Source organism: Scardinius erythrophthalmus (assembly GCF_964197995.2).
Source record: "Scardinius erythrophthalmus genome assembly, chromosome: 16".
Classification (NCBI taxonomy): Eukaryota; Metazoa; Chordata; class Actinopteri; order Cypriniformes; family Leuciscidae; genus Scardinius; species Scardinius erythrophthalmus.
Window position 1 is genome coordinate 35,294,563 of NC_138236.1, and position 50,553 is coordinate 35,345,115.

Genomic DNA, 50,553 nt, shown 5'->3' on the forward strand with positions numbered 1-50,553 from the left:
TAAATACACACACATGCATGTATATATTTAAGAAATATTTGCATACATATACTGTATATATTTATATATAATTTATATTATATATAAATATAATTTTTTTATATATAAATTACACATTTTTCTTAAATACAAGCATGTGTGTGTATTTATATATACAAATTTAATTATACACAGTACACACTCATATATTACAGTATGTAAACAAAAACTTTTATTTTTGGATGCGATTAATCGCAATTAACCTTTTGACAGCCCTAATATATATATATATATATATATATATTTAAACTTACAGTCCTGAACAGTAGTGTATTTTACATTAAAGTCCATTTACAATGTAAGCCAAGGTTTCTTGCACCAAAAATGGACACATAAGCATTTCTCTCTCTAATGGACAAGCTCTGCATATCTGCATAATTCATACTGTGAGCTGCACTGAACACTGAATAGTTCTGCAAATGTAGGTGTCTCATATATGTTGAGATGTGATGTCATAATCATAAACATTTTTGAACCAGTTGCTTTTGCAGTTTAAAGGGGTGGTTGATTGCTATTTCACTTTTTTCATTTTAAATACTGTGTAATGTTGCTGTTGGTGCATGAACAGTATCTGCAAAGTTGCTGCGCTGAAAGTTCAACGTAAGCGGAGATATTGTCTTTTAAAAATCAGGAAGTTTAATGCCTACAAAAACGACTCGAATGGGACTACAACGAGATACTTCCCGGGTTTTATACGTAACTAACCCATACATTTACATCAACCCTCCCTCCGGAACATGTTCTGCTGTCGAAGAGGAGGAGTTATAGTGGAGAGCTGTAGCTGTCAGGTCTTCTGTGTTCAGGCTTCCTACAGACGCTGTAGTTCGTCAACAATGGTTCAAATTTAAGTTTGATTATGTTCCTGACAATTACAATCGTAGTTTAGCTCTCTGTGCTGCGCATTTTACAGAAGACAGCTTCCAGAATCTACACGAGTTCAATGCCGGATTCAACAAGAAACTATTACTCCAACATGAAGCAGTTACAGCTTTAAAACCAGAGGCCACAACCTGCAAGTAAGATTTAATCATTTTAAATGTATTTGCCTGTATAATTTAAGACGTAATGTTTTACTTTTATCAAGGATGTAAAAAAATCCCAGCGCTGGCTGTAGATGCGTACAAACATTTAGGACCCGAATTTGTAACTTATATGTACAAATTTTGTAAACGTATTTCCCATGTTTACTTTATGACGTAATTTTTTGATTTGATCAAGAACGCAAACCAATGCCAAAGCTGTTTGGTTATAGTAGCTAGTTAGTTCGATGTTATTTTGTGTGTATAAGAAACGTATACAAACTTCAAAAAATTATCGCAACAGCAAACTTCAGCTGCACATGTACACCTAAAGAAAACGACAAACTGAGTAAACTACCGGTAAGTTTTGTGAATAGTTAAACGGTTGTTCATTCTATCAATAAAACAATATCTTTAAAAAACGGTATTACTCAGTCATGTATTCAGTTATATTAAATGTTTAACCAGGGGGAAAGCGTATCTCAAAAGCTAACAAACAGCAGTAGCATTTTCAAGTAACAGCGTATGGGAATTCTTTGAGAAAATAATAATTAAAAAAAATTACCATTCAGAAACGTTTAGTAAGAGCCGTGTTTGCGGAGGTTCTGCTTGACTCTCTTCATCACCGCTCTCTGGGTCTGATTCTGGCTCAAACTGATGAGGCAATATTGACACCATCACATTTGACCGGGATCGGAGCACATGCAACTGTCGCCCGTAAAGGTAATGGGCGTGAAGATTCCGGACGCAGTTTAGCCAATTACAACACACCGGCCGAACTAACCAATCTGAGCCCATTGCCTGTTTCTGAGGGAGTGTTTTCATAGAATCAGGAAGTCAACCGGTCGTTCAAATGACAGAGGAGGACGCGGCTTACAATAAAGGTGAAATTTATGAAAAATAAGGCGTTTTTTAACAAACGAAACACGAAGACATGTTATATTGCAGCCCATAAACACAATCAAGCAAAGAAAAAAGGCAGTAAACCACCCCTTTAAATAAAGAGAATTAAAACTGCATTTGCTTGTTAGTAGATTTATATCAGTAAGGTTGGCAGATTTTGTGATTTCCCTGGAACAAAGAGCATTTAGATGAGATATAGAATGAGATTTAGAATACAGAATGTAACAAACCATAATTGTTTTAATGACTAAGACTAGAGACTGACTCCCTCACACCTGTCACTCAAATTCTACACAACATAGAGATGTTCAGATATTCAGACCAAACTCACACATGCATCAGGACATGTGTGAGCAAATGGGTCTATATACACTTAAACATGCATAAAGTCAAACTATTAAACAAACATGCAATGACACATAGATAAACTCACACAATCGCTTCCGTCAAAACACGCACACTTTAGCCTGACAGCAGATCTTCACAATGAATGCATTCTTCAGATCAGATAAATTGAATGCACAACTATGTGAAAATCTTTCAGCAGAAACTCCTAATAAGGAAACTGAAGTGCATGTGAGTTTCTGCGGGACTGAACTTTGACCTGCTTCATGTCACTGCGGAGAAACAGCAGCAATAACACACAAAGAGAGAAGACACTCTCATAAATCATACACATCCACAGACATTTTTCATCTTTTGTGTCATTTGAAAGAGGACTGGTACTTTACAGAACACACCCAACACTGCTGTGACAATAATGGATGGTTGCCATCATGACGATGTGAAAAGGAAGTAGAGGTCGTATGTTTATCACATAGGCCTACTGTCTGTACATGCCATTTGAAAATTACATTTAAACAGACAAAACTCTCTCTCTCCCTTTGCTGTACATATTTTATATATTTAATTTATATAATTTCACATATTATACTTTTCATTCAAAAAGATAAGATAAATAATCAGTGTGTGGTAATGAAGCACAGGTATTATCATGTGATTTTGATTATTTTAATAATTAGTTACAAAACAGTCAAACGTTAAATTGCCCCCATCTAAACAATCAAGATGGCCAAAGACCAAATATAGTTGTTTAATTGGAGGCCATGCAGTTCCTGTCTCCGTTAAGCCCCTCCTCCTGAAAAGCACAATGTGCTCTGATTGGTCGACTGCACCAGTGTGTTGTGATTGGTCAACCGCTTCCAGTGTGGAAATGTCTCGTCCCTTGCCATAACTGAGAGTTTCACACACTGCTAACTCAACCAGGCCCCGCCCCTTTACTTTTGCGGGCGGGAATTATTTAAATGAGGAATATTGACGTGTTCTTTCCCGGAAGAAAACTCAAGGCTACAACAGAGGCGTTTCTGGGAGTTCAGAAACAGTGACACTGATATCGAGAATAACTCCTGCTGGAGGGACTTTCTGTTTTGGAACTTTGCTGAGATTTTTAATGCTCAGACAGAAACATTACACACTAAAGAAAGTAAAGAAATCATACAGGGTGCTCTTTATACTTAATAAAAAAAAAACGGACAAAAAAAGTTTTAGCACTGAAAATGAATGATGTTCTGCTTAATGCACTACTGAATTAAAAATCTAAAAATCGTTTTCCTCTTTTGATCAATGTAACTGTAGTTAGAAAAAGCATGTGAAATGAAGCAGCCATATAAGGGGATGTGCTGCGCGCGGGGGAAGCTGTGCACTGTGCTGTGAACGTGCAAATATCTTAAGCCGAGATCATTCCAGAAGTGATCGTGCAGTAAAGAAGATACAGATACAGAAGATTTCTCTTACAGCCCACAGTAACAGAGAGGCAGAGCACACACACACACACACACACACACACACACACACACACACAGCCACAATTACCAATCAATCAGTGATGAATGATAAATCATATGCACAGACTCAATAAAGAAAGCTCATGCATGGTGATTCAGGGGGCGTTTGCACAACACCGTTTTCAACAAAATATTTGAATTTTTTGACATTTTTAATTTACTTTACTTACAAACTCAAACTTTTGAAATCAGGTTTTAAAGTGCAAGTTTTGTAAAACAATACCGTTCTCGTCTCTGTGTAAACTGAATGCGATATAATATTTCAGTCTGCTGAAAACGTGACGTCATGCACATTACGTGCTCAATGCTTTCGCCAACTTGTTTGTTTGTATTCACCGCTCTGTAGAAGAACGTGTGCATGTGTGTAGTGTCGCCAACTACTGGCCTGGCATAATACAGCATTTTCAGTTGTTTTCAAAAATGTGAAGGAAAAACGTTTAAGTTTTTAGTACATTGTTGTCCTGTAAACATCTCTTTAGCGCCTAAAATACAATGGCATTTAAATGGCCTCTATCTAAACAATCAAGACTGCCAAAGACCAAAAATAGTTGTTTAATTGGAGGCCATGCAAGCGGGGGCAATATGAGCGTTATTTTAAGCCCTTTGGGGGTTTCAGCAGGACTGCATGGGGCAAGCTGTGTGTGTGTGTGTGTGTGTGTGTGTGTGTGTGTGTGTGTGTGTGTGTGTGTGTGTGTGTGTGTGTGTGTGTGTGTGTGTGTGTGTCTACAGCGGCTCACTGACGCCCCACCACCTGCTGCTGCAAATTGCACTAGATGATGCAAACTTACTCAACTAACAGAAAAAAGCGGTCTATAAAAGGAGCCAGTCTCAACCAAGAGTCAAAAACACTGTTCTCAAAACAGAACGCAAGACATAAACACATCAACACATTTGTGCATTTATTGATGCGAGGATTGATTAATTAGATGACTGTGGTTATTAGATCTAATCTAAACTAGTTTGTGCAGTTTAAATTTAAATATATATTTTTTCCATCCAAATGCTACCCGTATTTAAGTGCTCAAAGAAATGTCATCAAATCCGCGATATTGTGGCAGGGAAGTCATAATCTGGCAGAGAGCAAAACATAAAGAATATATAAAAAACCAGCATGATAAAGTATACAAACATAGTCAAAGGTCTTACTTCAAATGAAACACAGGTTTAATCAAACTGCATTATATTATATTATATTATATTATATTATATTATATTATATTATATTATATTATATTATATTATATTATATTATATTATATTATATTATATTATATTATATTATATTATAAACATTTTCCATACATTTTTAAAGCATTAAAGTAAATCATGTAGGCATAGACATATTTTATACATTAATTATTATTATTATTATTATTATTATTATATTATATACAATTCCAAGTGAAAAAAAGAAAGTATTAGGCTTACACTGTTAGTGGCATGAACAAAACAGAATCAAATTGTTAAATCGCAATTATTTGTTTGACAATTAATCGTCAGCACAAAATTGATCTCATTAGATTATTCCTGATAAGCTGACGACCTGTCAGGCCACATAAACTTGATGATTTCAAAATCTCGTGTAACTTCTATCTTACAGACCTATTAATTTCTACACTTTTGAATGACGGTGTCATTTCAGTGCGTGTCTAAAGTTGTCAAAGAACAATAAACAAGAAGACTTCTTACTTCACCATCAATTTCTGTCATTTAAGGAAGCAAACATAGTTACCATTTTTTTGTGATGACAGACATCATAGATATCTTTCCGTATCATCTTTCATAAGAAACTCTCTAAACCATTATGGTTTGGTTCCATGGCAACCGTTCTTCCTAAACACAGGAAGAGCTTGTGTAGTTCATGCACCATAAGCCATAATGAAATACCAGGCAGGGAGTGACGTACCATCAAACCAGAGTGAACCTCATGAGAGACTCTTTTCACGAGATGAGTTACACACGGTTTACAGAGAAAATACTTTCCAGTGTCAGACTTCAGCAGAACAGTAGCACACGCACTCATGCCAACACTTCTGTTACTGAAGGCCCGTTTCACGCAACCAGGGCACATTTATTTTGGACATATTAACAGAAGCGTCAGTCCAAGAAGAGTTTACTGTAGCACACTGAACTCAGCAGAAAACATGGCGGATATGAAACTAGTTAGCAACACAAGTTTGCAATATTTGCTTTTATGAAGCAACATGCAGTAAAATATTGAGGTGTAAGTTCATCACAAAATCTGACTGAATCGAATTACCATTTGAAGGGATTGTTCACCCAAATATTTTAATTCTGGCTAAACCGACTTTAGTTCATCTTCTGAATACAAATGAAGATCTTTTTGATAACATCTAAGAGCTCAACCGCTTTGACACTTCAAAAATCCACAAAGAGATTGTAAAACTATATGAATTATGCGGTTTAGTCCAAATTTTCTGAAGAGACTCGTTTGCTTTATTGGATTAATTTAAGTCATTTTTCCGCTGTAATTCGACTCAAAGCCAGTGATTATACTTTATAAAGTTATAAATATGAATATTTTTCTGTAACACTTTATTTTGCGGTGTCTCTGAGGCTCTATTCACTCCCATTATAAAGCTTGGAAGAGCAGGATATTTTTTAATATAACTGATTGTGTTCGGCTGAAAGAAGAAAGTCATATACACCTAGGATGGCTTGAGGGTGAGTAAACTATGGGATAATTTTCTTTTTTTTTATGGGTGAACTAACCCTTTAAATGAAGTCTTAAATGAATATAAAGAGTTGTGAGGAAGTATGATGTGCATCAGATCCGTGTGATGTTCGGCATGTCTTAAAGTGACGGCAGCCTAACAAACCTGTTCCTTTCTGTCATTAAGGACAACCAAACAACAAAAGAAAAAGAGAAAAGCACGCGCTGCTCTTGACTAAATAACTTTTATAGCTTTAATAAGGATTCATCTATGTTTAATTTATAATGTATGCAGTGAAGACTGATAGTGTTGGATAACTTTATTCAATTTCTTTTATATGTCCTACCTGTTAGACCATGGGTCAAAACCAATGAAATAACTTTTCGTGCATTTTGACAGGGTCAGTAAAAATCTGAACTGGTCTGACTGGACCAATAGAAAAAAAATGAGCCCTGATATATTGAAGGGCAGGTAAATGTGACATTTATTATAATGGGTTTATGTAAAGTTGAGTTCATTTAAATTAAAAGTTGTTATATTTTTTTAAAGCCTAATAAATGTTAAAATTGATTAATTTGGAGATTAAATGTGAAATTATTACAATATACAAATATATTAAAAACTTTATTGTATCAATTGACAGCACTAATAGTAACTCATAAATCTCTTTGTTGTCTACACAGAGAGGTCAGTGTAAAAACTAGAGTAGGGACAGGATTGTGGACTCTGTTTGTTTGCTCAGTGTTATTAGCTCATGCTCTAACTACAATACTGCCATTGGCTGAGAATCTGTCAACCAATCAGAGAAACAAACAACTGCAGGCAACAAGGCCACCATCACTCATCCAAAGTCATTCTCTTAAAGGAACACTCCACCGTTTTTTGAAATAGGGCTTATTCACATTCTTTCCTACATTTAGATAGGTGGGCAAATGCATTTTTGTCTCAGGGCATGCATTGTTTTAGTTTGACAGGGTCGGCGCTAGCTTAGCTTAGCATAATGAATGGAATCCTTTGTTGCCAGCTAGCATGTCCTGAGTAAAAGTGATATAAAAAAAAAAAAACCACCTAATTACTTCTTGTGGCCTGCGTATTCACAACGAGTACAAATAGCGATGCAGATTAACACTAGGCGATTTCCTAGGCAGATATTGACTTATATATTAAGGACTATATTAGGGGGAAGCACAGGCGAAGCAATGCTACTTGGGCGTGATATCTCTGCGCCCCAAGTAGCAGTGCTTCGCCTGTGCTTCCCCCTAATATAGTCCCAAGTCAATATCTGCATAGGAAATCGCCTAGTGTTAATCTGCATCGCTACTTGTACTCGTTGTGAATACGCAGGCCACAAGAAGTAATTAGGTGTTTTTTTTTTTTTATATCACTTTTAGTCCGGACATGCTAGCTGGCAACAAAGGATTCCATTCATTATGCTAAGCTAAGCTAGCACCAACCCTGTCAAACTAAAACAATGCATGCACTGAGACAAAAATGCATTTGCCCACCTATCTAAATGTAGGAAAGAAGGTGAATAAGCCCTATTTCAAAAAACGGTGGAGTGTTCCTTTAAACCAACAGCTGTTTGTAAAACATTTAAATAAATAACCTACATTCATGGACATTGACTGTCTTACATTGTTATTTCTAGATCCAAAAAAAAACAAAAAAAGATTGCATGTATAGCTTTTTATTAAGTTATACGATATTAAGTATTGTTTTCATAAAAAAAAAAAAAAGTTTTCAGCAACAACAAAAGATATGTGGAGTAAGAACTAAAAAAAAAACTATTAGCGAAAAAATTTGCATTTTATTGCATGACATAAGTATTTGTACCAACCAGTAAGAATTCCGGCTCTCACAGAGCTGTTCGTTTTTCTTTAAGAAGCCCTCCTGTTCTCCACTCATTACCTGCATTAACTGCACCTGTTTGAACTCGTTACCTGTATAAAAGACACCTGTCCACACACTCAATCAAACAGACTCCAACCTCTCCGCAATGGCCAAGACCAGAGAGCTGTGTAAGGACATCAGGGATAAAATTGTAGACCTGCACAAGGCTGGGATGGGCTACAGGACAATAGGCAAGCAGCTTGGTGAGAAGGCAACAACTGTTGGCGCAATTATTAGAGAATGGAAGAAGTTCAAGATGACGGTCAATCTCCCTCGGTCTGGGGCACCATGCAAGATCTCACCTCGTGGGGCATCAATGATCATAAGGAAGGTGAGGGATCAGCCCAGAACTACACGGCAGGACCTGGTCAATGACCTGAAGAGAGCTGGGAACACAGTCTCAAAGAAAATCATTAGTAACACACTACATCATCATGGATTAAAATCCTGCAGCGCATGCAAGGTCCCCCTGCTCGAGCCAGCGCATGTCCAGGCCTGTCTGAGGTTTGCCAATGACCATCTCGATGATCCAGAGGAGGAATGGGAGAAGGTCATATGGTCTGATGAGACAGAAATAGAGCTTTTTGGTCTAAACTCCACTCGCCGTGTTTGGAGGAAGAAGAAGGATGAATCCAGGACAACCCCAAGAACACCATCCCAACCGTGAAGCATGGAGGTGGAAACATCATTCTTTGGGGATGCTTTTCTGCAAAGGAGACGGGACAACTGCACCGTATGAGGGGAGGATGGATGGGGCCATGTATCCAACAACCTCCTTCCCTCAGTAAGAGCATTGAAGATGGGTCGTGGCTGGGTCTTCCAGCATGACAACGACCCGAAACACACAGCCAGGGCAACTAAGGAGTGGCTCCGTAAGAAGCATCTCAAGGTCCTGGAGTGGCCTAGCCAGTCTCCAGACCTGAACCCAATAGAAAATCTTTGGAGGGAGCTGAAAGTCCGTATTGCCCAGCGACAGCCCCAAAATCCTGAAGGATCTGGAGAAGGTCTGTATGGAGGATTGGGCCAGAATCCCTGCTGCAGTGTGTGCAAACCTGGTCAAGAACTACAGGAAACGTATGATCTCTGTAATTGCAAACAAAGGTTTCTGTACCAAATATTAAGTTCTGCTTTCTTGATCTATCAAATACTTATGTCATGCAATAAAATGCAAATTAATTACTTAGAAATCATACAATATGATTTTCTGGATTTTTGTTTTAGATTCCGTCTCTCACAGTTGAAGAGTACCTATGATAAAAATTACAGACTTCTACATGCTTTGTAAGTGGGAAAACCTGAAAAATCTGCAGTGTATCTAATACTTGTTCTCCCCACTGTATATACGTGTGAGAGTGTGTGCGCGTGTGTGTGAGTGTGTGTGAGTGTGAGGAGTGTGAGAGTGTGTGTGAGAGTGTGTGTGAGAGTGTGTGTGAGAGTGTGTGTGTTTATTTACTAGAAAACAAGATAAAAATCACGAGGGAGAACAGGATAGCAACATTTGTATGATGAAGAAAAGAGCAAAAGAGAGAGAGTGATAGCATGTGAATAACATCCCGTCTGACGTGCCTTAATAAGGAGATCCGATAGATCCGCTGGCAGAGGAAAAGAGAAAGGAAGAGAGAAGAAAAAGAATGCTGCTTCAGTAAACTCCCGATTGACATGTCCCAAACATACACACACACACTCACACGGCCCAGCACACGGCCGACCAGACAGTGATTCAGCACAGACCTCTGTCTCACTCTCAACACAGGAACAAAAGTGGGGCGATATTTATAGAGGAAGCATCAACACTATGTCTTCCGAAGAAGAAGAAACACAAGCAGGTGGAGGACAGAAGAACAGAAGGACAGAAGAACAGAAGGATAGAAGGACAGAAGGCAAGGCTTTGAAGTCAGAAAACTAATACGATTTATCTGAAGAAATGTGCTTCTTGCCTGATTCTACTCAACAACACACATGACTTGAGGGATTCATGTCCACAAACAGTATTTTCTTTAGTTATGCTCGGATGCAAGGAAGCAATAAATTGATTAAAAGGCAACAAAGACATTTAGAATGCTATTAAAGATTTCTATTTCTAATAAATGCTGTCTTTTGAACTATCTATATAAAAAATGTAGTAAATGTTTCTTGAGCATCAAATCATCACATTAGAATGATTTCTGAAGGATCATGTGACACTGAAGACTGGAGTAATGATGCTGAAAATTCAGCTTTAAATCACAGGAATAAATCACATTTTTAAATATATTGAAATAAAAAAACAGTTACTGTTTTACTGTACTTTTGATCAAATAAATGCAGCCTTTGTGAGCATACGAGACTTCTTACAAAAACATAAAATATACCAAACCCAAACTTTTGAACAATAGTATAATCATCTCAAATTCAGAGCCAACAATTAAAAAAAAAATATTAAAAACAAGAGATGATGAAAGTGAGAATCAACCCACCCCAAAAAGAGTGGATATCACAACCTGACATGAGAAATTAAAAAGCAAGGGCTTGTTTCACTCTATCCACCATCAGTTAATAAATAAAAATACCAATAAAAAAGACATTGTGTTTGTGAATTACATACGGAAAACAAACAAATCTCAGCCTCGTCCGTGTGAACTCGAGTGACCCACACTGAAAGCATCATGTCCCAGAACATGCGTGGGCCATTCCTGTGGTTCAGAGCTTGATGAATTAAACATGAGCATTTAAATTAGACCTGGTATAAACATGAAGAGCCCTTAAGTTATAAAACACCTCTCTGTCTGTGAGAGAAACACTTGCTGCAGTGTTATTGAGGTCAGAGAGCGTTCACATGCTCCTGCAAACACACTCTGAACTTCACCAAACTCCAGAGACACACTGACAGACACACTGACAGACAGCATGTGTGCTGATCAATGAGCCCTCGCACCAGCAGCTAAAGCACGACTGCACGTGGCTCCAACAAACACACACACACACACACACACACATTCATATCACCCGTTTCCCAATCTGTGATACCTTTATATTTCTCTCGGACGTTCTCATAGGCTTGAACAAAGTCCTGTTCATCTGCATTGGGCGGCAGGCAGAGGGGTTCGTACATGGCCATTGTGGATCAGTCACAGGTCCTCTCCTCTGTGAGCCGGTAGAGGATGTGCACCTCTGTTAGTGTGTGTGCCGTGGTTTCTCTCTCTCTCTCTCTCTCTCTCTCTAAACTTCATTCCTAAAGCCAGCCAGCCACACCCCCTCCGTCCTGACTGGGAAATACCAGCAGACTCAAGAAGCCCCTCCTCTTAAAGAGAAGCCCCGCCTCTTAAAGACACACAAGACATCAATCTAACTATCCAGCTGAGAGTGTCTGACACACCTCTTACACAGTTTAGCATACTACCTACTAATTTTGAAAGCTGTAAATGCAGTGTGCTTTCAGAAGCGATGGCTGCATCCTAAATCGCATGCTCTCATGAGTAGACACTTATTTTGAATAAGTAATTCATTACTTTAAAACTGTACATTCTATAAATAATGAATATGTGTAGTATGAATGTACGTACTACATTCGCCATGTTGTCATTATTATGTGACCAACCAGTGTCAGTTGCGTAGGCCAACAATGCAATGTGTTTGGCTTCACCTTTACAGTCTCAAAAAGAAACCGGACGCAGTGTTATTCACGATATATTAACATCTCTTTGGATCAGACAAAAGACTTTTCATTCAGCCCATGTTTCATTCATAGATGTCTTTGTTTGTTCACTCTTGCACAACTGCTCACTAACCTGAATGAAACTCTCAAACGTGCTCTAAAGAAAGGTGTTTTGTTGAACAGCTGTGTGACGTCATGGTGTGTGAACAGGTTTGAGCAACTCGTGTCAGACAACTGATGAAGCCACTCAAGTTCATCAATATCCTCATGTTGCATCTAACAAAAACTCTACCAGAAACAACTAGAAACCTTCTGCAAGAGCACATCAATGGATATTCATGACAAAACTTTAAAGAAATAGATTGAAAGAACAGACTGAAGCCGGTTCTCAACGAAACTTCATCACCTTTTGAATATTTAGTATGAATATAATTTTTTTCTGGAATATTGTGCACTGTCAAATTTGCCAACATATTCCATGACATATGAGAATCATCCTGTTTTTCTGCCAGTCATATCCAAAAACTCCATATTGTGTCCTTTTACAAAGTCTTGATTTTATAGTTTGGCTCTACTGGAATAGGTTTTGATGCTTGAATGATCAAAAAACACCTTATTTTTCACATATCTGAAATTGTTGCAGCACCACTCTTCCCAGTCTGTCAGTAACGCTTCCCAAACGCAATTATGATCGCAAGTTCCGTCACACCCCTGTTTAGTTCCTGTCTCTATGAAGCGCCTCCTTCCGAAGAGCTCAGTGTGCTCTGATTGGTCAACTGGACCAGTGTGTTGTAATTGGTCAACTGCTTCGAGTGTGTTTTGTAAATGTCCCGCCCCTTACCATTACTAACTCAACCAGGCCCCGCCCCCTCTGCCCTTCAGAGTGACTTTGTGCTTTGTAACTTTGCAGACCTTTTTCACACTCAAAAAGCAACATTACACACGAAAGAAATTGGAAAATGTAAAAAAAGAAGTGAAAAAGCATAATAGCCTAAAAAAGCATAGGTCCTCTTTAAATGAAAATGTAAGCAAATCTAAAAATCAGTCAATGGGATTTTTTTCCCCTTAAAGTCCCCCTGGAGTCAATAATTATATCCTTTAAAACTCATCTCTGATCACCAAAATGACTTCTTAGGAAAATATTTCTTCATAGCTTAAAATATCTTGAATGTAACTCTACACCCTTGCCTCATTTAGTATGTGCGGTTCTATGAATATGCAAATGAGCCCCGCCTCCACTCACTCACTCAGCTCAGAGATCCACTGGTTGACGATCACACGTTGATCTGATTGGTTACAAGGTAGTTTGTGACGTCAGAAACACCAGCGTTTTCAAAGCGTGTTTTTGAGACTGTCTTTGGTTCACTGCAGTTTTAAGGAGAAAATACTCAGCAATGGTGTCGACTTATGAATTTGCACATGGTTTGTCTTAAAGCAAACACCACATAGACATATAAACAATATTAAAAGCTTGATTTTCACCACAGGGGGACTTTAAATGTCTCAGGTTTTCCTGGAAACCTGACGATTCCTCACATAATGACTACCCGAGAAGCTCCAGACTCTTACTCACTCGTGTGCTTCTGATCAAACATCCCGTGTCTTGCTAATGTCGCTGCAGAGAGGGATCAGATATGGGCTTCAGTAGTGAGTAATGTCTGTCTCTTGAAAATACCAGCATGAATTTCAGTGCTGATACAGCCCGGGTTAAACCAAGCAAATTCTACTAGTTATGAAGCCTGTTGGGAACACCCACACCCTAAACACAACACATCACAAGTTATGCTGTTCCAGTATAATTAATCCTGAGTCATTTGCATTTTAGACACTAAATATTAGCCACTTTGTCTTGTTATTGCTCCACCAATAAAAATAATACCACTAGTTTGCATCTCTGTGGCATTTTCATTCTTGAATGATTTAGTGTTTTCAAACAAATCAATAGTGTAAATCATTCAGTGACTAATTTACCATGTACCAAATTCACTATTTTAGGGGACAGCCATTTGTAGTGGTGTGTACCAAAACCAAGGTGGATATTATCAAGTGCACTCCTTCAATCCCATAATCCACTACAAGAACAAGTGTGCAACTAATGTACACTGGACGGAAAGCCACTAGAAAATACCAACTTTTAGAGTTGTGCCGAGTGAATTCCCACAAATTGCTAGAAGACGCCGGACTATATTACCGGAGTAATGTAGGAAATAGGGAATGATAGTATAGAGGAGATTCGGGATACAGCCAGTCATTTGTTTCTTACCTGAATTAATCATTTTTCAATGAATCGGCTGAGTGAATGATTCAATGACTCGCTTATAAAGACATTAACTTCTTGCCATCTACTGCAGAAAGAGTCGCTGCAAATAAACTAAAACAGGGGTTTTCAAACTGGAAGGTGCTAAAAGTGTAAAACATTGAAAATAAATAGATTAAAATAAATAGTAAAAATAAGATTAAACTACAAATCTGATATAAAAAATTAATGAAATAAATAAAAAAGATTAGAATAAAATAAAAATATATATTAATAAATGGAAAAATGATGAGAATATATTCAAATTAAATTAAAAATAAATAAATAAATAGATTGAAATTAATAGTAAAAATGTTATCAAAATAAACAAATAAATAATACACAGCACAGTACTATAGTGAGTACACAGAAAAAAAATATTAATTGAATTTAATCAATTTCTTATCGTAAGCGGTTGCACACAATTGATTTTACCTACATTTAAACAAATTAATTAAGTTGAACTATTAAGTTAAAATTAATGCATTTGTTTAAATGTAGATAAAATCAATTGTGTGCAACCACTTAAGATAAAAAAATGATTAAATTCAACGAATCTTTTTTTTTTCAGTGTAGAAAAATACTTGTTTTCCAAATAATAATTTAAACATATTTATAATATGCATTTTTCACAGTATAAACTGGGTTTTTATACATAAAACATGTATCACATGAGTATGATCATATGAGGGTCCATTCCAAGTCACTAATATTTAAGGAAAATGTGGGTTGATTCTTGTTAAAGATTAAGATTACAGTAAACAGTGAATTGTAAAGCTACACTTCTTCGCTTTAAATTGCTCCATTTATAGCAAGCAATTACGTGTGGAAGCCAAGGCTTTCCTGTAAATCCAGCCGAAGCAAAACGAAGATACACACACACACACACACACACACACTGTGGGCTGTAAGGCTGTGAATATCTGAAAGTGTGTTTGAGGGGAACATGCACGTCTCAGTCATTCCTTCAGGACTATGGTGTGGAAGCCAAAAACAGGTGCTAGCTGTAGTGTGAGGACGTTACTGTGGGCTAGAGTTACACAAGTGTGTGTGTGGTCTCTCGGTGTAGTGTGTGAGGACACGCTGGAAACATCTGAGTATTTAACATCCCCACGCAATCACAAAGAACCCCGACGTGGGTGTGAAATTAAATACGTCCGACTTTCTCAAAGAGCGGTTTGACCCTACATGAGCATGTTAGCACCGTTCACGCATAGGCTACCTATAATAGCACACAGCTGCCATGACCTTTGACCCCTCACTCATGACCTCAGGTGGTAAACCAACAAACGGCAAAGAGACTTCTGCCATCTAGTGTGAAGATAAACGCGTCATCAAACGATTAAACCTGAGCATATTCACATGATTTCAACAACTGCAACATGTTCTTTTGTTGATCCTGGAAAATCAGATTTGAGGGACAGTTTATGTCAAGTTTAGGCTTACAACCAGGAATAGGTGCGTCTACATCAGTGTTATTCGCCATCATTCCCCTCTGCTTTTAGGGATAGGACTACATTTCCGGTCAGGAATGTTGTTTCAGGATCAACAAAATACGTTGATCCAGGAACCCATAACATTCCCTGCTATACACAGATATGACCGTGTCGGATATGGAGAAATATGAAGAATTTCAAGTAAACAGAAGAAGGACTAAATCAAATTCACCACAGAATAAAAGATACAGACAGTTCTTATTTTTCAATATTCATCATCATATCAACATGTTCATCAAAATTACCAGATGCATTTTTCTATTTATTCCTATGCCATTAATACTGTCTCGCTATTTTTAACTGTTATTGTTTTAGACGTTGTTTATTGTTTTAAAATAAGTTTAAATCCATCATAAAATATTATAACATTTTAAAACAATGATAATCTAAAGAAAAAGTGAAATAAGGCAAAAATATAAACCATTTCAAATGTTACTGTGTATTGTTTTAAGTGCCTGTATTTGAAGAAACACCGATGTATAACTTATTTTCTAATTATAAAAGAGACTCCATCTCAGTTCATTAAAAAGTCATTTTTTTCTGTTTTTTATCATGGGCATTTAAATTTTTCCCCATTTTTGAAGGTCACATTAAAACTGTGATGGTACTTTACAAATGTTTTTTATGTATACATTTTATTGTTTTAGATTCTATTGTTTATCATTTTAAATTAAGTTTAAATCTGTCATAAAACCATTTTAATGCAATGAAAATCAGTGAAATAATGAGAAAATATAAACCATTTCAAAAAGTACTGAGTAATTGTATTTATTTAGTGTCCATATTTAATATCTTATTGGAATAAATTAGCATGACTCATTTTCCTGTTTTATTTACTTTGACATAAAATCATTTTTTACAGTGCATTGCACCTTTCCACAGTGACATATCAACTATAGCAATCTCATTTGTTTTGTTTTTTGTTTGTTTTTTAATGCTTTATTTCCAATAAATACCATGTACAAGGGTAGCTTCCATATCGCATGCTTCGCAATCTCATTTGTGTCTAGTGAAATAATCACATTTTCCATTTCCTGCAGAAGTTCAGATGACTGTAAGAATCTACTGACCTCTGCTGGATCTAAATGGATCTGCAGTTTCAAGATAAAACCATTTTTCTGATTCTTGTATCATTATTACATGTGCCGATTTATACTCTCTTATTTATATATATTATATATTAGTTACACATATTATTTGAGAGATAACATTGGATATTTGCTCTTTGAACTATTTGACCAGAGCAGAATAAAAATCTTAGTTATAACCCGGCATCAAAACAGATGGACTGGGTGTCTTTGATTTGAATCATGCGTTGTCTGAGCTTTATATGAATGTAACTCTGCCGTCCTGTACGCAGGACTCGTGAAACACTGATCGTCCACACAAACACACACTCTGACTCAGCGTGTGTGAGGGCGCTGGTAAACAGTGTCATCCATCATGTCACAGGACGACGCTGCAATTTAAACGTGAACATTAAAGCTGCTTACACTACATGAAATATGAATCCACACTGATCAGAACTGTAGCGCAGTGTGTGTGCTGCTCATATCTGTGTTTGCGCTCAAGGACACACAGCTTCAGGACAGCCCCTGATTCATCTGAAACTGTTCTAGTTTGTTTGTACACAGCATGTCGAGCCCATCTGAGGAAATGTGTTTTGCTAACATGAAAACGTTCTTGCTGAATGTTCTCTAAACATTTTTTATTGATTGTGCGAACGCTCGTTCTGCAAACATAATGGGAATGTTCCTTTTGAATGTTCTCTGAATGTTCTGAAACAAGTCGTGACATTTAAAAACCGTCAGGTGAACGTCCAACTAAAACGCTTCACAAAAACAGTTCCATGATAATGTTTCTGTGATAACATGTTGAGAACACAATTAAAGACCAGACAATTTTGATGGAACGTTGTATTAACGTTTGTTCAGACCCTTGCCGGAACCTTTGCCAAAGTTCTGAAGAAATGTAAATGTTGTAAACAGTTTTGCTGCTTCATATTTTGATACATTTGTTTTTTCAGGATTCTTTGATGAATAGGAAGTTCAAAAGAACAATATTTGAAACAGGAATGTTTTATAACATTATAAATGTCTTTACAGTCAATTTTGAGCAATTGAATGCATCCTTGCTGAATAAAACTTTGTTTTTTTTACTGACCTAACACTTTTGACATTGTGTCCATTGTCTATAGACGCGTCCTCAGTGGTCAGTGGTCACTATCATTACACTGTAACAGAGTCCATCTAGAACAGGAGAAACTCTCAAATCATATTACATATTACACATTAAGGCACTGCTATTCAAGAGTTTGTCAGCAGGAACTGTGTGTGTGTGTGTGTGTGTGTGTGTGTGTGTGTGTGTGTGTGTGTGTGTGTGTGTGTGTGTGCTGACTCAGGCCCTGACAGAGGCGAGAGAGAGAGAGAGAGAGAGAGAGAGAGAGAGAGAGAGAGAGAGAGAGAGAGAGAGAGAGAGAGAGAGAGAGAGAGAGAGTATTCATACGCCACAGATTCACAGACTCTTGCTGTAGTTTTTCTGAGGACACTCTTGTCACATCAGACACATGTTCTGTCCATCACTAAAGCAGTGTTTCTCTGCCTTGAGCTTTTGAGAGAGGTGTGTGTCTTCTGACGCGAGAGTGTGTGATGCAGAGAGGTACAAACGAGCTAAATCAACAACCCAGGACTTAAAAGCAGATTTTTACATTTTCCAATGAAAATATGAACAATGCCTCCCGCCACAATCCTGCAGTGGGTGCTTGACAGAAGTGGCTAAAATATAATAACGTAATATGAAATATGAAAAATACTAAAATATTATAAATAAGTAACCATATCTAATAAAATGTTTAAGTATTTTAAACTTAAAATAAAAAAATACAAATAAAACATATATATATAATGTAATAAATCAGTAACCCTAAATCTGATCAAATTTTTAAGTATTTTAAAATGTAAACTATAAAACATTATGAATAATATAAAATAATATTGTATTAATAATTATAAAAATATATATAAATGAGCAATTCTGAGATAAAAAGTCCCAATGATCTTTTAAATCGTTTTATTCCGTGGCGGAAACAAGTTTCCATACAAATCAGTAACCCTAAATCTAAAAACAAAAAATGTTATGTAAAATATAGTAATGTAATATAAAAAATAATATAATATAAATCTAATAATTGAAAAAATAAACATAATTATTAAAAATATGAGATCAGAGCAACTTCTGTATGACATTTCCACTGAAGCATATTGGATATCTTACAAATGTTGAGTGTTTATATTCCTGCACACACACATCTCTCATTAACATCACACTGAGGCTTCAGTTGCTCTTATCTATGCTGTGATACCCTCTAACGCAGTTAATCTATTCTAATTACACTCCTCCAACAATCTAAAGACGTCCCACATGAATGCAGGTGAAATTTGCCTAAATGATTTATACTTGAGTTTGCGCCTCCAATACAAAGAGACAGTGAAAAGCCCATTAGCGTGTGTGTGTGTGTGTGTGTATGTGTGTGTGTGTGCATCTGCTCTTCAGTAAAGTCAATACTACACTTCCTCTATCAGAACACGGCGAGTGGTGATTGGACGAGGTCAGCCGAAGCGAGCACAGACCTGCGATGCGAATGACGGCTCTCTCGGCCGGGTCCAGCACGTCTCCGGAGGCGGATTTGGAGCGCTTGACGCGCTGGTGTTTGGGCAGGTTCCAGGGCAGCGTGTCTCCGGGACTCTGGGGGCGATCTCCAGGCTCGTCCCTGCGGCCGGCAGACATCGCCTGCAAGAGTCACAGCAAACAGTGCAGTCAGTGCGGCTCTGAAACGAGAAGGCACATTCATCACTGTTCTTCTGTTTGCTTGCTTGGTTTATGTAAATTCAAGTTCTAGTTACACTCACACTACCAGTCAAACATTTTGGATCGGTAAGATTTTTAAAAGAAGTCTCTTCTGCTCACCAAGGCTGCGTTTATTTGATTACACATACAGTAAAAACAGTAATATTGTGAAATATTATTCCAATTTAAAACAGCTGTTTTCTATGTGAATATATTTTAAAATGTAATTTATTCTTGTGATTTTCAGCATCATTACTGCAGTCTTCAGTGTCACATGACCCTTCAGAAATCACTCTAATATGATGATTTGATGCTCAAGAAACATTTCTCATTATTATCAATGTTGAAAACAGTTTTTTACATTTTATTTCAGGATTCTTTGATGAATAGAACGTTCAAAAGAACAGCATTTATCTGAAATGGAAAGCTTTTTGTAACATTAAACACTACCGTTCAAAAGTTTGGGGTCAGTAAGAATTTTAATTTTATTTTTTGGGTGAAAGAATTAAATTATCAATACTTTTATTCATCAAGGATTAATTAAATTGATCAAAAGTTACAGTAAAGACACTTATAATGTTACAAAAGATTCTATTTCAAATAAATGCTGTTCTGGACTGGAGAAATGATGCTGAAAATTCAGCTCTGATCTCAGGAATAAATGACATTTTAAAATATATTAAAATAGAAAACAGTTATTTTAAATTGTCATAATATTTAACAATATTCCCAGCTAACACAGTACGTTGTGACGACGTCGTCAGTTAGTCGTCATTTGGTCAGCGTGACATTATTTTATGACAACGTTTCGTTTTTTTTTTTGTTTTTTTATCAAATAACTTCAGCCTTGGTGAGCAGAAGATATAAGCAGATGCATATGTAAAATAACACGATCATCAATATTAAACAGCATAAATCAAAAGCGCCTAATGGCCCAGGACGAGCTGTAGGACTGTGAAGCTTTGATAGACTTGATCTACTCCATCAATGTTTTGATCATCGTTCTGAATCCGATTTGGATGTATTCATTGCCAAAAACTTGATTTTCTCAGCTTTTTTTTATGAAACTTACCCACATTCAAATTTTGAATAATAAAAAGAATGCATAAAACATTTTTTTAATGTCTGTTTTTTTTTTCTTTTGATATATTGCATGTTCAGATATTCATACAACACGTGCTGGGGGCCATAAAAATGTTGTGAAAATGATCAAAAATGCTACCATTGGCTGGCAACTTCAAAAAAAAAAAAAAAACGCTGGCGGGGAAAGAGTGAAAAAAATATCAAATATTTTGACCTTTTTATGACAAGACAAGGAACCGCATGACAGCTACCAAAAGTCAATCAAACCACACAAAAAAAATCAACAAGCACTGAATATCTTGGAATATCTTCGCTTCTGTGTCAAATGCTCCTGCTTGATGATAAACCCTTGTGCAATGCTAAATCACAATGTTTCTGACTTTTAAAATGAAAATGAACCCCTCACATTACTCAGATAGGCAACTGACCCGTGTGTTAAAGTCAGGCTAACCAAGAGTAAATGATTAACCACAGCATAGACCAGGCATGGCAGCAGTATATAACACATTTCCATATCACCTGCATTATAATGAAGAACTATGTAAAACGAGTGTGATATAAAACGTTATCCCTGTCATGTACTGTAGATACTGTAATGCAGTTCAAAGAGACCAAGCATTCACACTGGCCTCAATAGTCAAGTGGATAGAGAAAAACACTGGACGGATATATGACTAACACCAGCGCTAGATTTTGTGACCACACCAATTCAGTATTTCCACTCAAGATGCACACGCAAACAAACACAGTCAGATAAGACATTAGTGTGAGCCAGTGGGCATGTAGATTGTCATATATAGACCTGTCTTTGTTTGAAGACGATGGAGGACTGATGAAGCTGAGGTAAATGAGATGTAAATGAACTCTAGCTACCTATTACCCAGAAACCACAACTCCTGCAATAAACGTTCACTTCTCTGAAGGGCCCAGTGAACTCATAATAGGTTATTTTGAATATGAACAAGCCTTAATACATTATGTTGCCATAACAAACTTTTGTAGGAATTTAATGTTTAACTCAATGTGTTACTTTACTGTAATTTGTGAAATATACTTGCAAGTTCTGAGTGAAATTTATTTCAAAGCCATTTTTTTTTTTCAGTGAATCAAAACTCCTAAACTGTGTTGAAAGCCACAGTTTCACAACAACAGATTGATCAAACTTCCCATTTGTGTTGAGGGAACATCGATTACAAGTAATGTGAGTTATTATTTTTTCAGGTAAAGAGTAATGCATTTCTTTTAGATTCACAACAAAATATAACAAAAGTTACTTTTTCAAATAAGTAAAACAAATTACTTTGTTTTCCAATTTATTGACTGACAGCTCTCCTGTCGTCATGTTGAGAGAAATCATGAGTAAGTGCTGTCTTGTCCCAAATGGCACCCTAAGCACTTGAAATCTTCCTACGAGTCCACACTTTAATGACGTAACAGCGCTTTGACTGTTGGGTTTCTTACAGTGCGCATAGAGGATGCATATCGACCGCGAAGGGGGCGCTCGCCAGCACCCTTCTGAAACCTAAAATGACAAATGGGACACCCTACGGTCTCATGGACTTATCGGACACGCGCACGCGGCAGCCATTGTAAGTCCACAAGCCCGTAAGTGCATATTAAGCAGGGATGTAACAATATATCGTGTCACAATATATCGCAATACAAAAATGCAACAATATGTATCGTGAATAGTGACAATATGTATCGTGAATAGTGACAATATGTATCGTGAATAGTTCACCCAAAATAAAAATTACTATGCGAGAAAAAATTCACGTTTTCAGAGTTTTAGTGTCAGTACTACATTAAAATATTATATATAATGTTGAATATAATGTATAATAATGCAATAGGGGAATATCTGTGTAAAAAAAGTGGCCTACATTATTCTAAATGTATCTAGTCAGTGACAGAGAAACATATTCGTCTAAAATAACTGTATTTTCAGCTTTAGAATCATGAATATTTTTATTCTGGTGTCTCTACTGTCCTGTGCTTTAGATTTCCAGCACCAAGTCCAAGAATATTCATTTATACACACAATGTAATATCAAATTTATCAGTTTAATACATTTTTTGTTAACCTTTTATCATATGTCTTGGAGTATCGCAATAATATCGTATCGTGAGTTCAGTATTGTGATATCGAATCGTGGCATGAGGGTATCGTTACACCCCTAATATTAAGTGTGCCATTTGGGACAGGGCCTTGTGTGCGCTGTGTAAACATGATGGCTATTGTAGTTCTAGACTAAGAGGCCATTTACATGACAACGTTTTCAACTAAAAACGTAAAACTTTTTATGCATTTTGGCCGTTCATTCACGCGAATTTGTGAAAACGGTGAAGTCGCCATCTACTGGCCTGGCAGCATAACACTGCATTTTTAGTCGTTTTCACAGATCTGTGTATGCGGGATCGTTTTGACAATGTTGTTGTCTGTACACGAAAAATTCAAATGAAAAACTTTTCAGTTTTTAGTACATACTTGCTGTGTAAACCTGCCCTAAGGCCCAGTTTACACTTGATATTAAGATGTGTTTTGGTCGATAGGATCACAAGTGGACGACTCTAAATACAGGTGTAAACGGGGTCTAAACATTTTGAGCTTGTCCACTTTCAACCACTTCCAGAGGCAGTCGAAAACACATTCAATCCGATTGCTTTGGTAGAGAAAACGCTCATGTGGTCGAATGTGTTCAAACAGCCACAAAAGACCGTCTACTCTCCGTCTACTGACCTGATGCGTAAACATTATAGGAAGCGCACTTGCCAGACAGGATTTTCAGAACAGATTTCTCAAGAAGAATAAAAACAATAAAATGAAAACTCAAAATATTACGCAAACTTGCAATAATTAAATGTAAATTATACAAATATAGCCTACTTTATGCATTTAATGTCACTTTATTAGCCAATGCCTTTGCTGCAAACCTTCAATGATCCAATTCAACCATACTAATGAGCAAAAATTACTTTAGTTAGCATCACATTTGTCTTTATTTTTTTTTATTGTTTAAATAAGAGTTGATCTTTCTTCTGCGTCCAATTCTTTTACAATCCAGACTGGCAGAAGCTGAAAGGTTTGTTAGAGCGGCGCCCAATTGAGCGGAAGTGCGTAGGAGAGCGCAGCCAGGCTAGCGCCCTCTACTGTACAGATGTGAATTTACATTTCCTTCAGCCTGAGGCTTATTCATTTCACTTTTGGGCCTCTACATTTGCCCAGCCCAGGTGAGAAAAAGTATCCATTACTTTCCTTAAAAGCTATCCAAGTAACACTATATTGTAATGCATTACTTTTAAAAGTAACTTTCCCCAACACTCGCGCTTAACATTTCAAGTATTTACTTACTGGACCACAGTCAACGTGAAAACGATAGCTATGGAGTAAAGATAGTTCTTACTAATTATAGATCAGGTACAGATCTACATAGCAGATGCACAGATATCTGATATAGAGCATGGACACTTTTCCTACTAGTTACCCATTGGATAGATGTTGACTGAGTCATCAAATGTCTTAGGCTGTAATCTCTGTTATGACAGTTCCATCATCTGTACTCAGCAGATACTGTGGCACAGTGATGCATGATGTACTGTACACTTGATAGAGAGTGACAGAAGTACTGATCCACCTCTCTGTCAACAGGAGATGGATTCAGGCTCAAACTTTGTGGATTTAAGGAGCATTTCTAGGCCTACTTCTACACTCATATAGAATTGCATTAGGAATAATATAATTTTCAGTGGTTGATGTATTCAGATACTTTTCTTCAGTTTTCAAATAATTTATATTGCATTGCAATGCAATGCAAAGCAAATCCGTATGATTGATAGTACACTGTAAAAAAAAAAAAAATGGAAAAAGCTGTTAACTATTAAACTACGAAATTCCATCCTAATTTTTGGTTGTGGCATCATTTTGCCCCGAATAACATTTTATCTTGTTAGTGTACTTGTTTAACAAAGACACAACGGTTCTGTAATCGAGCAGTGGCCTAAATTAGAGGCAAAATTGTGATATTTCAATATTGTTTAATTCTGTTAGTATACAGAAAATGCAAGCTATGAAGTTAGCCTTAGCAAGAATTCTGAATATGTTTACATTGCCATTATATTTCCACGCCAGAATGAATGATGATGACTTTTATATATTCATGACAGTACACAAATACTGTACATTTGTCCTGTGGTGCAAGTACACTGATGGACACTGTTAGTGGACAAAGCAAATGAGAGTGTGGAAAGTGTTATAAGATCCAAATGACACAAAACTGCAGGATCTATGATGCAGAAGTGCTGATGCATGAAGGCAAAATGGGTGTATCACATCATAATAAATTACAATAAAAAACATTTGAGAATGCAAATTATGCCTCTGACTGGTGAGAAGTGAAATCATCCGCACTATGGATAGCAACACAGACACTTCAGAAATTATATTTAAAATTAAACACTCGTATCTTCATGCATTTACTTCATGACTTTATATGCACAAGACTGAACGGTTACAATTAAGCAAGTTATAATTCGAGCAGTTAATAACTTTTCGAATATCTTTGATTATAGGGGCGTACAGTAGCGTTGAAGACACTATCCATCGCCTGAATAAAACACTGCAAAACAGACCAGACAGAACATCTGTCCATTAAGAACATCTTCAAACCTGCAGTGCACGCACTCTCCCTCAGAATATGGCATTAACGGAATGTTAATAAAGACATGTCTCTGGTCATTTACCGTGTGTGCGGCTGCAGCTCTCGGTCCTGTCAGAGAAGCATCCGCGGGACACACGCCTCACTTCACGCTGAATTCGCTCTGAAATCCACGCGTGGGAATAATAAAGCCTCGCGGTGCGGTCAGACTGGCGCAGGCAGAAGAGCTGAGATGCAGAAACTGCAGTGTCCACACACACTCACACTCACACGCACACACACACACACACACACAGCACGCGCTGTAACGTCAGCGATCAATGATTAACCCGTGTAAAACAGCGACCCATTGCGCCAAAAGCGCTGCCATAAAGAACGATAGCGGTCATCTTATGGTGATCATCTACTTCACACACACACTGAAGGACTGTTCAGTGTCCAGATCTGACTGAGGCTTAACACGACAAATGGTTAAATTAAAGAGACATGCAGGTGTGTGAACTCTGAGGTAAGTTTAAGTTAACTAAATAATGTGATTCAAGCATTAAATAGGTATAGGTTTAATATCAGTAAATTAGGTGTCCGAGTAATTTACCAGTAGTGCAATATGCTTTATGTTTTTACAACATGCATCTGTTCATTTTCGTGTAGCCTACTCAGACATGACTAGGGCTAGGCCACCATATAGGCTAGATGGCTAGATAGATAGATAGATAGATAGAGTTTATTTTCTTAGAGCGCCTTTCAAGAACTCAAGGTCGCTTCCCAAAATAATACAAACAGTTGACAGACAAAGAGACAAGCAATCTGCTTATTATAACAATCAATCAAGCAGAAAAGCAGATGGAGATAACAAATAACCACAAATAATTAACATGAGTAGTTATAGAATCAGAGAAAACATCAATTTCGATACCACTAAAACCCTACCACCCACAGTAGAGTTTATACTTGGGTACGACAAGCAAATTTTCATTGCTAGATCTAAGGGTCCGGGCAGGAACATATGGTTGCACTAACTCAGCAAGGTATTGAGGTGCGGGGACAGGCTTTATAAACTAAGACTAAAAGTTTAAATTGGATGTGATTGACCATAGGAAGCCAGTGAAGTTGGTAAAGGATGGGAGTGATGTGCAGATTTTTATTATATCCAAGGGCTCGAGTAGCAGAGTTTTGCACCATTTGAAGGCGATGTATTTGGTGGGTAAGCCACTATATAAAGGAGTTACAGTAGTCCAATCTGGAGGTTATAAACGCGTGGATAACAGTTCTCTTTCATCATCTCGTGTTCGAGATCCACCTATGGGAAGGGCATCCGTACCTGACCTCTGCAGAAGCATCCAATTGCACCAAGTCTGGCTAGACATGCAGAAGCGCGCAGCCAATGCCAGGTGAGGCCACACCCCCTCACCTACGGGCATATAACAGCTGGGTGCGCTGCTATTCCTCAGTTGACATTCACTTCTCGCGATCTCTGCATCTCACAGCTCGGTTGATTTTACACTGCTCACCTCGTGTCTTCAGGAGGACATATCGGCCAGATCAGCCCTCCGCCGGACGTGACAGTTGTTTATTTTTCAACTGCTGCTGCTTTGCATTCGGAGCCGCCCACGCTCTCGCTATTTTCACCATTTCTCCTCACGGCTGCCCGCCACGGATTTCTCTGAATTCTTCGCTGGTATGTCACTGTCCAAGCCTGCAGCCTCTCCAGGGGATAGCCTTTCACGGCCTGCCCGGCTGTGTGTGGTGCCCTTATCGCAGTTAAGGATCTTCATCAGCTTTGCGTTGTCTGTTTGGGTTCTAAGCACGCTCGAGAAGCCCTGGAGAACCCGGAGAATTGCAGTTTCTGCCTCATGCTGCCTAGGAAGCTGCTTAAACGGCGTTTTAAGGTGGCAGTGACACAGTGCTCCGAGCTCAGCCCTTCTGACTCGGACGGTGGACACGGTGATGACGACGTGCTACCGGGGGCCTCCCGGGGCGCGACGTCTCTCGTCTGGGCTGACCAGCCCAATCCCGCCTTCCCCGAAGAAGACATCTTCGGGGACAACCTCGCTCTCACCCTCGAACCGGCCGGATCTGGCGAAGAGGAGGATGCGGCCAATCTTTGGGGTTTCAGAGGACGAGGAGGCCATCCCGCCCTCTGGTGTTCCCCAGGCTACCGCCCACGCGGCTTTGCCTCAAGCCATCCTCCTGGAAGTGTGTGAGCGAGCGGCCGCTCGTCTCAACATTGAATGGCCGGCGCCACAGAGCGCCACCGACCAGGAGAGGGATATATATGATGGGAAAGTGCTGGGACCCGAGGAAACAACTCTTCCCCAACCTCCCGGCGTGCGCGAAGCACATGAAAAATTATTGGAGCGACCCGCTCGACTTCAGACACGGTCTCACGGGACTCGAGGTTAAGGACATGGCAGCGCACGGTATGGGCGAACCTCCCGCCGTTGAGCCTTCCATCGCCAGGCACCTTAACCCCGCTCAGGGCGGGCAGCTCGCTCCCCCTAAGCCGGTCTTGCCTTACAAGATGGACCGTTTTGCTGCCTCTGTTCACCAGGCAGCTTATAAGTCCTCGGCCGTGGCTGTCAGGGCCCTTAATGTTTCCTCGCTTCTCTCCGCCTACCAGGCGGAGATCCTCGAGGAATTAGGGCAACAGTTGGAAAAGGGAAATCCTTCTGAGACCCTCTGGAAGGAGATCCTTATGGTGAACGACCTCGTCCTCCGTAACGCTCGGCAGGCTGTCCAAGCTTGCGGGCGCTCCATGGCGCTTTCCGTGGTGGGAGAGCGCGCGCTCTGGCTGAACCTGTCGGGACTCCCTGACAGCGAGAAGCGGCGCATCGCGGGCGCACTGGTGGAGCCCGGCCGGGCTCTCTTCGGCCCCGCCGTCGCACTGATGCAACAACGGTGTGACGATAAGAAGAAGGAGGATGAGGCTTTCAAGCTTTGCCTTCCCAGGAAGTAGGTTCCACGCCAGGCACCCCCTGTGCGTTTGCCTAACCCACCGGCCACGGGACGACAGTTTCATCAGGGCAAGGAAAAGCCCCACAACAAACCACCGCCACGGCAACATAACCCAGCACCTACAAACAAGCACTGGGTTAAGCCCACTCCCGCCGCAGCCGGGAGACCTGCGAATCCCAACCCCACCGATTTGAAACGCAAGCGGCCTGCCTGATGTTCAGCCGATGGGGGCATCAAGTCCATGTTCACGGGCCGCGAGCCCTTCGGACTCCCCTCTTCTTCTAGGACCCCCGTCCAAAGACTCAGGGGGCCCCGCGGATGGGTCAGCTCACCACCTGTCGAGACTGCCCAGCTCGTGTGTTCAGGAAAATGTGTGTTTTCCCCCCACGTTTAGGGGGCCCTTTGTGAGGGAAAGTTTAAGCACAGTGATACCACACTGGCCACATTCTGTTCCCCTCACTCTCTCAATAAAGGCTTCGGCCCCAGTGTTTGCTCAACACAAAACACACAAAAAAATACGAATCGAATGAATTCGTTTCGGAGAGAAAACCTCTCTCCGCAAAGAGAACTGATCTCACCACAGAGAGAGGAAATCCCTCCGAACCCCTGCATGTCGCCTCCAGTGTGCCCACTAGATGTCGCCATTGCATCACAAATAAACCTGTTGGTCTCACACAGCTCCGCCCTGGCCCGAGCGGGAGCACTCGCGAGTCACGAAGCGGCTTTGCGAACTGTTTCGGCTCCCGAGTGGGTGATGCGTACAGTAATGCAGGGTTACAGATTGCAATTCGCAGTAAAACCCCCGCATTTCAACGGTATTCTATTTTCTCACACGGAAGAGAACGCCTCACACATTCTGAAAGGGGAGATTTCATCTCTCCTGAACAAGGGAGCGATTCAGGTGGTACCCCCCAATCTGATGAACCAGGGTTTTTATTCCCGTTATTTTCTGGTCCCGAAAAAAGGCGGCTCTCTACGCCCTATCTTGGACCTTCGAGTGTTGAACAAACATTTGAGGAAATACAATTTCAGAATGCTGACGCAAGGCGCACTCGCCCGTGCCATAAAGCAGAACGACTGGTTCAAATCAGTCGATCTGAAAGATGCTTTCTTTCACATAAGCATCTATCCTCCGCACAGGAAGTTTCTTCGTTTCGCCTACCAGGGCATATGTTACGAATTCACAGTTCTTCCGTTTGGACTCAGTTTGAGTCCCCGGTCTTTCTGTCTGTGCACGGAGGCTTAGCACCTCTGAGAATATCAGGTCTGAGAATCCTGACTTACATAGACGATTGGCTCATCTTAGCCGAATCAAAGGAGAAGGTGTTGCAGGACACCGGCCGTGTGCTCGCGCACATCACATCGCTCGGGTTCCAAGTGAATGTGAGCAAGAGCAATTTCACGCCCAGTCAGAATGTCATTTTTCTGGGCTTGGAGTTGAACTCGGTCTCCATGCGAGCGCGTCTCTCTCAAGAGCGCGTTCGCTCTCTGATGAACTGTCTGTCGCAGTTCAGAGAAGGGGCGAAAGTACAATATCGCACGTATCTCAGGCTGCAGGGTCTCATGGCTTCATCCACCCAGGTTGTGCCGTTGGGACTCCTGAGGATGAGGGCGTTCATGAAATGGGTTTTGTCATTTTCAGCCCGATTCGCGACCTTTGCCACTCGGTAACAGTGACACACGCCTGCTCGGCAGCCTTGCGCCACTGGGAGAGCGAGGACTTTTACGCACGGGGAACCCCTCTAGGGGCGGTTACGACGCGGAAAGTTGTGACGACAGATGCGTCCTTAACAGGCTGGGGTGCCACCCAGGAGGGCAGAACGATGAACGGTCTGTGGCCAAACAGACTACGTTCAGCGCACATAAACTATTTAGAGCTTTTAACCATTTGGAAAGCTCTGAATCTTTTTCTGCCCTGCCTGCAGGGACATCACGTTCTAGTACGGTGCGACAATACCACGGCTGTGGCTTATATCAACCGTCAGGGCGGCATGCGCTCGTCGAAATTTCACGCCCTAGCTTACAAGCTTTTGGTGTGGAGCAGACAGGTTTTCCTGTCGTTACGCGCAACTCATGTTCCGGGCATTCTGAACAGAGGCGCGGATCTGCTATCAAGGGGAAACCCAATCTACGGGGATTGGCGTCTTCACCCGCAGATAGTGGAAATGCTATGGATGAAATTCGGACGGGCGAGCGTAGATCTATTCGCCTCGCGCGAAAACTACCATTGTCCTATGTTCTTCTCTCTAAGGGACATGGACGCGCCCCTCGGGGTAGACGCACTGGCCCACCCATGGCCCAGAATGCTCCTGTATGCTTTTCCTCCCCTGTGCCTGATAATTCCCACATTGGCCAGAGTGAGAGAGCGGGGCCTGTCTCTCATTCTGATAGCACCCAGGTGGCCCAAAGCACCATGGCTGGCGGAGATAATTCCTCTGTTATACGCCGAGCCGTGGCGCCTTCCCGTTCGCACGGACCTATTGTCCCAAGCCAACGGGGAGATTTACCACCCCCACCCGGACAGGGTGGCTCTCTGGGCCTGGCCCGTGAGAGGACGAACCTGAACGCACTTGGGCTTTCGCCGCGTGTGGTCACCACTATTCAGAATGCCAGGGCCATTTCTACGCGGTCCTTATATGGCTGTAAGTGGCAAGTGTTCGAAGGGTGGTGCGATGGGCGCAGTCTCACATCTTATCAGTGCTCAGTTCCTGATATTTTGTGTTTCCTTCAAGACCTCATGGAAAAAGGGAGGTCTTTTTCCACCATTAAGGTCTACTTGGCTGCGATTTCAGCCTGTCATGTGGGTTTTGAGGGCTCTACTATAGGGCAGCACCATTCCACAAGGGGCTTAGCCGCCTCTTGGGCTTTGTTTAGGGGAGTGTCACTGCAGGACATCTGCTCTGCTGCCAGTTGGGCTTCTCCTCATACCTTTGTGCGTTACTACCGGCTGTATGTCACCAGAACTTCGGTAGCACATTCGGTTTTAGGAGTGGGGTCTTCTTAGCTCCTCCCTGTAAACCTGTTGGGTAAAGACCAATAAGAGTGAATGGGCCGGCTGGCCATGTTCATTCCTGTCACCAAACATTTACTTCCCTTCTTGGGTATAGTTTATGTGTCTTGGTGGGTTGGGGTTACTATCATGTATGTGTCTCATGCATGTTTCATGTCCTGCTTGTCCACAGAACAGTTAGGTGTGGCGTCACCTTTGCAGGTTCATGATTAATGGACGTGTCAGGCACCGCCTCCCCGAGGTGATCGTCCTTCTCTGGCTTTCGGAACCTCACTGTGAGTGTATTGGGCAATCGGGGAGCTGTCCATGTCTCTCCCATAGGTGGATCTCGAACACGAGATGATGAAAGAGAACAATAGGTTACTATCGTAACCCCGGTTCTCTGAAACATCGAGTGGAGAGATCCACCAGCTTTGCCCCGCTTGCCGCACGAGAAGCGAATATACTTACTGAGGAATAGCAGCGCGCCCAGCTGTTATATGCCCGTAGGTGAGGGGGTGTGGCCTCACCTGGCATTGGCTGCGCGTTTCTGTCTGTCTAGCCAGACTTGGTGCAATTGGATGCTTCTGCAGAGGTCAGGTACGGATGCCCTTCCCATAGGTGGATCTCTCCACTCAATGTTTCAGAGAACCGGGGTTACGATAGTAACCTATTGTTTCAGCATCTCCAAAGTTAAGAGAGGGGCGTATACGAACAATATTCCGCAAGTTGAAGAAGCGTGATTTAACATACGTATCTGACCAGTGTGTGAGTGAAAACGTAACGAGTCGAACAAAACTCCCAGATTCTTACAGTTTTTTAATGTGTATAAATACATCCAACACTTCCCAAAAATCACAAAACCTTAAACTTCAAAACAAGATGATGGAAGATGATATTTATTTACTAATGTGTGCATGTGCAAGTTGACGAACTCTGCAAAACAATCCAGAAACTTTTCGCTTCTATTTTATGATGTGATCTGAAAAGTGCTTCAAGCAATTGTGCAACAGTTTCAATGTTACGATTACAATCACTTATGTTTCGGTTTTAAAGCCAGAGCCTTGAGATTGGCGGGACCGCCCCATACTGTCCCAAACACGTTCCTCTCAGTCTTAAGGGCTTGTTCCAGGGGAAGCTCTCTTCCTGAGACGACCACCTTCTTGAGCGCCTGGATCACTGGAGCCGGAGCCTTGATGAACGGCCTCAGCCAATGCTCAGCGTGTGTTAGTGTTTCTCCCTCTCCAGAAGAGCAGAGGAGCGCCTCATCCACCAGTCCCATCTGTCTTCCACAGTCTGGATCCACCTTTACAGCCCCGCTCAGCAGTTTCAGGGCATTCTGGCTGCCGACAATACCAACTAGTCTTGCAGCTCCTCCCCATCCAGGGACCAAACCCATATGCTTATGGACAAACTGGATTACACCATCGGACGTCATTAACCTGGAAATGGAAATAAAATGGTGACGTTCTATTCCGACAAGATATTGCTTGATAAAAACATACTGTAACTTTCAGAATACTAATCTCTCACTATGGTCCAAAAAGATCAAGCTAGAAAGCTAAAAAAAAAACCTAAGAAAATACTTTTCACCTTTCAGCATGACACTGATCTAAAACACAAAAGAACGGCTTTAGCAAAGAAAGATGAATGTTTTGGATCGGCCCAGAGCTGAATCCTGTAGAAAGCATGTGGGGCGTCCTGAAGAGGGCAGAGCACAGGAGATGGCCTTGCTATTTAACATATCTGGAACGTTATTGCAAGAATTTTTTTACTTCATCTTAATTGGTACAAAACTTGGTAAAGGTTTTGGCACTTTCTGTTTGAACACACACACACACAAATCATGGACATGATTCTAAAAAGTTAAATGGTCCTGAAAAAATAGTCACACTGTAGTAGTCTACATTGTTTGCGGTCAAAAACCAAGTGGAAACTTTTGGTACTGCACCCAAACAAAATCTCACTGAATGCTCATTTATTTGAGGTATCAACCTTAAATTTGGAACAAAACTTATTTAGATTTATGGCTTTGATTTTCATACAGATTTAAAGCTGAAAACATGATTTAGAGTAAAACATGTTTTGGAAAATATATTTTATATAAACATTGAAAAGAGTATTTTTGAGATTCATAACAATAAACGTAAAATTGTATAACTCATTTCAAATTCACTTTTTGAAACTTTTTTCATTTCAGAAATAATCTGCCAAGTGTTGTCTTTAAAAAGAGACCAAACTTGAATCTGTGCTCCAAAGCATTCAAGATTTATGACTCATTTTCAGGTCTGTGCTCAAAAAGTGAATAAATTGATTATAACTATTGCATAAATATAATTGAGTCCCATAAAATCCCCTAAAAAATACAAAATATTAAATAAAAAATATAATCAAACTAAAATATAGTATGTGCTAGGGGTGGAACGGTACATGTGTTCGTATTGAACCGAATCGGTACGGGCGTCACGGTTCGGTGCATGAATTTACACGGAGAATGCACGGTACAAAAATAAATAAAACTCGCGTGCAAATTAATTAATGTAATGCGGAACTACTGTTAGATATGCGGGTTCTTTAATGACACCTAATCTGTAGCCCCACCTTAAGATAGGTTTGTTTATACTTTCGCCTGCCTCCGCAGTGCGAGCCTCCGCTGACCGCGCGCGCGCCTCCCCAAATGGACAAGGCATTTCTACTTCGCGCTCGCTGGTGTACTATTCTTTGAAACGACAGGGTGCGACTCAGTGTAACTGTCATCTAAACCATCAGGAATCAGCGGTGAGAAGTAAGGTACACTCGTGAATGTTTATTTTAGTTCAACAACACTTTGGTACACCAAAACCACACTACAAAATAATCGTGTAAAGCAGTAAACCAGTTTATTCCTTGTGACATTAGAAAAAAAATGGATACGAGAACATAACCTACAACTAAATTAACGTTATCTTACATCATTTCTAAACATTTTTATTTAGTTTTGTGAACCTTTTTATAAAACATGGCCATTTATTTTTATTTAAAGGGCTTATGTCTGCTATTGTAGGCTCATTTAGTTAATGTAAGCAACTAATTTTTTGTTTTGCTTTTCCCTCCATTGTACCGAACTCGTACCGAACCGTGATGTCTGAACCGAGGTATGAACCGAACCGTGACATCTGTGTACCGTTCCACCACTAGTATGTGCATTAATTTCAGTGAAATAAAAAAAAGAGTAATTTAGAACATTACGCGAGTGATTAATTCAGGGGGGTGTACATTTATGCAATTAGTTATTCCAAGTTTTTTATTCTCATCTTTTTTTCTTTGAATAAACTTTGAGTCACTTTGAATAAATGAGTAAATAAATAAAATAATATGACCAGTGTAAACAATTAAATATGTAAAAAACTGTGTGTACCTGAAGTCACATGCAGTGGTGAGTTCTGCCCCCCCGCCCAGTGCTCTTCCCTCCACCAGAGCCACGGAGATGAGCGGCAGCCTGCCTGAAACAACAGACTTTAGCTCGGACACACCACACTGCGGAATAATGCTGGATAAAAGACATGGATCTGCACAGTTTTCAAATTAAATGGTCATACCTAGGCATAACAGTCCAAAAATGCCCACTATGCCCTTATTTGCATAAGGGCAAATAAATATATTTGCCCTTATATGCCCACTGTGCACTATTTGAGGGGACAGCCATTTGAAGCGGAGTACCAAAACCATATAGAAATTATTGAATGCACTTTTTCAATCCACTAATGCACTGCAAAACCAATTTGAAAACCCATTATGCACTGTTGGGATTGTGCCAAAACTTTGGTGGTAAACGCTGATGCAGGCAAGCTGCATTTACAGTGCTATGCATAAGTTTAGACACCCATGCTAAAGTTGACTAAAAAGAGGAATAAAAAATCATCTTTTGGAAATTGAACTTAATGCCTTAATTAAAAAAATTAGGAAAAATCCAACCTTTAAGGACACCAATTTTCTTTGTGAATGAATAATGTATCGTAAATAAATAAATGTTCTTCCTTAAAATACAGGGTGCATAAGTTTGGACACCCCTATGTTAAATTCCCATAGAGGCAGGCAGATTTTTATTTTTAAAGGCCAGTTACTTCATGGATCCAGGATACTATGCATCCTGATAAAGTTCCCTTGGCCTTTGGAATTAAAATAGCCCCACATCATCACTTAGCCTTCACCATACCTAGAGATTGGCATGGTTTTATTTCAGTTAGCCTAATAGCTGGTTTGATTTGCATTGAGAGATGATCTTATGGAAAGTACCCCATGCTAATCTCTAGGTATGGTGAAGGCTATGTGATGATGTGGGGCTATTTCCAATATACTGATTTGGTCCTCAATTAATATTAACGCCTCTTATTATTATCAATGTTTGTAAACTTTGTTCTTGCTGCTTATATTTTTGAGGAAACTGTGATACTTTTTTCAGGATTCTTTGATGAATAGAAAGTTCAAAAGAACAGCTTTTATTTAAAATAGAAGTTTTTTATCACATTATAAATGTTTTACTGTCACTTTTGATCAATTTAACGCTGCCTTGCAGAAGAAAATGAGTATTCATTTCCCAAACTCTTACCTCAAACTCTTGAATGGTAGTGCATCATGGTTTTCACAAAAATATTAAGCAGCACAGCTGTTTTCATCACTGGTAATAATCAGAAAGGTTTCTTGAGCAGCAAATCAGCATATTAGAATGATTTCTGAAGGATCACGTGACACTGAAAATAATGTATTTATAATTTATATAATGTATAGTATATATAATTTTTCTGTATTTGGTTGTGTTGTGAACTTTTGCAGCGTGTTTCTGTGTTTGGTTGTGTTTGGTTGTGTTGTGAGCATTTGGAGCACTCGTGTGTTGTGAAACTGATGAAGATGTTTTCTTAATTTGCGGGTGTTTTTCTATTTGCATGTGTTTTCTTTCAGAGTTGAGCTCTCTCGGCCACCGTAGAAATGGGAGTAATTACAGCCACAGTTTTTAACATGCCATCTTTTGATCAAACTGCAAAAAGCTATGACATCTTTATTTATTTATTTTCATGATGATAACACGGTAACGTTTCTACAACGTAGAAAACTGCCCTTGCATAAACACGCATGTTTCAATAAGAAGGACAGGAGACCCTTTTCCCGGTGTGCCAAATATCCTCTACTTTCTGCAAATTCTGTTCAAAAACTATATTTCCAGTCGTGACCCACTAACCTGAGGAGTCGTGTTAGAGTGTTCTGCATGAACTCACACATCCTCATGCCATCCTGAAAAACACAGCAAACATTACATCGACTGGAAAACACTGGGTGTTTTGTTTTTCAAATGTTTCAGTAGGCTACAGAAGCTCTTGTACGTTTCCCTGAGGTCCACTTATAATATTAGCAAAGATAGACAATGTTTTTTTTCAATGGGACATTTTAGTTCTGAAAGTTACAATATCTTGCCAGAGTCGCTGTTTGGATTTAAATAGGCAAATGTTTAAGAGTCAATGACTGGATCATTCTTGCAGTGATTATTATGTTTCTAGCATGATATATTTTTATATCCGCTAACTGTCGTACGCGTGTTCACGAGAGACTGCCGTCCCGGCGTATGACGTAGGACGCAGGCGTAGCGCAAGTTCCGGTGACGAATGCGGAAGAGCAGAGGATAGAGCAAAACAAAACCTATGAAGGTCACGAATTAGAAGTCTAAAATGAACTTGGTTCTTGCGAGAACTAGCATATTCTCACCGGAGCGTCCTACGTCATACGCTGGAACGCCAGTCTCTCGTCAACGCGCGTACAACAGTTAGCGGACGTTAGATAATACAGTTTGTAAAGTTTTGAATATGAATAATTTTACAAACGCATCGCTTCACTTCAGAAGGCCTTTATTAACCCCCCAGAGCAGTGTGGAGCACTTTATGATGGATAGATGCACTTTATGATGGATAGATGCACTTTTATGATGGATAGATAGATGCACTTTATGATGGATAGATGCACTTTATGATGGATAGATGCACTTTATGATGGATAGATGCACTTTTATGATGGATAGATAGATGCACTTTATGATGGATAGATAGATGCACTTTATGATGGATAGATGCACTTTATGATGGATAGATGCACTTTATGATGGATAGATGCACTTTTATGATGGATAGATGCACTTTTATGATGGATAGATAGATGCACTTTATGATGGATAGATAGATGCACTTTATGATGGATAGATGCACTTTATGATGGATAGATGCACTTTTATGATGGATAGATGCACTTTATGATGGATAGATATATGCACTTTATGATGGATAGATGCACTTTATGATGGATAGATGCACTTTATGATGGATAGATACACTTGCACTGTATAATGGATAGATGCACTTTTATGATGGATAGATGCACTTTATGATGGATAGATACACTTGCACTGTATAATGGATAGATGCACTTTTATGATGGATAGATGCACTTTTATGATGGATAGATGCACTTTATGATGGATAGATGCACTTTATGATGGATAGATGCACTTTTATGATGGATAGATGCACTTTATGATGGATAGATGCACTTTTATGATGGATAGATGCACTTTATGATGGATAGATGCACTTTTATGATGGATAGATGCACTTTTATGATGGATAGATGCACTTTATGATGGATAGATGCACTTTATGATGGATAGATGCACTTTTATGATGGATAGATGCACTTTATAATGGATAGATGCACTTGCACTGTATAATGGATAGATGCACTTTATGATGGATAGATGCACTTTATGATGGATAGATGCACTTTTATGATGGATAGATGCACTTTATGATGGATAGATGCACTTTATGATGGATAGATGCACTTTTATGATGAATAGATGCACTTTATAATGGATAGATGCACTTGCACTGTATAATGGATAGATGCACTTTATGATGGATAGATGCACTTTATGATGGATAGATGCACTTTTATGATGGATAGATGCACTTTTATGATGGATAGATGCACTTTTATGATGGATAGATGCACTTTTATGATGAATAGATGCACTTTATGATGGACAGATTCACTTTTATGATGGATAGATGCACTTTATGATGGATAGATGCACTTTATGATGGATAGATAGATGCACTTTATGATGGATAGATGCACTTTATGATGGATAGATGCACTTTTATGATGGATAGATGCACTTGCACTGTATAATGGATAGATGCACTTTATGATGGATAGATGCACTTTATGATGGATAGATGCACTTTATGATGGATAGATACACTTTATGATGGATAGATGCACTTTTATGATGGATAGAATCACTTTATGATGGATAGATGCACTTTATGATGGATAGATGCACTTTATGATGGATAGATGCACTTTTATGATGGATAGATGCACTTTATAATGGATAGATGCACTTGCACTTTATAATGGATAGATGCACTTTATGATGGATAGATGCACTTTTATGATGGATAGATGCACTTGCACTGTATAATGGATAGATGCACTTTATGATGGATAGATGCACTTTTATGGACTTCAAAACAGAAACAGCCATTCACTGCCATTATAAAGCTTGGAAGAGCCAGGACATGTTTTAATATAACTTTGATTGTATTCGTCTGAAAGAAGAAAGGCATATACACCTAGGATGGCTTGAGGGTGAGTAAATCATGGGCTAATTTACATTTTTGGGTGAACTATCCCTTTAAAAATCCATGTAGGAAGACACATCATTGGTGATAAATGTTGTGATGTTTTTTCCATGGAGAACTGCATCAATGTTTGGTCAAGATCTTGTATTGGCAATGCAAGAGTCCAGCACTCTGTAAAGTCTCCTCCAGCACATCCCAAAGACTTTCAATGAATGTAAGGTCTGGACTCAGAGGAGCCGATTCATGTGTGAAAATGATTCTTCTTGCTCCTCACAACCATTGTTTCAGTTTGATCCTGATGAATCTTGACTTTGTCATCCTGGAATATGGCCATGATGTGTCTTCCTACATGGTGGTTTAAGAAATGAAAAGCTACACACTCCATCAGTTAGGGTTAGAAGGACTGTTGCCAAACATATAACATGCTAGAAACATAATAATTACTGCAATAATGATCCAATCATAGACTCTTCAGTATTTGCCTATTTAAATCCAAATAGTGACTTTGTTTTTGGCCAGGCAGTGTAAAATGACAGTATGATCTTTAACTGCTAAACTCTTCTCACCTGTGGGTTTGCTATCGCCCGGACTGCGTTGAGATCGGATCCGGAGCAGAAGTTTCCAGCAGCTCCCTTCACAATGACAGCTTTCCCTTCTGTCCAGCTCTCCAGTTCATGCACTCGCTGCTCCAGCTCAAGCATCATGCAGCCTGCGGGAAAACAGCACGTAGTGAAATCCTTCAAGCAAACTCATTTGAATGTCCTTTTTGTTATATGAAGGTCACATTAAACCTGCTTTTTTTAACATGCTAACATCATTTATTTGGGCAATATTTCAGATGTATTTACTGTATGTAAAGATTTTATTGTCAATCTTAAAGTCACAATGAAATCAAAAAATTCTGAGTTGACAAATCCAATTTTTTTTATAGAATATTGTAGTATTTATTCTAAATGATTTATCTGTACACATCATTATTTTTTAAATCATGTGCTTCGTAATCTTTAAATCAAAATAACTTCCCCTCCCTCTTGCAGTGACATCTCTTCTCTTCTCTGATGATGAGGGCGGGGCAACCTGTCACTCACATGAGATCCACCAATAGCAAACCACAACCATCCAATCACTTCCCCACGGACAAAATCAATCTATTTTTTCTATCTTACAAAACTAACTAAAACTGTATTTGATATAATTTGTTAAAAAATTCTTCAAGAGTGTTTCACAATAGGGAAGAAAAGACTATCATAACTTCTCTTTCATGCAGACTTTAACTTTTGTCTCAGAATCAGCCAATCATTCTTAAAATATGAAATTTCAGAAAACAAGTATAATCATCTCACAATTTCACAACAAGAATTAGACATAAACCAAATTTCAAACTTATTCTGTTAAATGTTTTTTTTAAGTTTGTTTTTTCATGTTTAGCAAGGAAACTGTGTAAGTCTGAGATAAAGCATGTGGAATGTGACGTGAAGAAAATCAAGATAAATATAATAAGGACAAAGTATTTTTTTTATTGTGCATCATTTCCAATCAAACACTAATTTTGTCAAATTATGCAAAACGTCTACAAAATACTTGTATATAATGCTATCATCACACTTTATATAAGGTGTCTTTACTCTGTACGTGCATACAATTTTATGTACAATGTACTTGTGTTGATGTTGTATTGCAAATCACTTGTGCTGCGATTGAGGTGGGAAACGTGTAAGGTTATGAACAGGTTTGGTGGTATGGGTAGGTTTAATGGTTGGGTTAAGGGAAGGGTCAACAGTGTAATTATACAGCGATAGAGGTGTTTATTAGGGCCCAAGCCCTGAAAGGGCGAAGGCCCTATTGTTTCCGTAAGGATTATTTTTAGGGCCCAAGCCCTGAAAGGGCGAAGGCCCTATTGTTTCCGTAAGGATTTTTTTTTTTTTTTTTCTTCATTATTTTTTTTTTTGCCTTTTTGCCACTTTTGGGGCCCTTAACATGCTCAAAAACTCTTGAAATTTTGCACACACGTCAGAACCTGCGGCCATCAGGGCCGGGCTGAAGCTGGTACTGGGGCGTGGCAGGGGGGCTCGACAGCGCCCCCTGGAATGGGGTCCGAAAACTTGGTCCATAAATCAAACACGCTTGCATGTAATAATATGAAACTCAGTACACATATAGATCTCATCGGGCCGAACAACTTTCGTGCTCTAAGTTTTACAAAAGCCCAACAGGAAGTCGGTTATTATACGTTGTTTGGAAAACGCATACAATGGAATGTGAAATACTCCTCCTAGGGATTTCATCCGATCGCCACCAAACTCGGTGAGAATAAAGTCAAGACATTGAGGATGAATTCTTGCGAACGGATTTTTGATATCTCGAACGGTTTGGCCGTGGCGAGGAAACAAATTTATGGCGAATAATGGGACACAGGAAGTGTGTTATAACTTCTGCATACATTAACTGATCTTGATGAAACTTCAGCAGTGTGTTCGTTGTAAGAGGCCGATCACATGGATGTGACTATTGTGAGTCAAAGTTATAGCGCCACCAACTGGCAGCAGGAAGTTTGTCACTTTCAAAATGCTTTGAAGTCACCCTCTTAATTTTACCCGATTTGCTTCAAACTTTATGTGTATAATGTAAACACAGGGCAGATGTAGACCTGTGAAAGGATTATTGATATCTTAGATACTGTTGCCGTGGCAACGCATCAAGTTTTAATATTCTTTTCGGATGCGTTTGAGACTCTTAACATGCTTGAAATTGGATGAAACTCGACAGACACATAACACTTATTAGCCAGTAGACATGTGAAAAGTTTCAGAAACGGGCGTGGCAGGGGGGCTCAACAGCGCCCTCTTGAACAGGGTCTGAAAACTTGGTCCATATATCAAACACGCTTGCATGAATTAATATGAAACTCGGTACACATATAGATCTCGTCGGGCCGAACAACTTTCCCTTTGTCAAGTTTCACGCCAGCCCAACAGGAAGTCAGCTATTATGGGTTGTTTGGAAAACGCTTGCTGTGGAATGTGATGTACTCCTCCTAGAGAATTCATTCAATCACCTCCAAACTCAGTCAGCATGAAGTAAAGACATTGAGGATGCTAAATTGCGGACGGATTTTTGATATCTTGAACGGTTTGGCCGTGGTGAGGAAACGAATTTATGGCGAGAAAAGAGAGACACGAAGTGTTATAACTTCTGCATACATCAACTGATCTTGATGAAACTTCAGCAGTGTGTTCGTGGTAAGAGGCCGATCAGATGGATGTGACTATTGTGAGTCAAAGTTATAGCGCCACCAACTGGCAGCAGGAAGTGTGTCATTTTCAACATGCTTTTGACAAAAGTGGGGGGGTTAGTTTTAAATACAGTAAAAAAAAAATGTTTTTATATTGTTCTCATCAAGCCGGACAACTTTCTAATTTACATTCGTTAGCTCAGAGCAAAAGGAAGTCAGATATTTTGGTCTGAATGTGGATTTTTTTGCAAAATCAGCCTATGAATTTTTAGCCACTCCTCTTAAACTATTTATTTTATTCCCAACAAACTTTCTCAACATGATGAAAATACATTAAATCTCAAACGGTTTTGCTATGGCGAGGGATTAAATTAATGTCCAAAAAGGAAAAACTAAAAGCCTCAAATTTTCTAAAAATGTAATTATATACCATTTATTTCTATATAAAAGTATACAAACATCACAACTAAACATTTTATTCTTTTTTTTTCAATTTAAGAATGAATTTTAAGTTTAAAAACTGCCAGAATGGTTGTTTAGTCTAAACAATACATAAATAAGGTCAAACATAGTGCTATACTGCCCTCTTGTGTTCAAAATCAGGTAGGCCTATTATATCTATATAAAAATATACTAGGTATGTGACGGTGAGAATATTTTACCACCGGTTAACTGACGTGTGACACCGCTGGGGGCTTTTTAATCGCTAACTTAAAAACGAAAGTAAAATATGTTCGTCCGCACTGACATTTATATTTGTTGAGCGAGCGTTTCAAATGAATTCCCATGGAAGTAGGAATTAACTGAAAAACGTTCACTCTGTTCTGCTCGTTCCTCGCCGTGGACGCGCACCGTTATGAATGCCGTGCAGCCATGAGCATTTTAGTTTCATTTTAAAATTAGCGCCTTTCGGGGGGTGGATTGCTTGAAATTATTTTACAAAAGCACAATTTTGTGTTTTATTGCAACTGTACACAAATATAAGTTAACACTTTGCAGTTTGAATGTCGTCCTGTATAATGACGGAGTATGTTTTTATGTGTCTACTGTTCAATCGCGCCCACGCCACACACACACACACACACACACACACACACACACACACACACACACACACACACGGTTTACTATCTTTGTGGGTACTCTCCATGGACTTAATGGTTTTTATACTGTACAAACTGTATATTCTATCTCCTCACACTAACCCTACCCCTAAACCTACCTATCCCATAAAACTTTCTGCATTTTTTACATTTCCAAAAAAACTCATTCTGTATGATTTATAATCTTGTTTACCCATTGGGACCTCTATTTAGGTCCCCACTGTGACACGAGTCCCCATGAGTCTGTGTGCATTCAGGTTAAAGTCCCCACCGGGATAGAAAAACATGAACACACACACACACACACACACACACACACACACACACACACACACACACTCCAGCATTACAATCTTGACATCGCAGCCTGTTCATTATAGCCTTAATAAAATATAATAATAAAATAGTCAACCTAACATATAAAAATTACACTGCTCTAAATAGTCAGTAGTACAATTCGTACATTCACAGTAAGCACCGCTCGCTCCACTGTGATGTTTCCAAGCAAATTTTTGCGCATGTGAAGAGGATGATTTTTTCCATCAATATTGGAACACGAGTGAAGAACAAAGCCTATAATAAAGAATAGTTTAGCATCCAAATACATCGCAAATGTTGAAACATTTTGATTCTGATGAGAGGGTTACGTGAGCCCAACACTGCTTACTTTCATTTTTACTTTTACATTAAATTTAAAGGATTTGTTGTGGAATATTTTGAGTGTATCATAAAATCTGAATAAAAAATAAATAAATAAATAAATAAATAATAATAAAAAAAAATGAATGAATGAATGAATAAATAAATAAATATATATATGTATGTATATATATATATATATATATATATATATATATATATATATATATATATATATATATATATATATAGCTGCGAGCAGCGATGAAGGGCCAAAGCCGGCGGCACCGCCACCCTAAAGGCACCGGGGTTGCGGTGCCACCGGCTTGGGCCCGTAATCGCTGCTCGCAGCTATATTTTTTTTTTTTCTTCATTATTTTTTTTTTTGCCTTTTTGCCACTTTTGGGGCCCTTAACCTGCTCAAAAACTCTTGAAATTTTGCACACACGTCAGAACCTGCGGCCATCAGGGCCGGGCTGAAGCTGGTACTGGGGCGTGGCAGGGGGGCTCGACAGCGCCCCCTGGAATGGGGTCCGAAAACTTGGTCCATAAATCAAACACGCTTGCATGTAATAATATGAAACTCAGTACACATATATATCTCATCGGGCCGAACAACTTTCGTGCTCTAAGTTTTACAAAAGCCCAACAGGAAGTCGGTTATTATACGTTGTTTGGAAAACGCATACAATGGAATGTGAAATACTCCTCCTAGGGATTTCATCCGATCGCCACCAAACTCTGTGAGAATAAAGTCAAGACATTGAGGATGAATTCTTGCGAACGGATTTTTGATATCTCGAACGGTTTGGCCGTGGCGAGGAAACAAATTTATGGCGAATAATGGGACACAGGAAGTGTGTTATAACTTCTGCATACATTAACTGATCTTGATGAAACTTCAGCAGTGTGTTCGTTGTAAGAGGCCGATCACATGGATGTGACTATTGTGAGTCAAAGTTATAGCGCCACCAACTGGCAGCAGGAAGTGTGTCACTTTCAAAATGCTTTGAAGTCACCCTCTTAATTTTACCCGATTTGCTTCAAACTTTATGTGTATAATGTAAACACAGGGCAGATGTAGACCTGTGAAAGGATTATTGATATCTTAGATACTGTTGCCGTGGCAACGCATCAAGTTTTAATATTCTTTTCGGATGCGTTTGAGACTCTTAACATGCTTGAAATTGGATGAAACTCGACAGACACATAACACTTATTAGCCAGTAGACATGTGAAAAGTTTCAGAAACGGGCGTGGCAGGGGGGCTCAACAGCGCCCTCTTGAACAGGGTCTGAAAACTTGGTCCATATATCAAACACGCTTGCATGAAATAATATGAAACTCGGTACACATATAGATTTCGTCGGGCCGAACAACTTTCCCTCTGACAAGTTTCACGCCAGCCCAACAGGAAGTCAGCTATTATGGGTTGTTTGTAAAACGCTTGCTGTGGAATGTGATGTACTCCTCCTAGAGAATTCATTCAATCACCTCCAAACTCAGTCAGCATGAAGTAAAGACATTGAGGATGCTAAATTGCGGACGGATTTTTGATATCTTGAACGGTTTGGCCGTGGTGAGGAAACGAATTTATGGCGAGAAAAGAGAGACACGAAGTGTTATAACTTCTGCATACATCAACTGATCTTGATGAAACTTCAGCAGTGTGTTCGTGGTAAGAGGCCGATCAGATGGATGTGACTATTGTGAGTCAAAGTTATAGCGCCACCAACTGGCAGCAGGAAGTGTGTCACTTTCAACATGCTTTTGACAAAAGTGGGGGGTTAGTTTTAAATACAGTAAAAAAAAAATGTTTTTATATTGTTCTCATCAAGCCGGACAACTTTCTAATTTACATTCATTAGCTCAGAGCAAAAGGAAGTCAGATATTTTGGTCTGAATGTGGATTTTTTTGCAAAATCAGCCTATGAATTTTTAGCCACTCCTCTTAAACTATTTATTTTATTCCCACCAAACTTTTTCAACATGATGAAAATACATTAAATATGCTAAATTGTGAACGGATAATAAATATCTCAAACGGTTTTGCTATGGCGAGGGATTAATGTCCAAAAAGGAAAAACTAAAAGCCTCAAATTTTCTAAAAATGTAATTATATACCATTTATTTCTATATAAAAGTATACAAACATCACAACTAAACATTTTATTCTTTTTTTTTCAATTTAAGAATGAATTTTAAGTTTAAAAACTGCCAGAATGGTTGTTTAGTCTAAACAATACATAAATAAAGTCAAACATAGTGCTATACTGCCCTCTTGTGTTCAAAATCAGGTAGGCCTATTATATCTATATATAAATATACTAGGTATGTGACGGTGAGAATATTTTACCACCGGTTAACTGACGTGTGACACCGCTGGGGGCTTTTTAATCGCTAACTTAAAAACGAAAGTAAAATATGTTCGTCCGCACTGACATTTATATTGGTTGAGCGAGCGTTTCAAATGAATTCCTATGGAAGTAGGAATTAACTGAAAAACGTTCACTCTGTTCTGCTCATTCCTCGCCGTGGACGTGCACCGTTATGAATGCCCGTGCAGCCATGAGCATTTTAGTTTCATTTTAAAATTAGCGCCTTTCGGGGGGTGGATTGCTTGAAATTATTTTACAAAAGCACAATTTTGTGTTTTATTGCAACTGTACACAAATATAAGTTAACGCTTTGCAGTTTGAATGTCGTCCTGTATAATGATGGAGTATGTTTTTATGTGTCTACTGTTCAATCGCGCCCACGCCACACACACACACACACACACACACACACGGTTTACTATCTTTGTGGGTACTCTCCATGGACTTAATGGTTTTTATACTGAACAAACTGTATATTTTATCTCCTCACACTAACCCTACCCCTAAACCTACCTATCCCATAAAACTTTCTGCATTTTTACATTTCCAAAAAAACTCATTCTGTATGATTTATAATCTTGTTTACCCATGGGGACCTCTATTTAGGTCCCCACTGTGACACGAGTCCCCATGAGTCTGTGTGCATTCAGGTTAAAGTCCCCACCGGGATAGAAAAACATGAACACACACACACACACACACACACACACACACACACACACACACACACACTCCAGCATTACAATCTTGACATCGCAGCCTGTTCATTATAGCCTTAATAAAATATAATAATAAAATAGTTAACCTAACATATAAAAATTACACTGCTCTAAATAGTCAGTAGTACAATTCGTACATTCACAGTAAGCACCGCTCGCTCCACTGTGATGTTTCCAAGCAAATTTTTGCGCATGTGAAGAGGATGATTTTTTCCATCAATATTGGAACACGAGTGAAGAACAAAGCCTATAATAAAGAATAGTTTAGCATCCAAATACATCGCAAATGTTGAAACATTTTGATTCTGATGAGAGGGTTACGTGAGCCCAACACTGCTTACTTTCATTTTTACTTTTACATTAAATTTAAAGGATTTGTTGTGGAATATTTTGAGTGTATCATAAAATCTGAATAAAAAAAAAAATAATAATAATAAAAAAAAATGAATGAATGAATGAATGAATAAATAAATAAATATATATATGTATGTGTATATATATATATATATATATATATATATATATATATATATATATATATATAGCTGCGAGCAGCGATAAAGGGCCAAAGCCGGCGGCACCGCCACCCTAAAGGCACCGGGGTTGCGGTGCCACCGGCTTGGGCCCGTAATCGCTGCTCGCAGCTATATTTAAATATTAGTACAATGTAAAAACTGATGTATTTTTTTTATTGAAATGTTAAGTGCAACCAATGCTATTATTTGATAATTAATATTTGACATATTGTATGAAAATCCTTAGCAAGTCAATGGGTTCTGCTATTTTATTCCAAAAGTTCCATTTCCAGCATAAACTGTCCTCAAACTAAATAAATTGCCCATAAATGTGTGGGGTAAACACGAGTACCTGAGAAGGCGTTCATGCGCGCTGGATTATTGACAGTGAGCACCGCGATGCCGGACTCCTGTCGCTTCTGGAGATCGATGGATCCTCCAGGGAAAGCCTGCAGCTTCTCCCTGATAACGTTACTCTCAGGAGCTCCAGTCGTGCAGACGGCTCGGTTCTGCTGAAGGACCCTGAGACTCACAGCACCGCGGGTCTGGATCCACCGGCACCGAGCAGCGCCGCACACATTCATTATGATTATGTCGTCGCGTCTATTATATTGTTCAATTTTTAATGCATGACTTTTACCGGTGTTTTAAAAGTACTTGACCTGTTTCGAGCCGTAGGAGTAACTTTAAAAACGGTCCTGAAAGAAACAAAAAATTAATGTAAACTTTCCGCTTTGATATGTACACCGCCTTTTACAATTAAATTCCGAATAAAGCTGCTATATATGCACTCAAAGTGTTGAGAAAAAAATCACAAAGAAATAAAAGTAGACGAAATACTATAGACTGTAAAAAATACCCACCAGAAGAGATGTCTTATGTCTGATAATTTATCTAAATTCACTTTCTATGCGGTGCTGCAATTGTCCAGAGGGGGGAGCTGTTCCCCAATACACACTGCAGCGCTGCATATAAAGGTAGAATACATGAACTGAACATCAACCCTGCTGGTGTCTGGTGTAAATTAAATGTCAGGATCAGCCCTTTCCCCCCTCCAGCCTCAAAAGAAATCGCCTCACTCACTTTAATCAGACCTGACTAAGATAGCGCGGTAAATGTTTATAGGCTATGGTGGTCGATGAATGGTACGCTATCATAAGGTCTTTAAAGAGATAGTTCACCTAAAAAATTTAATCATCTTACTCCGATGAAAGTGACTTGAACGCACCTGCCGTCGTAAACACTACTTCCCACCTCGTATACGAACTTCCCAGGTGGACTTACGAGGTGGGAAGTCGTGTTTATGACGGCAGGTGCATTCAAGTCACTTTCGTCAGAGTGAGAGATCATGGCGGTGTACTTTCTCTTAATTAATTACACAAAAATACAGCAATAGGTTCTTAAACTCTACTAGCCTACTAGAAAATGAAGAAGGAATGCATCATGTGTTTTGCTTTTTATGTTTTTAATTAATTTTTGAAGCCACTTGTAACATATAGGCTAATGCTATCATATTATGTGCAGCCAATAAACTTCGCTGTAAAAAGAAAAGCCTGACAATATCACTGCAATATCAATATTTGTAAGTAGGCTAGGCCTACTGGTATTCCGCCATGTTTTCAAATGGCACGCCCCCAATTTGTAAAGATCGGGGCAGAAAATCCCGAGCTTCCCACTCCTGTTTACAACATTGTGGTGGTTTTCATGTGCTTTCAACTCGTTAATACGGTACGATCTTTATGACTTAACGCACCATATGATTGCAATAGCACGTGGATGCAACGTTAAACTTATCTGGCCTTTTATACCTGATTCTAACGTTCACAACATCACTTAAAAAAAAAAGAAAATTTCATGGAAAACTGTAATAGGCCTATGTTTATCATTAATGTATTATAACAATTATCTCATTCCAACGCAGCCTGCTTGACAGTACCGGTTATTAAGTAGGCTAAAAGACTGCGATGCAGTTTTTATTTATTAGTTAATATTTATAGGTCTTTAGGGGTTTATGTTACCGTCACAGCGGGACAGACAGGAGTCTGCGCGCGTATTTTTATCTGGCGCCAAACAGACGCTCTGAGGAGGAAAGCATAGCAACAGAGATAGGTAGACTACTGCATTATTTATCACTTCGTTTTATCCTTGCGCATTTTTTGCACACAAGTTAGCCTACACTTAGTAGAAGAATGGCATTTATTTATTGGTTGATTTTTTTGAGGAACCTCTCTAACATGAAACCATGCAGTCTGGCCAGGTATGTACATAGCCTACAACCACAATTATACACGATTAAAATAATGTCTAGTCAGGTTCTATTTCTAGGCTATATGGTGCTTCATTTAGGGGTTCCTGTCATGGGAATTTCTGTATTAAACAGATCCTAAACATACTTGATCTCTAGAAATAAACTGAAATGACCCGATAAACATTAAAGTAGCCTTTAAAAGTCTGTAACTCCACTGAACCTTTTTTTCTAAGAGTGTACTCTTGGAGTACAAATATATGGAGCCTTGGATGACAGTCAAGTGTCATCAGATTTCAGAAGTGAGAGGTTGACAGATGCTTCATCTTCCAGTCTGAGATGCCTATGTGGGGCTCCTGGCTTCCTGTTGGGAAAGATGTTTGAGTGAAGTGGAATAAATGTGGACAAGGATGAGTTGATTTGCGCCGGGGGACGGCAATCTTTGTCCTGGCATGTTGGCTAAGGTTTTCTGACAGGATACTGCAGCTGCAAAAACATTTTTTCCTGACTTAATTCTGTGAGCGACTCAAAAGAACAAGGTTGGAGACTAAATGTCTACACTCATAGTTGACTAGAATAGATTTTTGGATCCAGGGATGTGAGGAATGCAAATTCAATGTGTAAAATGAACTGTACTTCAGACAAGTAACATTTTTAGGGGCTCATTTGGCCCTTATGGTTGTGGGAAAAGATTAAGTAGTAAAACAGGTTTAATCCTCATTGAATACATA

General features: G+C 39.2%; 1 protein-coding gene across 4 annotated transcripts; it reads right to left on the reverse strand.

Annotated features, from left to right (window-relative positions):
- Nucleotides 1–31,959: 31,959 nt before the first annotated feature.
- On the reverse strand, nucleotides 31,960–48,447 carry echdc1 (enoyl CoA hydratase domain containing 1). 4 transcript variants are annotated; one of them, XM_081388237.1, is made up of 5 exons: nucleotides 47,930–48,447; nucleotides 39,558–39,700; nucleotides 36,540–36,592; nucleotides 34,722–34,802; nucleotides 31,960–32,766 (listed from the first exon to the last, which is right to left on the reverse strand). In XM_081388237.1, the coding sequence occupies exons 1-5, from the start codon at nucleotides 48,159–48,161 to the stop codon at nucleotides 32,358–32,360; spliced, it is 918 nt and encodes a 305-aa protein (XP_081244363.1). In that variant the 5' UTR covers nucleotides 48,162–48,447; the 3' UTR covers nucleotides 31,960–32,357. The 4 variants fall into 4 exon arrangements, with proteins under 4 accessions (XP_081244363.1, XP_081244365.1, XP_081244362.1 ...); XM_081388239.1 differs by having other exon boundaries at nucleotides 32,125–32,766; nucleotides 34,722–34,806; nucleotides 47,930–48,271; XM_081388236.1 differs by having other exon boundaries at nucleotides 32,125–32,766; nucleotides 34,722–34,853; nucleotides 47,930–48,271.
- Nucleotides 48,448–50,553: the final 2,106 nt, after the last annotated feature.

Coding starts and splice junctions, on each gene's coding strand:
- echdc1 (XM_081388236.1), bottom strand. CDS start 48,161: ATGAATGTGTGCGGCGCTGCTCGGTGCCGGTGGATCCAGACCCGCGGT. Junction 39,701..47,929: donor GCGCATGAACGCCTTCTCAG/GTACTCGTGTTT, acceptor GTTTTCCCGCAG/GCTGCATGATGCTTGAGCTG. Junction 34,854..36,539: donor ACTCTAACACGACTCCTCAG/GTTAGTGGGTCA, acceptor TCTTTTATCCAG/CATTATTCCGCAGTGTGGTG.